Below are 72,089 nucleotides of genomic sequence, written 5' to 3'. Positions count from 1 at the left end.
TTATTTTGCACACAGAGAAAAACTCGTTTAGGGGGTGTTTTGAAATAATTTGGTATAGGGGGTGTTTTGAAATACATTTTGCTGCCCTCCCCTGGATTAACCCATTGATCTACTACTGCGGTTCAGGTTCTTTGAATTTTCCTCATAGACTTCTCAGGCGTCCTTTGTTATTTGGCAGTAGGCCTACATTGCAACGATTGCACGATATGTGTATTCCTAAAGTAGGCCTAATCTTGTATGGCCTTCAAAATTAATGACGGATCTTGACCATGACGTGTATGATTCAGAATATTTAACTGTAATACAGCAATGCTTTTCCATATGTATCGTACTTCTCCCCCACAGAACGACCCGACACTTTGCGCCTCTCCTGTCTTCGCCCAGTGTCGGGTAGTTGGTACAGCTACACCTTGGGCTTCCACCAATGTGGTCCTTGAGTACCCCTATACATGTACCCCCAAAGGACTGGTCTGTCGTGGGGCCGACAACACCGGAAACGGCGGATGCCAGGACTTCGAGGTCCGTTACGCATGCCCATATCCTACTGGTGAGTACGGTTTGTCAAAGACTGTTCTTTATACACCATCCGAGGGTCTGTTGGTATTTACCCTGTTTGCCACCCTATTTGAATGAAACATCAAACAAAACCTGAACAACATCTGCACTTTATCTCCCTCTATTGTACTACACCGGGAATTTTATTGCCTGAACGTACTTACAACTTTTTAAGAAGGTGCTACACTGCCCTTCAGTATTCTTTGACTCTCTACATCACCATGAAAGCAAAGATAGTACACTTAGTTCACTAAGTCCCGTCGTTTTGTAGGCCAATCTGGAATTTTCAGGGTGGCACCAAAGGGGTCAGGCACTGTGAATTTGCAAGTAGTGAAAAAAGTGGAAAAGGGGAAGAAGAAAGGGGTTGAAATGAGAAAAGCATTGCTATCGTAATACAATAAATGCTTAATCTTCATGAAATGGAGGGGGATACGCCGCATTTTATGTCGTCTTGCCCTTTTTATCAACATACATTGGCGCTGTCCCTGTATATGGTTAGCCGACAGTGAGTGCTTAAGGATGCTTAAGGGTACTGCACCTGGTATGGGGTGCAAATCCACACGAACACTCTTCCCATTTCTTGAAATCTTCTCTGTTTTTTTTCAGCTGATTCACCGCTGGAATACTGGGACCTGAGCGGTCGTTCAACCGTTGATGGCACCGAACCGGGAGATTGCAACAGCCATGTTAACAATAATATTTACTCGAATACTGGCGGTTTATCCGGCTCATCTTCGACGCAGATTGAATACACTGACGCTCCCCAACAGGTAGGTGATGACAATTTCTACGAAGCTGGAAAAGGGTAATGTGCTTTTAAAAAAATGAAAGAATGCAGACTTCAGGATACCTATGGTCTGAAGTTGCAGCGGAGTACTTATTTATTCATTTGTTTTTATTTCTCAAATATATATGTATATACATAAATACAAACTAATTTTTATTTCAAAGAAATATATATATATATATATATATATATTTCACATACACGACCCAGCCCGCCTACGACATTTCCATGACTCCCTTTTTTTTCTTTTCCCGATTATGAGAGCTTTGCAATTTCCACTGTTAGCCTCTTTGCCAACCAATGATAACCACGCAGTCTTTACTTTTTGATGGGCGGCTGAGCCCTGTTGCCATAGGCTGATGGTAGTTTCCATTATCATACATACATTCTTAATTTGAAACAACCCATGACATCTCCATATCTTCAATAAAACATGAAAACTAAATTAATTCATGCCACATCTCACCCCGTCAACAGCTTTCACAGAAATGTGCAGCCATGAACACCGACGGACGCATAACCCTCGGCAACTACGATGGCAGGTGCCTCTCGAAGATCGGCTGGTGCCCTGACGGCATGACTGTATCCATGTGGATCAAGCAGATGACCAACGCCGGAAGTGCCAACATGGTGTTCTTCACCAGTGGAGGAGATGAGAGTGATTCAAATGGTTTCGCTTTCATCCAGTCTGCAAGTGACAAGGTAGGCTTATGGAGAAGTTGAATCGACCGTCGAACAAGACATATCATTTAACTGTTCAAGTTCACAGGACGTCATCTTAGACTCTTTCCCACCAAGAACAAAGAATTCGCATCGACATCAATGATATTTCAGCAATTATGATTCTAATTTCAATAATTCATTTCTAATGTCACTCATCTTTTCACTCCTGCATATCGTGTTTATTAATATGAAGGGTTTTATTTAGCATGTTCAGAGGCAATACCACCATAACCACTATGGATGTACATGGAAATTTCCACAGAAATTAAACAATATTATCACACGCTGCAAAAAAATATCTTTACATATATCTCAATCAATTAATATAAATACATAACTATGAAATGTAGATATATTCATATTTTCAAATATTCTTTACAGCCTGTTTTCTGCAGAAACAATTCCACTAGATACATGTATATCATACATGATATAATATACGCAAAGTGATCACAATTTTGCGGTCTTTTGTACTGAATGGAAAATGCATTTTTAACTATTATTGAATAAATGGCCCAGCACCAGCTACAATTGAAATAAAATAAATAGATTAATTCGCAATCTCATCATTTTAGACTAGTAAGCTCACTTGAATCTTTTTTTTCTTTAATGTATATGCCCATCTCTCAGAAATACTACGCCCATTTTAGGAGCGATGGTCTCGTTTGGGATAAGATAATCGTCCCTCAAGCTGACGTCACAATTGGTGAATGGTTTCACGTGACTCTGACGTTCAAAGACGCCTATGAAGGAAAGATTTACATCGACGGCAGTTTAAAGGGTATATATGATCTCTTAAAAATGTTGTTCGGAATAACTCTTGCGATGTGATAAAACTATTTTCCGATTCACTTGAATGCTGCACTTCTCATTTTCTATATACGTTATTCCGGTTTGCCTGTATAAAGCCTGTTTTTCAGTTTTTCATTTTTTAATGTGTTTGGTGTGTTCCAATTAATGCGGGAAAAATATTGGACTGAATATAATGAGAACTACTGGCATGGCTGGCTGTTTTATATGAGTGGCGACCATCCCCGCTCTTACGATATTTCCAATTGATCATTTTAAAAACGTCTCGCTTGTATAAATTCCGATTTATTCAATCGTAAATTAGACACCTTTAGGTCTCGTTGTGGCTATCAGAATACAATGGAGACATCCTCTCTAAAGGAAAGAATAACCATGCATTCAGGAATGGCAACGAAAGCAAAATGAACTAAAGATTACAAAACAATAAAATGATCATATATGAATAACAAGAGGAGGAAATCAGAAGAAGAAAAGGTAAATAGTGACAAAGGTGGAGAGAATATATAAAATATACTGTAGATCTAATACGCACCGCCTAGGCACTACCATGGTGTGCGGTCTTCACAATACCTGGGTATTCATTCTTGTCCCTATCAATATTTAAAAGTACCCAAACACAATAAACATGTTGAACCATAAAGGTAGTCGATATCTTTACAGGGTCAACCGACGTGTCTACGCTAGAAAAGAACAGCCACGATGTGAAAGACGACTTTGTCATCGGATCCAGCCAGTCGGGTTCGAACAGTGCTGATGCTGCTTTCAGTGCCGTCAAGTTCTTTGATTATGTCCTCACGGATGAGGCAGTGATGGGTCTCCACCTCTGCGACGAAACAGGTAAGAATTATTGGGCATATCAAGATATTGTAAAGCCATTTGTCCAAATTTTGTGGCAATGCCTTCTGGCGTGTTTCGTCCTCTGGAAATTGATGTAACATCCTTGGTCTTGATTGGCTGAGAAGCACTGGTTGGCTGAGAAGCACTGACTGTCACCATGGTAACTCGAAAAAAGGCTTGACCATTCTGGCAATTTTGATGAAACAATAATGATGCATGCACATGCGAGACAAGTGGCCTCCTTTCTTGTCGCAAAGAATCAACCATTATTTTTGCTGCATGTGAAATTAACCTGCTCAAAACTGTGACAAATGTGGAGCATTGGATGTCCATGTTATATTTGTAGGATACTGCCAGAATGTTTGAATTCAAAAGGAAAATGATATCTATGGGATAACATTTGCTTTGTTGCCATTTCTGGGTGACAGAGTGCGCTTTTAACGATACAACGCATTTTTTTTTCATTTATTCTTCTGTACAGCGACCGATCCCAAAGTTCTTTCACTCACGATCGACAGCCACCATCTTAACCCAGACCTAACACTGACTTGTCAGGTCAAAGGGTATCCGCTTACCGGTGTGAAGTGGTTCATGACCACCAACGTGAATATCACTGCGAAGGTCTACCCCATTCAGACCAGTACTTCACAGGTAATATCCGAGGATAGGTCAGGCTGTATCTTCACATCACAACTGGCAATCCTTAACTATGTTACCAACTTGCCCTTCGGGAATGTTACCTTCATCTGTTCTGGCGAATTCAACCAGAAGAAGGACTTCGCAACGTTGTTTGTCGAATGGCGTAAGTGGATTAGTAGTCCATACGAATAGAAGTAGTACATGGCGTGGAACATTTTGGTACCCATTTCATAGAGAACTGCAACTACCGGTATAGTAACTTTGCTATCATGGCGACTTCTACAATGGACAACTTGATTTTGATTGGCTGTTGAGCCATGTCACAATGGTAGTTGCCATAATGAAAAAAATGCAATATTTGAGGCTTGAGCCAATTCTATAAACTATACATATATCTATTTAATTTTACTTTGTAAAATGAGATTGTAAAGTTGCCCTTTCACCTCTGCTGTTGGTCGATATCTCTATGTGTATATTTCATATTGAATAAATTGTTCAAACGGCGGTTCACTCCTACGTTCCATCTGACCAGAATATTTTGACGCCACTGGATGGGAACGCATATGATATGCCGAAGTCATTCCAGTGAAACCGGCTCCTGTCCGACAAAAGCTTGTACCTTATGATAATCTAATACCATCGGTTGGTTTGAGGTCGGTTTCGTAGGTATAAACTCTAGCTAAATGTAACTGATCGACAATACTGGCCCAACCCAAGCTCAATTGTATCGATGTCAAGTAGAGCAAAGATAAAACTTTAATTGTTTTCTTCGATTGGATTCATGAATTTCTTACTTAGTAACCCGTTATGTTGAGGCAATTAATTAATATGATTAATTCATAAGTAGAGATAGAACAGACTCGCTGCTTAAAGATGTTCTTATGTATTTGCGGCACAGGCTTATTGTAGTCTGTACCCCTCGAGAACAGTTATGTGCCATTGGCATTGACTTTTACGCCTTGCGAACGACACTGAACTTGTACGGCATTGTCCTTCCCTTCTACCCTTGTCCTTCACAGCAACCGAATGTGAGAGAGCTACTGGATTTGAACGAGGAGATATAAGATCAGTGCAGATTTCATCCAATGTTGTAAGTACAGTTTCATTTTCCATCCTTACTCATGATTTCCTATTCGCGGAGGGGGGGGGGGGGTAATAGGGAGTATTTTCACATCTAATGTAGATGTCGGGCAGTGTGTTTATATGTAGTCTTATGCATCAAATCTCATTTTTCACGTTACATCTCTCAAAATGTGTATTAAATTTCACGATACTGACCAGTTGATACAACCCCGCCACCAACAGCAGCAATGTTAATCAACAATTCAAAATTGAATTTCTAGTATGATAATATGCCAAAGGCAGTCTGTACTCATGAAGAAGGAGGAAAAGAGTTAAAGAAGGAGCAGAAGAAGAAGAAAAGGAGAAGAAGGAGGAAGATGGGGAGAAGGGAGAAGAAGAAGAGAGTATTTCTGATTAGAATGTGAAGTTCTTATAATAATTTATCATGAATAACTGAAATTTTTGTGCAATGTGGCTGTCATCAAAATTATCAATTTTATTTATTGGCAACCACTAATTCAACGTTTATCGTCCGTACTGCTATTACAATAATTCCTTTCTTACTATTATCATTATCATTTCACCTTCTCCTCTAATACCACTATACTGTGTGTAGGCTTACAGTGGGGTGCCCTCTATAAATGGTGGAACACCCTGGGTTTCGACAGTTACTGACCAATCAGCGTACATTGAATTTGACTTCGGCTTACGTCACCAGGTGAATATTGCTTCCACAAATAGCATACGAAACATTGGTACCGACACTTGATACACATTGCAGTATATTTAGCATTTTTAAATTGCTGTGCCATTCAAGTTTGATGTGAAGTGATGCCGAAAGGTGTGTTGATTGTATTTAGGTAGTGATGTCGGATTCACCATAAGAATGAGGGCCATTTAAACACATATGTAACGATCATTTTGTGAGAATAACTAATACAATTTTTATAAAGGTAATTGCTATCACCGTTATTTTCATGATCTTTGTTATCATCATCATTATCATCACTTTCGTCATAAAACTGTCATCATCATCATCATCACTGTCATCATCATCCTCACTGTCATCATCATCATCATCCCCATCATCATCACCAACAAAAGCATCATGTTGCATTAGGATCAATAACATAATCATCAAAGTCAACGAAATGATGAATACATTTCTGATAGTGTTTACCTCTTTTGTTCTCAGTTTGCAGGGCTTGTAGTCCAGGGAACTCCCTCTTCTTTCGTATCATCCTACGAAGTGTCCTACAGCGACGCGCCATCTGGCCCCCTAACCTTCCATTCAGTAAGATCATGAACTTACCCATTCACAGTAATCTACCATACCACTGTGACCCAACTGAGGCCTGGGGAAAAGGGAATATTTCAATTTCAAATTTGAATTCAGCATCGACCCATGAGCATGAGCAAAGAAAACCAAGAGTTGTGTCCAACAAGGATTTTTGTGGAGGTTTTCAATCATTTTGGGGCACTTCGGGTGGAATTCTCGGATACCACTTACACACGAGATCGGCTTATGTGTAATTAATCATTCTCATGGATAATCCAATTTCGCATAGGGGTGAACTTGAGTAATTCTTATATTCATTAACTCCTTAATTTAACAGTTCCCGCTACCAGGCTATCTTCTTTTTCCACCGCACCCTGCTTAGAGTACTAATGTCCTGTTATTGTCATCATGTTCATGCTTAGGGCTTATATAAATCACAGTAAGTGATGCAAAACGCACGTCCCAAACTACATATTGTTTATGTTCTACCAATAAACACAACGATATAAACAAAAACTGAAACGAATCCCCGCCCCCCCAAATAAAAACACTACGACCAACACTCAAACCAAAATTACATGGACGTTCCCTCAAATGAATTTTTGCACCTTCTACCGACCCAATCTGTATAATGGGGACAGTGGGTTTATGTTTTATTTCCCTTTCGTTCATTTTTGTGTGTGCCAGGGCAAGATTCTGGAGACCATTCATCTCTCTCTTTTATCATTTTCTATTTCTGTTTCATTCTTATCCCCCCTATTTTTTTTACTGGTTTTATGCTCAAGTTGTCATTGTGTGTGATGGTGTGTGTGTGTGTGTTCGTTTTGGTTTATACTATTTACAATAATATTTTTATTAGGAGGCTGCCCGGGGGGGGGGGGGCACTCGACCAAAAAAGTAGTAGGTAGGTGCCGCGGGCGAGACAAAAAACGGGGGCCTTGGAGCGGGCTTATTGTAAAAAGGAGGGTCCTCGGAACGGGCTTCGGAACTACATATGTTTGTGAAAACGGGGGTCCTTGGAACGGGTCGCCTGCATGTGAGTGCGTATGCATCCCTATGGAACGTGCATGCAGCTAGCCCGGCGGCACGGGCGCCGGGTGCGCTAGCGCAGAGGCGATGGTCGGACAGCGCTCTGCGGCCGCTTTTCACCAAAATTGCGGCTCATTGTAGCAGATCAATACTGCCGGAACGGCGTAACGGAAAATATGCGAAGCTTTGGAGCGGATTTCTTTCTTCTTTTTTCTCGATAAGAAGAAAATGCTATGCTTTGGAGCGGCTTTCTTTAGGTTTTTTCTCAATAAGACAAACATGCTATGCCTTGGAACGGAAATTTGAGTGTAAAAATGGGGGTTCCCTCCGCGGCACATACCCACTATGCATTATATACTGAGTGCCCCCCCCCCCGGGAGGCTGCATCCTACGAGCTCCGTATTTTAGCAGCCTCCTCCATTTCCAACCTGCTAATATGATAATCGTAAGTATAAAGTTTGTACGTTAAAAATGCTATGTTTCATTGCTTATACAGTATGTTCTTTATTATAATGATTATTGTACGAAGAAAAATGTAAATGTTGGAAATGGAAATAAATGAAATTAAAATGAAATTTTGGTATCACCTAACTCTGATTAATTTCTAATGTGATCCTTTCCAGACTTTGCCCGGTGGTCAAGAAGCTGTGTGGCAGTCTTTCGATCCGGTTATCGAATCTCGGATAGTCCGACTCAGATCATTGGATACGGACGGCGCTGATCAAATCTTAGTGGAATTCTATGGATGTGCCATAGAAGGTAACTCTTCGTATTGATAAAAGAATAATAGCTTGCATTATTGAAAAAAAGATGACATGGTTGTGCCATATCGCAATAGTTCCCTTTATTAAAATAAACGTCACTTTGTGGGTTTATACTGATACCTCACGCGATAACCATCAACTGTTCATACTACATTGTCATCTGACTTAAAACAGTATGGCCAAATATGTATCCTTGTATCAAAGTGGTACAGATATTTAAAGTCAATCAAAATATTCCGTGGTTCGTGACAAGTTAAATTCTGGATTTGATTTGAATCCTAAAGATTGGTATTCAAATCTTTTTTGAAAATGAATACATCCAAGTTTAAATATTCATTGTTTAAATCAAAATTTCATAAAGTTTCTGTTAGTCTTAGGGTACAACCCTATATCCAGCATGATATCATTATCATCTGAATGAAAAGAAAATAGGCCTAAAAAAGAGTGAGATCTTCATCAAAATCAGATAAAAAAACACAAAGTTATCCATTGTTTCGCTAGGACAATTTCATGCAATGAACAAGTTAATGATTTCACCACCAATCTTGTATGCATTTTTTTTTAATATCATAGTTGAAGTAGCAGCAGTCGTAATAGTGGTGGTAGCAATATTAATAGTATGCCTGATAATATGATATGCAGTTTCATTTATTGTAGTGGGAGAAGTGGGAGGCATAGTGATGGTAGTGGTAGTAGAAGTAGTAGTGGTAGAAGTAGTACTAGTAGAAGTATTAAAAGTATTAGTAGTAGTAGTAGTAGTAGTCGTAGTAGTAGAAGAAGAAGTAGTAATAGTAGTAGTAGTAGTTGTAGTAGTAGTAGTAGTAGTAGTAGTAGTAGTAGTAGTAGTAGTAGTAAGAGTATTGGTGGTAAGAGTATATAATATAATTATTAGTAGGAGTAGTAGTACTAATAGTAGCAGCAGTAGTTGTAGTAGTAGTAGTAGTAGTTGTTGTAGTAGAAGTAGTTGTAGTAGTTGTTGTTGTTGTTGTTGTTGTAGTAGTATAGTAGTATAGTTGTAGTAGTGGTAGTGGTAGTAGTAGTAGCAGCAGAGGAAGGAGGAGTATAGTAGTAATACTATAATAATTAGTAGTAGTAGTAGTAGTAGTAGTAGTAGGAGTAGTAGTAGTGATAGAAGTAGTAGCAGCAATGGTAGACGTTGTAGCAGCAGTAGAAGTATTATTATTATTATTATTATTATTAGTAGTAGTAGTAGTAGTAGTAGTAGTAGTAATAGTAGTAGTAATAGTAGTAGTAGTAGTAGTAGTGGTAGTAGTAGTAGTAGTAGTAGTAGTAGTAGTAGTAGTAGTAGTAGAAGTAGAAGTACGAGTAGTAGGAGAAGTGGTAGAAGTAGCAGAAGGGGTGGAACGAAGAATAGTTACCCATCTACTGTAGATTTCAACAATTCGTTAATCTGATGCATTGAATATTTCTTCACGAACACCAGAACCTGAACTAAATCTCACGGCACTTACCAGCTCATACAACTCCACCACCGACGTTTACACTCTGTACTGCCAGGGATCATACTTCCCGCCGCCAGTGGTCACTTGGTTAGCTGACGATCAGGGGATCTCAGAACCGAGATATGTCTCTGGGCAGGAGATAGAGGATGTCCGAACACGCAGCAAAGAACTTGAGTTGAGAGACTTCGTGCTCTCGGATGAGGAGGTGGTGTTCACTTGTGTGATTTCTGCAGATGGTGCTAACGTTACACAGAACATACAGACGGAATATGGTAAGTTTATATTTTCAAATCCAAGTTATGGTGAGCAGAGGCCGGTCGCAGAAAGAATAAAAATGCGCATTTTTACTAGTTAAAATTGAAGTTGCGGTTGATTTTTGGAGCTGCGTTTGAGTGCAGCTCCTTCTGCAACAGCCTCTTGTTCGTGGCGGCATATTCGAAAATTTTGGCGAGAGGTTGGGAATTCATTTTCAATACCAAAACGGGGCAAGGAAAAGAAACTTTATGAACAAATTCCAGCTATACATGTTCCAATGGGGACGATGAAAGGTTACACGTTTAGCAGCAAGTGACCTGCTAACAAAGCAGGGGCCCGTTGCAGAAAGAGTTGCAATCGATTGCAACTCTAAAAATCATGCGCAACTTGATTTTCAACCAATCAACAGCGCGCATTTGGGACTTGCGATTGATTTTTTGACTTGCGTTTAAACGCAACTCTTTCTGCAACGGACCCCAGATGACTACAGTCAGAACCTATTTAGCATGTAACACTATGGTCGCATCGAAACGTTCTGCCAACAGATTCCTGGGTAGAAAATACAAATCGTGAAGACGACGTGTGGTAGTTCTAGTAAGGTTTGTTTATAAATATATCATTAGCTTACGAGCTACGGTCAGGACTATCTCTAACTTGCTATGTTTCATCCTGAATAATGTCATGGTTCGTTAAAGGGTGTGGTAGAATTCGCGCAAGGACAAGATTATTCCTTATATCTTTGTTCTCCAATATGCGGTCAGGCGCCAGTTGCAGAAAGAGTTGCAATCAATCGCAATTCTTAAAATCATGCGCAACTTGATTTTCAACCAATTACCAGCGTGCATTCGGGACTTGCGATTGATTTTTTGTATTTGCGTTTAACCACAACTGTTTCTGCAACGGACTCATGGAAGGTTCTTATATTTGTATCCTGCACATGCCAAGTACATTTAGAATATAAGATGCCATGGGGATCAAAAGAAGGTGTATACAATTCGTATGTTTAATCAATGAACGGTAGGCCTACCTGGTATGTGATAGGTCTTGTAGGTATGTCTGACAAGCATGAACATCTGAATAATAAGAGTATCTGTGCCTGGTATTTCATCTTGGCCAACTGAGTATGGAACTTGATAAAGGTGCTATGTAAATGGTAAATGCGGTACATCCTCCACAACTCTTCAGATCAAAATGTAACTATTCTAGAAAATGTTATATTCTACAGGTTTCGACGGACTAATATCTGTCGAGAATAAGACCGAGATCAGATATCTTCAGACCGTTTCCTTTGAGTGTACCGCCTCTGGTGATGACGTATACACGATGGAATGGTATTTCACCAACACCACCCATACAACACCTACCCTCCTGCAAACCGGAAACGGGGTCACGACTGGAGGGTTTACGGTTGGCGATTCCCCAGGAGTGTTTACACTGAGCGTTCAGTCGTATGAAACGGAGAATGAAGGAACGTACCAATGCTCTGTTAATGAGGCGACGAGTCAGATGAACATCACCATCAACGCTGGTAAATTTTTTTTTTTTTTTTTATTTGAGTGAATTATGCTCAATAAATGAGCCTCATCCAAAGGGAATTTTCATAAGAGCTTATTGTTACTGTCATAATTCAGTATCTATGAGACAAATTTTGGCCATTAAACCATAAGAGGCCCGTTTGATTAAGACGGCAACTGTGTCATTATGGCTACTATCAAGGAAACCTCGATTGTGATTTGGCTGCTGACCCTTGGTTCCATGGAAGTTGTCATAGTGACATTATTACAGTGGTTATAAATCCTTTATGGAAAGGGCCCATCGTGTGAACCTCGATGATTGCCGGGGTTCCACGTTACCTGAATGAATTAAATACAAACTTCCCAATCTGACATCGATAAACTGGTATGAACTGAATACCACTGTATTCTCCTCCACATCAGATATACTACTGGTTGTGACTCTTGCCTATCCTCGCTATCACCAAGTCAACACCTCCTACACCCTCGTGTGTACGGTCGTCCACTATGGCGGCAATCCCTCTGCTATAGAATGGACTCTACCAAACGGAACCCTGATAACAGGGAGTGATTCAAATGGAACGTATCAAGTATCCGAGACTGCAGGGGTGGCAGCTAATGTTTCGACACTGACGATGCAAGGCGAGTACTTACTTGGAGCTTACACCTGTACGGGACGTACGGACAAAGATGCCTGGTCGGATACTGTGAACATATCGCAAGGTACAAAGTCAAAATATTTTTTTAAAGAAGAAGAGATGAAACCGTATGTTTGAAAGCATTTTTAAGAAAGGTATCTTCTGAATGGTTTCTTTGAGCTAGAAGGTGTGTATATTTTTTTGGAACATCTGTTTTGTATGGGAAATGGAAACAAAGGACTCTGATACAGTGATAATAGCAGAATCAAATTGACCAAGACATTTTGCTTATTAATTATTTTTGCTATTTAAAGAATCAATTAAACTTACTGAATACTTGCAGTTGGTTACTAATGTGAGCTGAATGATAATTTATTTATTTATTGACTATTTATTCATTATTGTTTATTTCAGGTGAGAGTTTCAAAATCACAAGCATATCGGGTGCATATAATTTCACTCACCTGTATTACTCGGCCGAATGTGTCGCCACCTATGTCGGCCCCCAGCCAACCGTCACGTGGGTCACGCCCGAAGGTACCCAGCATACAACATCAGGTGACGGCAACGTGGTGGTCGAAACTGTCACCGACGGTACCGTAACTAAAACCTTGAAAATATCTTCCACGGACCTCACCAGATATGATGGGAATTACACGTGCATTGTTTCCGGTAACGGTACGGTAGATGTCCAAGACGATATATGGCTTAAATCTGGTAAGTATTTAAGTTAACAAAGCGAACCGTTTGTGACCAGTTCATCAAAACCGAATCCAATATCTTAAAACATTAGAAGCTATCACCTGACAGAGTTAAACAGTCCTATAACGTATTACAATTATGATGCTGCTCGCTTCTTGATCTCTTCTCCAAGGTTCCTGATGAAATTAAACATCGACTCTCAGTTGAATCTTGATTTTATCAAACGTGAATGTAGGCCGATTTTTGGTGGCTATCGGTATTCATGGATATTTCCAGAATAATCGACACATTGTCAATACATATATATTTTTTAAAAATCGGTTTTGTTTTGTTGTGTTTGCTCGTTTTTTTTTTTTTTTTTTGGGGGGGGGGGTTAATCAGTCACCATGGTCATTATCATTTTTAGTCTTTCGGCATGGAGTACCCCACGGTTCAGTACTTGGTCTAGTTTTTTTTTTCATTCGTATCAATGGTCTTGAAAGATCTTGTAATTAATTGTATGGCATTTTAGATGGTAGAAACCGCTTTTTGTTTTAAAATCTCTAAAAATTAATTTGTTTATATATTCGATTCGAAAAGGCGGATGCCTTGCAAATGTTTACCAATTCGTGAAATTAATCTTTTATACGGCATAAAGAGACCTGCCCGTCAATCATTTTGATTCCCAAATAAACCGCTAACTGGTAAACATGGTAAAGTTGAAATCTGTATTGGCAGATTGGAACCCCCCCCAAAAAAAAAAATAAGAACGGCTATTAGAAATACAGTTCCACATTGTTGATTACACCATATATGTAAATTTTGGTGACTTATGAATAACATTGAGAAACGCTCTGCCTGTTCAATATTATAATTAATACACATCATCGAGGGCATCAGTAAGAGTTACATCCACGAAAAAAACATTTGGAACAGTTCTCAGGCACCCGAGGCAATTAGTCGAGGGCGTCTGGATTGTTTCAAAGTTAACAAATGTGTGTGATTCTCATGCCCGAGCCAAATTAAATTATCAGTTCTAGTAGAGAATAGCATATAGTGTCGACCCTTGTTATTTGATTAACCATTCTCATCTCACACCATGACCGATCATTAGAACTAGTCCTTAGTACCAGTTATTGGCATATTTTCACGTTTGCTAAATAAAGGGATTGATCGCGTGATAGAATTCAGCCACTCATTAATTAGGATCCCATCTTTTCACCATCTTTAATGTATTTCAGCGTACGAGGGAGATCTGACGCTTAATGTGACCGAACGAATCCAGCTTGGCGATGACGTTGGACTCACGTGTACCGCGTCTCAAGGAGAAAGTGTGATCTTATTTACCTGGTCAAAGGTCGTTAATGAAAGTAAGTGCATATACCAAAAACGAACAGCTTTATTTACATGAGCAACATTATCATTATTAGTACCATATCATTACCATCTTCAGAAACATTGCCGTTAAATTTATATTTTCATGCCTTGAAACATATCAATAATGATAATGACGCTAATACCACGTGATCTTTCCTCCAGCTGCAACGATGCCAGTGGTCCAGGACCAAATCTTCCAGATTTCAGAAGTGGCAGTAGGGAGTTCACGTACCAGCGTCCTTGAGATAGCTATGTTCTCTCGGATTGACGAAGGGACCTACGAATGCAGCGTCAACAGCAGGTCAAAGACTGCCCACCTCTCCGTAGCGGCCGTACCAGGTAATTCCTTTCACTTTTTTTCCGTTCAGTTACTGGTTAGTGTTGTCTTTGTTCGTCGTATCTATTTTGAAAATAGCACAGGTTTGTTCTTCCCCTGGAGACCTCCGCTACGCCGCAGTCACATCGGCAAAATGAGCTCTAGATCGACCAAAATATTACATTATTTCCGATGAGTTTCCATCGGTCGATGTGGTGTCGGTTGCTGTGGTGTGACTGAGCTCAAAGAAGGTGTGCCATTCTTCAGCTGGAATTGGACTTTGCAGAAGAGGATTACGACTGTCTGGCAGATTTTCGGGAAAATATCGACGATAGTTCAACTATACCCACATTTACTTAATACATCCAATGTTATATGAATCTGTTGTACCCGCTGCTGCCTATTATTTAGGGGTTTATCATCTTCTTAGGTCGTGGACCCTCCAGAGACGTCAAGATGAGGTCTGCTGAAAGACGAGATGGCTCATCGTCCTTGTGTTTTTGTCCTACATGCATATCATTATGATGCATTTTGATATCCATAGCTATGCATTCTTTATATTATTCATGTTATTGAGCAGCTAGTAGGTCGGTAGATGATGTGGACCACAAATTTGAGCCTGCTGCTCATGTAAAAGAACCTTGGAAACCCAATTATCAATATAGGTCTGATTGGAGCTGTGAACAAGATGAATGTCAATCTGGGAGGGGACTGCTCTACCATGATCCCGCCAAGGTCGGTGCGTACCCTCACTGAATCCCCGTGGTATCAACTTGGAAAATGCTGGTCTTCAGGCAGTCGGACACACGATAGCATAGAATATGATTGCAGCTGAAATGCTTTACAGAATGCCGTATTTGTCATTTGCTATCTTTGAATTTAAATACATCATTTTAAAGTGTAATATGTCTCTTTATTTGGGCGGCGCTACTATGGCTACCTTAGGGGCAAGGGGATGACGACCCCTTGTTATTAATCAAATAGAGAAGATCATATAAAAAAAATCAAAGGACAAAAAGAGAAATATCGAAGAAATTGGAAGAAAATAGAACCACAATGACCCCTTTTATGCAATAAGAGATGACGTAATGTTGACATCGCCATGTCCCCTGCCACTTAGGAACCATAGCAGCGTCGTCCTACCTTTTAAAGATCTTCTAGAAGTGGACCATCAGATGGAAGCACGCAGCACCAATCTCATCAACTTTCGTCGGACGTCGATTAGTGTTTATTGATTTTGTTTTTTGTACACATGTGTATCACTTGTGTCCTTCTGGACTTTACTTGTTTCATTTCCAAAAAGGTAGGTCTGCGTTGATATGGTAGGTGATGACTAAGCTGCTGCTGATGATGATGATCATGATCATGATGATGCTTTACAACATTTGTATGTCGCTATACTTCTGCCTAAATCCTTCAAAAGTATATTTTCCTAAAGATGTTAGCATTTGGATTCAAAGCTGGGTCTTCAGAAAAGTCATTAACTTCTCCATATCGTCAGTCTTCAACGAGATGACGAAAGAACATTCAAGGAGCAATGTGGAGAATACCCGATCGCCATGCCGATTCGATATCTAATCATGATCGTCTGTAGATTAAGGCCAGGTAAGTGGCAGAACACCCGACAAAACAAGGTTTGAAAACAGAAATTTAAATAATAAAGAATATATATGTCTAAGGTATGTCTTTTTGTTCGATTCTGTAGAAAATGGCAGAATAAAGAATGTTGATGTTTACACATCTCTCTTCCTTTTTATCTATAGGATAATATTTGCATGATATGAAGTGCCCTCGTTTGGTCATTTTATATGCAGTTTGGTTGTAATGAATGTTATATATTATATACATTTGTTGTGTTAATATATATATAATTTGCAAATCATAATCATGATAATTAAAATATAAATTGATGCTTGTGTAATTGTGCCTTGAAATGAATTATCCTATTAGCTACCATAGTTTCGTGTGATTTTATATCAGTTTTCTGTTTTAGGGAAAATATTTTATCAATCATGGAAAGTTTGCCGTGACTGCTAGCTGTCTTGTTAACATTGCTCAGTCCCTTGTAAAAACTATGGTGTTGTTACTAGAAAGTCTTTGCAATCGACTGCAAATTTACAAATGATGGATCAATTTTTTCTAAATCAAATCAAATTATACTTGTTGATACATGAAGCAGACCTGGGGCCCGTCTTACAAAGAGTTACGATTGATCCAATCAATCGTAACTCTATGGAAATCCATCAGTGTCATAATTTTTCCACAGAAAATTTGCACAATGTCCTCTGTAAACAAAAAGAAGCGCAGTGAATTTTCAAGAAAACAATGGATGCATGAATATACATCATAGTTAGAAAATATTTTGAACAAACATGTATTTTAGATGTTGACGTTGCTTGCTGTCCATAGTTGTGATTGATCGATCGGATCAATCACAACTCTTTGTAAGATAGGGCCCAGGGCCCTGTCTTACAAAGAGTTGCGATTGATCCAATCAATCGCAACTATGGAAAGCCAGCAAATTCAACATACAAAATGCATGTTTGCTCATTTTTTTCTAGACATGGATATGAATGTATATCCATAAATTCATTGATTTCTTGCCGTCTCGGTTTGTTCTCTTTCGTTACAAAGGACGTTTTGTACATTTCCTGTAGAAAAAAATTATGACAATGATGGATTTCCATAGAGTTACGATTGATTGGATCAATCGTAACTCTTTGTAAGACGGGGGCCCAGCAATCAATTGCAAGTGTGCTATTAAGTGCGAGACTTATCAATGATTTGGGGACTTAAAATTGACCTACATTTGATTGCAAGTGTCTTGCAACACCCCATAAGATCGACCATTGTTGGAGTTCGATCGAGTTGATAAAATCATCGGAAGCATTGATTTTTTTTATAGTGGTGTGCTGTCTAGTATGAAATCATAGTTGTAGTTTGTGAGCGAGGCGTTCGGGTGATATCTGCGTTGTCTGTTTTTAATTAGATGCAGTGACCTTGCATTTTCATATTTGTTATTAGAAAATCGGTTTGTAAATGTTAGCATAGAACGTTAATCTGTCTTTATGTTCTTTAGCATGATTTATATATTAAAGGGGAATCCAACCCAAATAAAATCTTGTTTTCAGAGGCAAAAGAAAAATCAGACAAGTTGATAGGTGAAAGTTTGAACGATATTGGACAACAATAAGAAAGTTATGAACTTTCCAAATTTGTTTTAAAAAAAATGGTCATCACTATGGAGACTTCAAATCCCTGATGATAAAGTGCATGGCCCCGATGGGAAAGTAGTCCTTGCCCCCTGTCATAATTTACTTACTCAGTTGCCAATTTAAAATCTACATAGTCTTAGGGATTTTGATTTTAAAGCAGCCATAACTTTCTTATTGCTTGTCAGATTTCTTTAAAACTTTCACCATTTTGTTTTATTTATTTTTCTCCTTTCCGACACAACATTTTATGACCAAGGTTGGATTTCCCTTTAACGGGTCTTCTCTCCACGAATCACGACGGATTTAATAACACAGAAAATGTATTGTCAAATGCACTTCATGGCAAAGAGGGTCAACCAAAAAGTCTTTGACGAAAATTGGTGAATTAAATAGTAATCTCGTCCTGGACTCTGGACATAGTATTCATCAGCTCCGAAACGTATGAGTTAACTGCTGTTCCGGTTTGCCAATTTTCGACAAAGACCTACCAGCTGCTCTTTGTCATTTGACGGGCATGCCATTATTTACTGTGTTCTTGAATTCGTCGTGCGTTGCGAAGCCGAAACATATTTAGATGTGTTGTTTGTCATGCGCCGATTTTGTGTTTGTGTTATGAATAGACTGTACATGTTAGAACAATAATTTCGCTTTGTTTTCATGCTGAACTTAATTTCCCTTTTTAAAGGTAATCCAGGTCCCTGTCGCATAAAAGTTACAATTATTGTAATTTTAATAATTGTAATTGTGAGTTACAATTATTGTAACTTTGTCATCCAATGGTGACTTGCATGAAATCCTTGTTTTTGATTGGTTGTTCAGCATCGTTACCATGGTAGTTACCACTGGATGGCAAAGTTTCCATAATAGTAACTTTTATGCAACGGGGCCCTGATGACAATTTGGAATAGGACTTGGTTTTGAAATAAAACAGTTGTCCAATATCGTTTTGTTTTGTTGTAATTTGCTTAATTGAATGTGCTAAACATCAGAAATCTATTAAGTTCATACGAGATGTCGCTTTCTCTGTGTATTTATTTTATCGTGGTTGCTGTTATTATTTTCTTAATGTGGCAAGTTTGGTGATAATAAAAAAAGCTTTTTCCATATGATATATATATGTATACATACACACACACACACACACATATATATATATATATATATATATATATATATATATACATATATATGTATGTGTGTGTGTTTGTATACCAACGGTTTTGCCCTGCTAGCTAAAAAAGAATACTGTCTTTTAAACTTTGGTCTATATATAGGTATAAACGATGTTACTATAGTCACGCAAATATCCTGTTCTTTGAACGTTATTTCTATTTTCGTGCCAGATTCGTAAACAAAAGGTTTAGAGTTAAAATCGGTAAAGATCCACAGAATAAGAGAATGTAAATGTCTCAATTGTTATATCCACAGAAATTCCTGTCGAATATGAACTGATATCCAAGCCAACGACAATGTATGGAAACTATATTGATCTTATCTTGTCCTGTTAACTTAATAGTCGTACTATGATGACATAGCGATATTTGTTATCTTGCCAAGTCGACATTATCCAAAGTTGTATGTCGACATGGCGTGATACAATAGATTGTGAAAATTTAATTTGCCATGACGATGTAAAACTTTTTATCCGTCGACTTAGCTAGATAACGTATCTGGCCATTTCGACATATTAAAGCTAATTCGACTATAGCAAGTTGAAATATTATTTCGCCATCTCGTCAAGCACATGGCGGTTTAAAGCTTCCGTATCTCTTGAATGGAAGGAACATCAGTGTCATGTATTTGTTTATTGGTGTGTTGAAAAGGGGAAATTTTCATTGGTAATCTATAAAAAAAAAAAAGATTAAAACTATCATGACTATAGGAATATCAGGGCCCTGGGTACGATTTTCTATCTGGGGTGCTGATGTAATTTTGAAAAGAAAAAAGAAAAAAAAAGGTTTCACTACAAAAATTAATGTCATTTTGGTTACATTTTTTTCTCTCAATTTTTACACATCTTCCAGAATACCTGGGGGTGCTGCCTGTGGAGAATAATACATGTAGCACCCCCAACTGCCCAAGAAAATTTGGTACCTTCGGTCACATAACGGGGTTTCGACCAATCACGTGTTCAGATTATTATCATGACGGATGTAACTTCTACCGTTTTATCATTTTGCACCAGTCAGCCACGTATCGACTTTATCTATGTGAGAAAAAAGATTCTGAAAACTTCCGGCATTTGTGTCTTGCGACCACTGTAAGAAAAGATATTGGTGAACCTTTGGTCAAAACAGTTATTCTGTTCGTGAATACGAAAATAAATACGTATTTTAAAATTTTATACAACGTTATTGACTATATGAACTATACAATAGTTGTTTAAATGTTTTTAGATCCATGCCTAATCTATTGAAGATTAAGTATTAAAAATTCAACTTCGCTTATTAAGAGTTTAAAACACTGGTTAAAACTATTGACACAACTACTGTATGTTAATATATTATTAGCGTTGTATAACAAATTCATTCTGCGTTTTACACTCTAAAAAAATATTTACCCAATGTTGGGTAAAATGGGAACATGCATGATGGTTGAGTAATGTTGCGTTGAAATAGCCCAATATAGAGTGAAAAAAATACCCAGTAAACATGCATGTTCCCTCTCTACCCAATATTGGGTAAAATTTGTGTTATTAGAGTGTACTGTGTCGGTCCGAAAAGCATAATGTCCAAAGTCAACAATATTGTTGATAGATTCTAACAGAAAATAGTAAATTTTAACCATTTCTTTTTCTTCTTTGGGCACACATTCACCGACTAATTGGTTATTCTGTCCAGTCCCTCCTGTGGCTTTCTTCCATTTTTTTAGTGTACAGCCTTAGCAGTCCGAACCTCCATATCAATTCAATACCTTTTCATTTTATCTATTTGTATCTTGAATTATGTTCTCCTTTCATTTTCCTTTCTTCCGTATTTTTCGGGTTGGACGATCTCTCTGTTCATTTGTCTGCCTGTCTCATCGCTCTGTTAGTTTTTACTTCACCCCTTCTCTCTTACACACACACACACACGTCGCGCACACCCACACTGTAAAACAACTCCACCCCCACATACACTCTCCCTCTCTTACTACTTTTCTTTCCATTCCTTATTTCTCTTGAATGTTTAGAAAACAATTTATCACACGAACGCACCGGAAGAGGATGTGATTTCTGTCCTACCTCATCTCCTCCCCACTCGAGATAAATTAGTTGAATAGGCCTTACAAACAGCAGTTACCTCTGAATACACTGAGGTTATTAACTGCATGAAGAAAAAACACCAACGTGTGTTGTTTAAGAAAAAATAAATAAATGTAGCTCCGCGCTGAGCGCATATGAGCCACTGTGGATGTTAATAATTTTAAGTCTTTAGGGTTCCTTGAAACGAATGCTGCACGACAACATGACTCTCCTTCATAATCCAGGAAGCCTCGTGATTTTAATAACATATGGACTGTGTATTTTCCCGCCTGCGACATCATCAGATAAAGACTGCCGTAAGTATATATTATATTTTGTTATAGTGTAAAAATATATAGGTATGATCATATTTACATAAAACAACACAGTGATGTTTGACCTGGCCTTATTTCAAGCACTGACTTACTTCAGTGATCAGGATTTTGTTTTTAATTGAATACGTTTGTTTTTCTTATATGTATATATATATATAGAGAGAGAGAGAGCATTCTGTGATTTTCTAAACCTTTTATGCAACTAAACATGAGTCATGTAAGTTATGCTTACATGATTTAAAGAAATTACCATGATGCTATTGAAATTTCATGTGTTATATGCAGCATCCATTATGGCATTCATACCCTTCACAAAGTTATCTTGTAAAGTGAAACATGATTAGGTTTTCCTTTTTCAAGATTAATGAAAACTCATGCCTACTTTTCTAGTAAATATGTTTTTCTCATTTAACCATTGGTCTATAACAAAAACTATGACAAACTAGTATAAGGTCTTGGAAAATTAACTCTATATATTTTTTTCGAAAGGGTTTTCAAAATTATAATAAAGAACGTTTTACGACGTTTTGAATTTTCTTTTGTTTTTTGTAAAATAGTCATCGAGATTATTTGACAATTCAATGAGCCAATCACGCTTAACTCTCCCTTTCTTTTATCTTAAATTCCATGAATAGTTCATGAATAATCAGAAACTTCTCTTTGGTTTTATTCCTCGCAAAATCTGCAATGGGGCTGTGCAATGCAATCCTTTATATTCAATGGGATTTCCGTGTACACATCTAACGAATCACATAAATTTAATGTTATTAATTGGTACTGGTGTGAAAGAGCACATGGACCGACAGTGTGTTTGTTGAGTACAGTCAACTGGGTATGGAGCACTATTCTTTAAAATCTACAAGAGTGAACAAAGCGAGCGAGCGTGTCCCCGCAAACGGAGCCCTTCTAAGAAGGAAGGGTAACTAGTTCCATGTAAGATTTGGTGTGTAATAAGATATTCAAGGAAAGTCAATGTAAATTGATGTTTAATAATTATGCAGTGACAATGTCGACACACTTTTGTAAAAGTTGCTGCTGCTGATTCTGCTGCTACTACCACCACCACCTATCATGGCAGCTGCTTATACTATTTCTACTACTACTACTACTACTACTACTACTACTACTACTACTACTACTACTACTACTATTACTACTGCTGCTGCTGCTTATACTACTACAACTACTACTACTATTACTACTACTAATACTATTACCTCTACTACTATACTACTACTACTACTACTACTACTACTACTACTACTACTACTACTACTACTACTACTAATTACTACTACTACTACTGCTGCTGCTACTACAACAACAACAAACACCATCACTAATGTTACCACCACCACCACAACAATTTATTCTTCTACTACTATTACTATACTACCTACTACTAGGCATTCTACTACTACTACTACTTCTACTACCACCACTACTACTACTGATGATTACGATGGTAATGTTAATGATGATCCCAATAATGGGTTAATGGAAATGTTGCACGAACGGACAAAGTAGGAATAAAGCATTTATTGATAATAATATATATCCGTTGTATAAGAAATTGTATGAAAATGGAAGAATAAAGATGTTTGAATTGGTAAAGCCTAAGCATTCCATTTCGGTCAACAATTCGGGTCGGATGTACGTGAGGCAAAGGAAGTGATCTATTCCTGTCCACCTTTTGTTTACAAACGGAGCGGTCATTGCGATAACGTACCATTGAATGATCCTATCCCAAAAATAATTTTTTTAGATGTCTCGTGCCTGTTATTCACAAGCGTCCACAAATTGTGACAAATAGTGGAAGTTATTATGTAGTGTTTATTCAACACCAACCTGGTATCTATATCGGTCCACACCAGTGAGGTGTTGAAACAACACCAGTTAAGAATCAAACCGACATTGGTTTAACACTAACTGGTGTTGCTTAAATTGCTTAAGTTAAATGCCAAATTTGTGTTAGCCTAACGCCAACGACTGTTGTTTCAACACCTCTCTGGTGTGGACCGATACAGATACCAGGATGGTGTTGAATTAACACCGGTGTTTTTGCAGTGTCTGTGTTCCAGTTTAATTCAAACTCTGGTCTAAAGTTGTTCAACTATGGCTACCCAGTTGTGACACAAGCCTCTAACAATAAAGGTCTAATTATCTGCTCATTTTGTGCACACATCTTTCATAACTTTCTCGGAATAATGAGCGAATGAAAAACAGTTTTCTTCATCATTAATGGATGGGGAAACGAAAACAGTAAAGTTCAAACACATAAATTATGAACAGATTTGTTTTTTTACATTTTCGGCTTCCCATAATTTTAGCACAGAGTTATAGACCTGTCTAAAGGCCCTGTCACATCGTTCCGTACAAGCCTTGCGGGTGGGTTGCGAGTGATTGCCTGCAACTCGCCCACAACAAAGTTTTGAGCATGTTCAAAACTTTTCTGCGTGCAATGCGCTTCTGCAGGCAACTGCGTGTGAGATGCGTGCGAGATACCGTCAATGCGGTCGACCTGCGGGTAGTAAATTAGTTACCTGCAAGTCACGTCACACACAAGCTTGCACGGAACAATGTGACAGAGCCACAAGATAAACTGGTCTTCAGAATACGGGCCACAGTTTGGGAAATAATTTTGTCATTAGACCACTTTCTTACTAAGCTACCATACGGTATATAATATGGTCTAATAATTATTCCCCAGAGCTGTCGGCCTAAACAGAGGAGGAGATGTGTAATTGGAAGGATGAAAAAGAAAGGGGGTGAAATAATAAATTAAGGTAAATTCCACATAGTAGGTATATGGCGAAGGTAAGACTTGGTTTTCTTACCGTACGAGACCTATTTATCTTAATACATTTGAGTGTGCCTTCCTGCTCCCTTTATATAATGCCCTGGCATCGCTCCTTCTTTCAGAAAATACTAGCCTATGTAGATATACACACGCAGTAGAAATAAAAACAAAAAACGATATCATTCATTTGGATTTTTCTTAATATTTAATAGTTTCACAACGTTATTGTTTCGTTTTCCAAAATACCAGTACCCTACTGCACCTATGTCCTCGACAAGAACACAACCCCAATCGACATCACAACTCCAGGTTATCCATCAAACTACCCCCAAGACGTCAACCTCCTTTGGACATTTCAAGCGCCCTCTGGATGCGGTCTGTCGCTAACCGTCAACGACCTAGAGCTGGCAACAGGGGACACCTTCAGATTCGGACAACACAAGGCCAAGACCCAAATGTACGAGGCAGATGACGATCTCGAGCGTGTGGTCAATAGCACGTTTTCGTTCGCCACGAACGAGTTGGTGTGGGTGACATTTTCTTCGGACATCGACAATGTCACCGACAGGGGAATATGGCTGACAGTTGCTGTCGATCCAGGTGAGTATTGCTGTAGACATGGTGAAGTCTGGGTGTAGAAGCTCTGAAAAATTCTGCCCGAGGCAAGAATGAATTGTCACCCTTCCCCAAATAAAACATTCTAGAAACCGTGACAACTGAATGTTGTACCTTTTAATTTTTTATAACGCTGGTTCCTTTTCTATTCTCTTTCCCCTTCCATGAAAAGTACGCGCGGGAGTGTGTCCCTCTCCCTCTTACATGTCTGGGGACCCCATTATTTGATAATGCCCAGACCGTACAAAATTTAAATTCGTACCTTTGTTTCATTTTTTCGTGGACCTACGTAACTCGGAGATCTTCCAATGTGGTTTTACACATGTTAATATATAGGGGTAGGTTATTCGTAATGTGGTCGGAAGGTCTGCCAAGGAAGTCATACGCATCCCATCAGGTAATGAGCCATTATAGAAAAAATGACACTAAAATCGTATGATTAATAACTGCACATCTGTAAAATTTCGCTTTAGGGATTTTGTATTTGTTTCGGGACTCTTCAGTTGTTATTTGGGAAGGAGGAATTGAATTTAGAAGATTGTGGGGAGTGCAGAGAAGCAAACATCATTTCCAAGTGTGATGATGCAGAACGATACAATATTCCGCGCTTGCAGCCACATCACTGTCAAGGTATCTTAAAAAATTAAAACTCACTTTGGGCCACTTCTTGCTGGTTTTGGAGTGGCAGGTCACACTGGCCTTTCCCCCTTGTCTTTGTAGTCTTACATTTATTTACACCGTATGTTTACAATGCCAACATTTTCAATGAATGGCAAACAAATTATTCTTTAACCTTCAGATCCCACCGACTTACCAGACATTACTCCAATAATGGACTTTAAGTCACCTGTGGCTACAGACTTTATGGATCTTCCGTTAGTGTCTCTTGAACCAAGTGAGTATCCATATACCTTTGTTTCGAATGCAATTAATGATGCGCCCCCTTTCGTCGCTCTCTATCATGTCTGTATATCATCCCTTATACTTCCTGTTTCTGTTTATTTCTGTTTGTTTCTGTTTATGGTAACTCCCGTAGGAACTCGGCAGGACAGCATTTTTGCTGGTAAACGCCAAGCTGGTATATAACCAATTACCTAGGAAACATTTTACGTCTAGGTTAATCAGTCATAGTGGCTGACGTTATAGACGACAGATATCACTCTCTGGCCTTTTTATCAAAGTGGAGACAATGGCAGAGTTGGGATTCGAACTCACAACCTTGCGATTATAAGTCCAATGCTCTAACCACTGGACCACACGACCCGGTTCCTCTTATAATGAGGAATGTTTTTTAAACAAGTGACAGCAGGCTGCAAGTGCACGTTATTATTTCTGTGAGTGTTTCATGAAAAGTTTGGTCAGTGATTTCCACAGTAAAATCTACTGCAAATCCTTGGATCTGATTGGCTAAGAGCAATTTACTTTGCCGGGGAAAATCACTGACATGACTTTTCATGAAACACTTCCTAGTTGGAATTATGCATGTAAATTACATCATGTTCATCACCATTTTAACCAGCTTCAGCAATTCATAATCATTATTACCACTATCATCATGACTACAGGTGGTCTATAACTTCACTTCTTTTATCTGCACATGCATGGAACTTATTGCACCATCGGCTACCCATCTACCAATGTTCTCCGATCACCAGCATCCCATTTTGGACTGGTCATGATGCCTTTCCCACATGCAGTGACCTAGCAGCATGTCTTGCAAGGAATGACCATGCTCTGCTCTGCCATGATGACCAAAGTCAGCAGAACTCCTTCTTCCCAAAGACTATCGGATATGGAACCACTTTCCTGGCATAGCTGTATCCACTCAATCATACGTGCATTTTAAAGAGTTATCGGTCCCTTACAATATTCAAATTTATAGCCTACCACTAGACCACCCCTTGGGTCCCGTTGTATCAAAGTTTCTTTTATAGTAACTTGACCATCCGATGGTAACGTTCATGCAATGCTTTTGATTGGCCGCTCAACACCTTTACCAATCACTGTAGATACAATTAGATGACCGAGGTACCACAAGGGTATCTTCCATGTAAGGGAACCGTGCTCTTTGTCGTGTATTCAGATTTACATTGCACGACGCACCCTGTTCTATTGTAAAATTTTTATCACCACAATGGCACTTTTTTACGATACCTTGCATAATTCATTCCAGTATTACATCAGAAAAGAATCACCATAATCGTCATCATCAGCAGCATCAGCAACGGAATCACTACCATGATAACCATTGCCATCTTTCATCCTGTTAACATTTTGTCCTCATCAAATAACCAATACGTAATATAAAGCTATCGTCTATCACTATTTACTGACGTGTTATCCTAAATGATGTCACCCTTTTCTTGTTTCTTGTCTTCATCAGCTACCCGGAGACGCCTTGGAGTTTCAATCCCATTAGCAGTTGGGCTGACTCTGGTCGCGTTTGGCCTAGGAGTGGCGGTGGTGTGCGCCTATCACAAAAAGAAGAGGTAAATAATGCCCTTTTTACTTAAATCGCATAGCTATATGGTTTAACAGAATTGTATTTATGAATAACGGAAACGGATTTGACTTCGGGACTCAGCTAACATAGAACACATACCTTATCTAGCCTTTCCTCGTAGTCCCTAAGTCATTGCTAGAAAGTGTTTCTGTAACAGTATACGCAAACATCCTCATTCAGCTCTCACTGAAACCAACAAAATTTGTTGTAGTGCACCAATACTTCCGGTGTAAAAGATGCTAGCGGACAAATAAGACATTTTCTAACAAAGAACAACAACATGAAACAGGACAAATGAAGAAGATGAGGAAGAAGAACAAAATCCCTTTCGGAGACCGTTTTCCTCCTTTCCCGCGACCTTTTACCTCTTAACAACAGTGAAAATGATAAAAAAAGGTTACTCTTTCTAGACGTTGCAAACTTTAAAACAATCGTGTGGTATAAACATTGAGTTGAAAATAGGATGCATTTTTATAACTTTTATATCATTCATATTTTTACATTTCTAAAATGTTTTCATAATCAAATTTGACAATTGTATCCATGCAGATCTACGGCGAACGCCTCGACCTCCGACACCCGACCGCCTTTGGGGATGTGCAACAATCCTATGAATCACGAGAAACGAGACATGAACCTGACCACACATCAAGTATCACCTGCTCTTGCACAAACAGGACCAATGGAACCGGGTCTAAAGAACCACTATTACGAGATAGGAGAAGGCGAGTACAATCTGTTGTTTGGTACCCCCGGACCGCATGTGTACCAGGAAATATCCAAGAACCCACGCGGGAACAGCAAGAGGAGCGGGTCTACCGCCAGTTGTGACGGAAGCAAGAGGACCTTGAGCGCCGAACTTGATGTCGAGTTCTGTGAACTTACGAACATGATTGATAACATGCTACACCCAGTTTCTAAGTCGCAGAGGTCACTCGGTGCGGGTAGTCTCGATGGGAGTGGTTCCCATCATGCGAGTGCTGGGCAACGCTCCAGAGCAAACACGGCTGACATCCCACGCGTTCGCCATGCTTTTGTCACACCTGCACAAAAGCCAAACACTGTCTCAAGACCTCAGATGCCGGTTCGGAAGTATGCAATAGGTAAATTCGGTGTAAATCCAATGAACATGAAGCTAAAAGGAGCTAGAAGTGTGGGCTCGATACCTATATTTATGGAAACCGATATCAGAAACGCTAACTGTGGCCAATCAAATCCTGGTATTGGCCCTACGTACCAGCCTCTAAGGTCTACTGCGTCAAAAGCACACGTGGCCCCAAATATCCTGAATAACAATGAACAGCCTGGGTATTATGTTTTGGAAAGAGGGCCCCCTGGGACTATTTCTTCTGCAGACTTAACACAGCAGGAATATTTTGTTCTGGAAAGTCAGTCTCCTGGAGTCATATCTCCTGTAGGCTCATTAATACTTTCTGACGGTGAAGGTTGGGAGATTGTTGACATTGTGCATTCACTACCAGAGCAGCGTCGTCGGGCAAATACGAGTGATCAACCTCGCAAGCTGTCGGGGCATTACACTGCATTGAGATCCACAAGTTTATTGGCCACTCCCCAGGCTTCGCGGAATATAGAAGTACTGGACAAGCGCCTCGCCAAAAGTAATCCTAACCTGAATGCAGTCGGCGTCCAGTTGTGGAATAACCTTCGTAAAAGCTCAGAATCCTTGACGAAAACATCACCTGGATATAGAGATGGACTTCGTTCGTTTGTCTCAGATGCTTTTATTGAGGAAGATGAAACAGAAGAAAAATCCATTTACCAACCACTCAGTAGACCTGCATCTATGGTGGATTCACCACAAACTTCTAATCCTAAAAAAGAAAATACACAGGCGCCACAACAATCGCAGTATGAAACGCTTAGGAAGAACCAAACGCAAGTAAGGCCAGTTATGGAAAAGGAATCCAGAAGTTCCCATCTTGTTAATGGGGATATGAAAGATGATGGTGAATACAATGAGATAGACAGTACCGAACAGACATACCAACCTCTTAGTCGGCCTGCGTCCTTGGAAAACCTAACATCCGGATGGACTCCTGCAGATGAAATCACCTCGCCTCCTCTACCTAGTACACAGTACGAAATGAATAGGAAGAGTGTCCAGATACGTCCTACCGTTGACGTGGTCCTCGGGAGGGAGCTTACGACTGTTGGGAGTTTCCAGCTTGTTTCTCCCGCGAGGCGCTCCGATAAAATGGCAAGTGCCACTATCCAGAGACCCCAAACCGACGAAAATGATTACGATGAACTGGACATGGAAAACGGCGCAGATGCAACGACTGAAACAAACCTAGGCAATCTATACATTGACATTTTGGACGAATTCCAGGACGTCCCCACTCAGATGGGATTAGAACATACTGCGGGAAACAAACGTTCTGGTGACAAGAAACTACATAAGCTGCATCATCTTTCAAAATCATCAGGCACCAGAAACAGCCAGGAGACAGCAAGTTCCATTGGAAAAGTCGATGTTGGTCCTAGCCAACCTACAGGGGGCGCCACGTTGGATAAACTATCTTCAAAGAATCGTCTTTCAACAACGTCAGGGGTATATTCATCAATAGGTCTGGAGGGAAGTGGAGACGATCTGACTAACGGGGAAGGGATTTACAGTGCAATCAGTGGCGACAGCAGCGATGAAGATGACGATATCCATGAGTACATCAGTGTTGACGATGTGTGTCCAAGATAGTTCAAAACGTTAACAGATCAACCCTTGACCCTTTATCTCTCATACGGTTCAAATAGGTATGATAGACAACTTTTGAGCACAAATATCAGAAACTTTACTTTGATATCTGACAACGAAACGTTTAGACGGGACATACTTATCATCATCGTCGTCGTCCGGCAGTGGAATGAAATATTGAGACTTCTGTCTTGGACACTGGTATGAACATGCTCAAGAGACCTAAACCATACTTACTGTATATTTATTACTCCTTGTTTATGCCAAGCTTATCCAGACCTAAGCTGAATCGCATAAAACAAAAAGCTGTACAGCGTTGACATTTGATAAATTCGTGACATTGACAATCTTAGACAGTGTGTCATAAGAATTAAAGAGCGACATGCCTTGCAAATCGACTGTACGCAAACTATAATGCGTTGATTTAGTTATACGCTTTATGGTTGACTTTTCTGTCTTAGCAACGAATATTCATTATTTTGATGTGTACAGGTTTATAATTAAAGTAACATTTTTTGTCATTCAAATGGCAGATAGTTGCACACTTTCCTATATTTTCTGAACATTCCTTAATTCATTTATGTGGAATGTGTGGGAAGTTGGTTCGTCGTGTCCTGATTGACTAACCTTTCATACTACCCAATTATGATGTTATGTGCAAAGCTTCTTTTCATGACACTATCATGACAATTCGAAAGATCAAAACTCTGTGACGTTTCTAGATAAGTTGGAATTTTTATACATTATTTTGAGTTTCATTGTTGCTTTTTTATTTGGATCTACGCATATGAAAGATAAATTCAATGGATATAAAGACAAATGTATGTCTAGATTCCTCTTCTTATAAGTATTATCCCTAGAAATTTATTAAATGAGGGCTAAGGTAATGATTTATTGATCATGATGCAATTTCTTACATAGCAAAAAAAAAGACTTGGCTGATTATTGTACATGAGGGGTGGGTGATTAACACCCCCCGATCTCGGCCATTTCCCACCTAATTTTACCAAGCTACCCGTAGCTTGAGGTTAGAAGTTGATAACCATGACAATATAACATGTATAATGGTCATTTTCATTTCTAATGGAAAGAACAAACTGATTCGTCAAAATAAAAAATAAGACAGAATTGGCAATAAATGTTTAATTTTTGTATGGTCAAAATGACCAAGGAGCTTCCTTTCTCCTCGTGTGGTAGAAACTCCAGAAATTTAAGATCATCAGACGCATCATTTCACTATTCAACGAAAAAAAAATCGATTATCGTGAACTGTCGAAAATATATTTGTAAGATTCTGATCGCATGACATGTGTGGGAGTTGCTCAAAATCACACCGCACCCCCAAAACTCTCATTCTTTGATGTGTTTCGGTCATACATTCATTAAAATGTTTTCAGCTCTTATTAACGCAAATTCGACCTCGAGCAGAATTTGCCTTTTGAAATGGATTTTTTTTTTCAAATACACTAAATATGTTCTGCAACTTCTGATGTTTTCGAGAATGGGACATTATAAAAAGGAGGTGTTGTATATAATTATGTGCATTGTTCATAATTGTGTATAGAAGGAACTAGTGTGTATTAAATGGATATTGTACTGATAGAACAGTTTGATTTATGGTTCTTACATAGCACAAATAGAGATGAACATATTGTGGTTAAGTATGGCTTGCTTACCCCCCCCCCCCAAAAAAAAAAAAAAAAAAAAAATAGTAGAAACAGAAAGAATAATGGACTTAAGTAATGACAGCATTCATTTCTAAGAGTTGGAGTTGAGATAGAAGGAGAGAGAGAGAGACGGACAGATCCAGCGAGAGAGGAGTAGGGAGGAAAGGAGAGAGAGAGAGAGCGATTTGAGAATAGGAGCTGCTATCTTATTATGATTTTTTTTTCTTTAAGGTGCATTGTGGAGCGTTGTGGCCCAGTGGATTAGTCTTCTGACTTTGAAACAGTGGGTTGTGGGTTCGAATCCCAGCCATGGCGTAATTTCCTTCAGCAAGAAATTCATCCACATTGTGCTGCACTCAACCCAGATGAGGTGAATACCCATTCACCTCACCGGGAGGATTAATTCCTTGAATGCATGAGCGCTGAAAGGCAGCTCGAGCTAAAGCCAGTGTAATAATGATAATGACATCGCGCCTCGGAATAGAATATTTCTAGATAGATGGCGCTATATAAATGCCTATTATTATCATGTTCAGCCGCCCCTACTTTTGAAGGCTTTCCGCGGCACCAGGAGAAGGGGGAGGGATGAGAGATGAGAGAAGGGCTTAATCTGATGATTTGAATAGACAGACAAGAGGAAAGAAAACCAGAGAAAGATGGGGGTGGGGTTAATCAAAATGACACAACTGAAAGATGCGTCTTCCCTGACAATGTTCAGAGTTATTTCAACCGATGGGTAAAAAACACTTAACCCAGGGGGCTGGTCGAATATGGGACAGGGGACCATCCTCCTTTGCTTTTCAAATGAAAGCAAGGGAGAAAAAGGAATGAAGGGATAATAGTATTTGAGTAGGCCCTATATTATTAGGCCCATAGTTCCATACAGAAATTAATGATGTCACCTTTAGGCAGTGGCGTAAGTTGCGAAGAGAGTGAGCAAAAATTTCGATATTTTTATTACAAATATCAAATTTTGTGATAGATTTTGACCAAGTATTAAAGAAAATGATATTACATTTCACCCTATACTCTTTCTTTTTCTTTCCCATTTTTTTCCGTAGTCGTGATTTTTTTTTGTGGTGGGGGGGGGGGAGGGGCGGGGGCGAGCCCTCCACAAGCACCCCCTCCTCGAATTGTACGTGAATGCCTTTATGACGTCTTGCTCCATCCACCACATCAAAATACAATGGCGCCATCCAAGAGCCAAAAAATGACAAATTCCAAGTTCTCGGAACATCTAACATAATTACTTAAGTGGACGATTCTTTTCAGATTTCACTAGGAAGTCGCTGAAGTGTGCTTAAAACACAAACGGCAACCAATTCCTTCCGATTTAAAATGGTGTTTACATTTGCTGGATTTATGATAAGGCGACCGTTTAATTGCGGAAGAAATGATGCACGTGGTATTGACCGGACTCTTGTATTACTATTTGACTACTACTACTGCTCAGTTGGGAGAGTAATGACGTCACAGTTAGATCATCTTGCTCCATTCAAAATATCGAAAAATAGATATTCCCTGGCACCGCCCCTGAGTCAACGTACAGCCCCCTATCTGCCTATCTGACTATGCGGACAGGCCATGACTACTATACTACTACTACTACTACTACTACTACTCACTAGCGTACCTACGGGGGGGGGGGGCAGGGGGGGCACTCTGCCCCCCCCCCCCCTGACGAGTCACAACCCATGCAAAAACGTATCTTTGCCCCCCCTGACGGGCTCGAAAAACCTTTTTTGCCCCCTTAAGACCTCTAATGCCCCCCTGACGAGCTTGAAGACCGAAATCCTTTATTTGTGATCGAAGACCTTTTTTTTTTACTACTTCTACTACTAATACTACTACGACTACTACTACACTACTACTGCTACTACTCCTACTCCTACCACTACTCGTACCACTACTCGTACCACTACTATTACTACTACTTTTACTTCTACTACCACTATTACTACTACCTCTTCTACTACTACTACTACTACTACTACTACTACTACTACTACTACTACTACTACTACTACTATTACTACTATTATACTAATAATACTACTATTCTACTACTACTACTCCTTTACTACTACTTCTACTACTACTACTACACAACTACTACACTACTTCTAGTACTACTATTACTTCTACTACTTCTACTACTACGACTACTACTACTACAGTACTACTGCTACTACTCCTACCACTACAACTACTTCTACTACCACTATTACTACTACCTCTACTACTACTATTACTACTACTACTACTACTACTACTATTACTACTACTATACTAATAATACTACTACTACTACTCCTTTACTACTACTACTTCTACGACTACTACTACTACACTACTACTGCTACAACTATTACTACTACCTCTACTACTACTACTACTACTACTACTACTACTACTACTACTACTACTTCTACTGCTACTACTACTTCCACCAGCACCACTACTCTATTACTACTATTATACTTCTACTACTCCTGTACTACTACACTACAACTATTAGCCGGACTATTATGCATACTTATACGATTACTTACCACTGTGCACATACTACTCCCTCATTCCTCTTTTTCTTCGTTTTTTCACTCCTCTCATCCGTCTTCTTTCTGCATTTCTTTTCTTATTCTTTCATCATTTTCTCCCACTCAAATTTTCACACACCCACACTTTACAATCTTACTGACACTTAATCATCATGTTTTTGTTTGAGGAGATGAAGTCGGATGGAAACGCTTGCTATTGGAAACCAATAAAACATCGTGAATCAACCCCAACAGAAGATTTATTGTGTTCGATACGAGAATACGCCCCCTGCCCCCGCGCATCAAAATGAATAAGTGAATTTGAATCCAACCGGTCTGCAAAATAATTGACATAGCAATTGGCCCTCGATACCGCCTTAAGCCAGGGTTACACGAAAAACCGAATTCTCCCGAACGAATTCGGACCCGATTCCAGCCGAATTCGGCCCATTTCGGTGGATTCGAATGTTCCCGAATCCTTCCTGAATTCTTGCATTCGCGGAGGGAGAACAGAATGCTCCCGAAACCACCCGATTACGTGTATTCGGAAGGATTCGCAGCTGATTCGGTTCCGGTGTAACTATGCCTTTACTTGCAATCCGATTAATCTATCTGCAACTATCCGACTATTCAAGATGCGACTCGCGCAGGAATGACACTACTACTCACCGATTGGCTCATATTTTAATTCAACTTCCAATCCCATGAATCTTATTGTCGCGAGTTAAGTATTACATTTTACAAGCTTTGCTTTTTAGTGGACCCCTCCATTCTTCTCATGATATATAATTATATTGATTTAATTATATTGATTACATTGATTTAAATTTGACATGCCTGTTAATTTATATTTGAATCACTTATTGAATATGTATATAATTTATTCAATGTTGAATTTTGTTCAATTAATTTATCTTGTATTTATTTGTATTGTGTTGAAGTATGAAAATACATTGAATTGAATTAGTTTCCTGTGACTGTGCCCCTGTCATTTGTAGCTGCATAACCTAACTATGAAAAAAGATCGAATTTTGAAATCACATTTTTACTATAATTGCCAATCTTGCATTCCGACTACTCATCTGTAGCTATATCCGACTATTTCAGATGCGAGTGCGACTCACACAGGAATAACTTTTCAAAGTATTGCAAAAAGTTTAATTCAGGCCAGACTCCTTCTCCATGTAATCTAAACGTGGTGATTTAAAATCGATTTTTTAACGTCAAGTGTTTATGTCAGTAGCGGACAAATCATTCGCGGCACCTTACAGCCGTCGATTTGTAATGCTGTTTTTATTTTTAGTAGTCATTGTTTTTATGTTCTGGTGTTTTTTGTTGTTGTTGTAATCCTGCCAATATCCTGCACTAAATATTGCGATTCGTGATGATTTTTGATAAGAATTTCTAGTCTCTTAGCTGATCGCTTGAGCAACAGAAAATTATTTTCTGTCAATATTAAAGTTATAGTAGGTAGTCATCTGAAAAACTGATAAGTCATTTTTTCATATGACTTTCCAGTAGCACTTTATTATTACCACAAAACCAACTGAAGTTCTTCGTTTGTTTGGACAGTAGGTTTAAAAATGTTGCGAAAATGGCTGATTTTTTTCTAGCATGGAATAGCCCCGTTGATCAATATACTGACAACACATAATTGACGACGCCACGCAGAATAAATGAAGAGAACGAAAATAATGACAATGATCATGTCGATTAATTAAAAAAAAAGTTAACCCTAGATTCACTTTATACAGAGAGCCTAATGCCTATTCATTAACCGAATAATTATTATTCCAAACCTGGTATGAAAGTTGTTCAAATACTTTATCGTTATAAAAATGTGCTAAGAGTGAATTTCAAAGAGTTTTTTGGTGGATTGTTTTGTTGTAGACAAACGGTTAGTCGGAAGTTAAATTTGTATTTACTCTTTTTAGTATACCCACCATCAGTAATATTTGGTGCTATGATTATGAAGTAACAAGAAAAATGATGATTATGACAATGTGGCAATATTATGCACCCCGGCCCTCTACCAGGAATTATTCCAATTAACACAATGAACTTGAGACTCATGTTGAGAGCATTTCACTAGGTATCTGGTCAGTGCTTTTAAACCGACAGATTCGCTCTTAGCCAATCAGATGCATTGATTTTAGTAGCTTATAACAGTTGTCAGTGAAAAGTCACTGACGATTTGCTTCATGAAACGCTTTACTTCCCTGGTGTCAACCTGTAATTTAGATGGTATCTTTGACCTGATTGTCGTTTTGAAACAAGATGTTTGGAGACTGGAGAGCGGAAATTCGGTGGATAAAGGAAAAGAGAGCACAATGGTTTCACCTTCCTGTACGTTTAAGGGCACAGGAACAACATGTAGATATAAGCCGTACCCACTGCCGGTAAAACCATGGGCCAAACACGGAAAAGTGAACTCTGATATTAGGAAAGCGAGAAAGAGTAGCCATAAGCAATTTAAAGTCTATATATGTAAACAATGATTGAGTGATTGATTTAATTTAATTTATGTCCGTTAAAAACAAATAACAATACATATAAAATTAAACATGTGAATAGAAAAATGAAAAAAAAAAACGGGAGGATGTCCCTACTCAGCAGCATAAATCATGGTGCTGTTGGTCTACCGAGGGGTCCACATAACATTGTGAGGTGGTTCACTTTTGCATTCGATGCAGTGTTTTGGAAACATTGCGAGCTGCAGACTTGGACAAGCAAACAAAAAATACTGTTATGATTATCTTTGTTATAAATTTTTGGCTGTAAACCAATCGAATTGTCCAAATAGTGGATAAGTTTAATTGAAAGATATGCCGAAAATATAATGATATAGATTTTTGTTTTATTCATTCTATGGAGAGGGTGGGGTGATCGGGGGCAGCAGCATTGAACGCCCCCCCCCCCCCTGAGGACTACTCTAGTGGTCATATACAGCATGAACTAAACAAAATATTTATATCAAATTGTAATATGTAGGCCTATAGTGAAAAGGGGACTTATTTGAAGATGAAAATGAACTATATAAGGAATTTATTATTATTAGATAAGTCTTTCTTTTTTCGAATTGGGTAGCGAGCAGACGATGAATTGGCTTTTCATGGTTCGCAAGTTCGTTGACTTCATTAAAGATTTAAATGACTGACGAGCGTGACTGTTTAAGAGGGCATTTTGGTGATTTTCTTTTTTTTTCTCGAATTTTTGTGGCAAAACGCTCCGAAAGTTTCTTACTAACTCCTAAAGTGTCCTACAATCAGTTTATCAAAATCAAAGAAAGCAAGCTTGCTTTACGAGCCATCATTATAAATGGAGTGCTCATTGCCATCCAATGGTAACTTGCATGGAATTCTTGACTTTGATTGGCTGTTGGTAACCGTTACCATGGTAGTTTCCATTGGATGTCAAAGTTACCATAATCGCAATTCTTACGCAACGTGCCCTGAAGGAATGTCGGGAGGGACTTTAATCAATTAACAAATTGATATGATTTATCGACAATCTTTTTGGTACGCGCTCACTTGTAAAAAAATATAATAAAGAAACGCTAGTTGTTGTTTTTTCATGCGATGGCAAAAGTACACGAATGCCTCCAAAACACAAGGTCTTCGGATAACTGATTGGGTTATGATTCAAGCGACGTATACATTTAATACAATTGCTCGGGTTGATCGGGTTTAATTAAAGCATTCTTGGTAGATTATGTTTGGGGTAAACGTTATGAAAAGTCAAGTTGAAAATATAATTCCCACGTACATTGTGACGCATCCCACACTGTCGAAAAGGCGGGTTTGTAATCGGCATAAGGTCTTTGAAAACGTCACAAGCAATTCAAAGCATAATGTCTTGGCTTTTTGTGCATCCTGTCCGCCAAGCAATTAAAACCGATATAATCTTAATTGTAAAGATTCGATCGATCCAACGCAATCAGAACCAAACAATGGAGACTACCTTTATAATTCCTTTCCAACTTAATGATAATACAGAATGTACATCCGGTTGCCTCTATTTGACTCTGTATCATGTCTGAAGTAGACCCATCTGATGGTCTATTTGTATGGCCTATACCATATCAAACCCTCTTTCTCTATTCTCTTTGCTAATTGATAACACCCTGGCAATAAGCGTCAGAGACAATCGGAACATTCGGAAAGGGAGTGTAGTGTGTACCGATGTTGCTATGGTGACGCAAAATAAGGAGCAGCATTGAGAGCAGCTTTTCCTTTAAGATTTTACTCTATTCTTGGATGATGTGACACCCTCAATCTGAGCTAGGTTCTGTGTGGTTTAGTCGACATTAATGATATACATTGCTGTGATATTCGTTGGTTCACAGGTTACATATTGGCTGTTCATTAATACGAAGCGGATTGCCAGCGTGTAGTTTCTTCACATCCAAGATTGCTTTCTAAAAATCTAGGAATATGCAAGAGCTTCAATCGCTGATAGTTTCTGTTAGAGGGATGAAATAGTAAGGAATATGCAATAAGGTCGCCGAAGTTCGTTGTCTACCAGAGTCATATTATAGGGCCTACGTTTCCTCCTTGGCCCAATAGAACACCACTGTCGGGACAGTGCGCAACTTGACAAAACTCGACAACCAACGCGCTGTGACGGCAGTCTGAACGTTCGTGGTGGATAAGATTATACGAGCGCATGAGTCAATGCGGACTGAGCTTGAAAGAAATAATAAAACAAACAACATAGGCTTTCATTTAACAAAATAGCATGGTATCCTAACCATTACGGTCCATTAAAAATGTAAGACGATCATTCATGACGTCATCCAAGGAGTCCTCGATGCTCCGATGACTCAGAGCCGAGCTTTGGGAAATGGACATTGGTCGGGTCGCGGAGTTCTCACGCCTCCAAGGTGTTTCAGAAAAGAGCATTTGGTTCTCAAAGTCTTTTGCTTGTCGTCAACCGCCAGGACCTAGGTGTTTGTGGTAGTTGTCCAGCATGTCAGAACTTCAATTAAACCCTGAACAGTGACAACGATGATGATGATGTGGTTATTGACCGCTTGATGGGGATTGTACAATGGCGAACTGGCTCAAATTATAATTTGCGATCATTCTATATAGGACATCGTCATCGAATGTTGTGACTTAATTTTCGTTAAAACCTCCAACGTCTAAGGAAGCCCAGTAGAGGAATCAGACGTTTCCCTTTAACCAGCTTAACTTCAAATTACAGTGATTCTATCTGGCATGTCTGGTGAAAGTTTGCTTGGATACTATGTTGGAGTTTCCTAGCCAAGGGGAAGTTCGGAACTCAGAAGACTGCATTATTATTCGTGCGTTAATTAGTTCTTACATGTTTTCATCGCCGTTCATGAGGATATTCTGGTTGCCCAGGACAGTAGTTTACACGAACTGAAGAGGACAGAACCAATTTGGATCTATTTTCACCCTGATCCTCTGTTTTACATTAACCAAATGTCTTCTTACTTTCTTTAATGATCTCTTAAAGTTTGGAAACGCTCGGAATTGATTCCTCGTTGGAAGATAAATGAGTATATTTTATCGGTGTTTGCATTTAAAAAGTTGAACTGCATCTTCTCTAACAAAGCCTTCAAGATGTTCAGGCTTACTATCTGTCTTATTCAAGCATGGTTGCTGAGCACATTTGTATGCATGGCGACTGCCAAACCTGATGGTACGTATAGAGGCAATATTTCAATGCTCTAGACACGAATTCGTCAACCATCTCGTAACCCATCAATTTTGATCAATACAAATTCATACACGTCTAGATTTTTTTCATATTACAAATCACGGAGAATCTGATTGATATTTCAAATTCTTTTCAGCTAATCAATAAACGACAATTCAAATTGAAAATCGTATCTATTCATTCAAAACACAATCGTGACAACTTTACAACCGATTTGAAGGCGTTGCGTTTTATAATGAAGTTAAAACTGAACCCAAGTTCTATAAGGGAAAGACGTCTACTCATATTAAGTTTATCTTAGGCAATAGTCTAAATTATGGGTAGCCGAATATGTTAGAACTTTGTTTATTATGTACACGGTTTGTCTATTGTTTTTGCTTTATTCTTCATTTTAATGGCAAAGAAAAGCTAGTATTTAGTCATATCATATTATTCACAGACGGTTATGAATGAATATTGGTCGCCGATTGTACTGCCTGGCGAATGTAACCTGCGTTGCTGGAGATTGTCACAATTGATTATTCCATAGTGTCACAATTGATTATTCCATAGTTAGCCCCAACTTTAGACCAGAGTTTGTTAAATTGAACCCCGGTTTAGCATACAGGGCAAAGTTTCCTAGAGCTCAATTACAAAGAAAATCTCCCAACATAGCTCCATGTGTTTCATTTAGGCCTAAATACAAACATACCTTTTAAGAATTGGAAGTATTTCCTTTATTTTCTGCCATGTTTTACGTGTTTCATTTAAGTTCCCTTTTAATATTCATTTGATTTTTGTTGTGTATTTTATCGCTCTCTCGCACCCTTCTCTCCCCCTGAGTTCCTACTCAATTTTCATGTACATTGCTTATTTGCAGAAATCGAGTTACATCACGGACACCCATACAATCTGACATTGACTAGCGGTTATCCCGAGGTCAGCCGACCGTCGTCTACCTGGCTCGTTCGGGCACCCGATGATTGCCGAATCCTAGTTCGCTTCGTGGAGTTCATGCTGCAGAACATCGACGATACGCTTGTCGTCGGGACGGGTTCGAGCGTTCGGGATACTTCGTCAATCCTCGCGAGATTCTCGGGGCTTTTCCCAAGTCAGAGCATCCTCGTCCCCTCCCAACGGGCTTGGTTGAAATTGAATTCAACTTCTGGGGGCAGCCTACCACACAGGCTTGAAATAATATTAGAAGGTAAGAATTAGATTTTTTTAAAAGAACTAGCTTGAGTATATAGCGCGTATAAGCCATATCATCTGTTATCCCTATTTTGAATAAAAGTCGCTACATACTTTGGGAAATCCGGCTCCATATCTTTTTTTAAAACCACAAATCCAGCCAAGAGAAAATACATACATCAAGACAGGTTTGGAGGAAGTCAACGATGTTTGTATGTGCCAGCTATGAGGCCTTGATATAATACCATGCGATTTGGGTCAGCAAAATAGCTCAATTCAAATGTCGATGAAATTTTTTAGGGCATTTTTATTACGCTAAAAGATCTATTCATAATGATCAGGGACCACTGACGTAGTACGTAAAATAAGCACTAACAATATTTAATAATAAATGGAATATAGAAGAGGAAATGGCATTTGAAGTGACATCTCAGTCCTGAAGTCCCTTGTTCTATTAGGCGTGTTTTTTTTTCCAAAAAGGTCTTTTATTTATCCGGAACACATAATTTCTTTTATTATTACTTTTTTGGAGGCGGGGTGGATAGGAGCATAAAATGACTTTCCCCTAATTTCATGTTCACTTCGAACCCTTATATTCTGCATTTGACAGTTTAAAAACATTTTATATTTTGGTGACAATTTCTGATGATCATAAAAAATATAGGATTTTAGTAGAAAATTACCCCATGTGCATCCACAAAGCTTTGTCACTACCTGGAAATTGTGAACTCACATTAAACTCTTTTATTATTATCGTTCGGTTGCAGCACTATTCACACAGGAAACCATGTGTAGCTTAATAGCAGGAAGATGCACCGCTAAATACCCGGTCACATTGTGAAGTAATTGAACTATTAATTCCGATCGAAACCGATTTATATTTGATTTGATTTGATTTATTTATTTCCACATTCCAATAACTAAAGTATATACAAGTGTAACTTTTTCTCAGCATAACATAGCAATAAGCAAATGACATAATGAATAACATGTGAAAAAAGAAATTCTAACAATCTAATTGAAATATATTTATACCTAATAAATTTTGTTCTTTTTAATATCATTAAAGAAATAGCAGATAAATTTATATATACATATGTCGACATAATACATTTTGAAATGTGGGAGACCTCCATCCGAAGCTTAGAGCTTGAAATTGATAAAGGCCTCGAATTCATTCGGTATTCTGTGATCTTATGATTGGTTTCTAATTGATGTGCTGAGGACCCAGAGAACGATTTTTTTTTTTTTTTTTTTGGGGGGGGATAGAAGGTGCTGGTTTGGAAGAAGAATGTGACAAAATTAAGGTGATTTTGGTTAAATTTCTACTTTTTAGCATACTAACACGATTTCCATGGGGTGCTGCCTGTGGTGTATAACACACGCAGCACCCCGCTTCTCAGAGCCATGGATGTGATACATCGATTCACTTCGTGTGACAGAGACCTATGAGTCAAGATACTGTCGCACCTGCGAAACGGACTCCAGACCGACCAGAGCTATTACGTTAATACCAATGACATACTATCGTTCGGTTTGCAGTCGGTTCGGGGGTGTGACTGTCCCATAATAAGTTTGCATTAAAACAGTGCTTGCCTACCACCACAGACAGGTGGAATACAGTCATTACACTGATAAGATACCCATACACACCTTGACCGATTGTTTGTTGTTTCTCCTTGAACGATTTAATGGAAGAAACAACAACCAATCAGATTGCAACAAATATTGTAGATTTGATGAGATCAGCATTCTGTAGGCCAAAGCAATATAAGCCTGCCTATAGCGATTGGAATGATCATGTTTATAGTTGCATTTTACATTGAAATCATGGCGTAATTACGGCCACACAAAACATTTTAAAAAATGACGATGAAAGCGGGTCAAATTTTCTATAAAAAAAGTCGCGAGCAGTCGAAGCGAGCGAATATTTTAGCTTTTCGAAATCATACTCTAATTTTTGTATAATGATAATATTAATAATTTTAATAATGTTAATAGTAATAACATGCAACATTTATATAGCGCTTAACACAAATGTTTCTAAGCGCTGCATACTATTACCGTCATGGGCGTAAATCCCAGGGGGGACAGGGGGGACGTGTCCCCCCTACTCAAAATAGTAGGGGGGACACAATATCAAATGTCCCCCCTACTATTTTTTGTCTTCTATGATGGTAAGAAATACATCATTCTAAATCGAAATAAAACATGTATTTTGGGACGAGATGACCGTACTTTTGGGATGATAACCTTTTTTTGCTTGTCAAATATTCCCGCCCCTTGTCCCCATAGGCGGATCCAATATCCAATTCAATATGGAGCTCAAATATCAAGTTTGGAAGTCAATATACAAAACATATTTCACCTCGGAAATCGAACTTTCATTATTGTTTGTAATTTACAAATTTATTTTTTAAAAGTGCTTTGTAAAAATATCAGTTTAATTTTATCAACATTTGCTGCTTGCACTGCGCGCTTCCAAATTTTCATTTATCAGGTACGTATTATTTTCGTGTATTCCATAAAGTTTTCAAAATATCCCATTTCAGGTCTGATTGTCAAGACGTATCAGCTAGCGCTGCACGCTGTCATTTTGATTGGCGAGTTATGTATGTTTCAATATTGATTATACAACAAACTACTTAAAATCTCCTTTTCATGACAATTTATCAAAAAATTTAGCTCGCGATTAGCGCTCGCATTAATGGTTAAAAATATATTAACTGATGCATCCTATTCATATTTACAAAAGTGAAATGTCCAGTTTTTATGCCATAATATCATCAGATTTCGCGCCCTCATTAGGCATTAATAAATATGATATTAATTTAATAATTAAATTATCCCTTTTGTTTCATCTCGCGCTTAGCAAGAGGAATAGGAAGATAGTCATCATATGATGACTACATGTCGTAAGGATGTCCCGTTCCTATGTCAAAACTCAAAGTAATAATAATGAAAATTTTAGCTCTTTTTTTAAAGTGAGATCCATATCCACCTTACAATTTTCCTACAAAGTGCTTGAAATATAAAGCTGTAATTGACTCTTTTTTTCAGATCGGAATATATGAAAGTTTATGTCTTAATATGAAACACGCGCGCATGTTCATTCAAATACTAAACTTGTTCTCTATTTAAATCATTATCCAGTTTCAGATCACAAAATCAAAATCAAAATCAAAATTTTTCTGCTCGCGCTTTGTGCTCGCATTATTAATGTAGGAAGACCCCCTATTACTCATCCTTTTCATGATTTACAAAACATTGATTTTGATTGATTTATTCATTTAAACACGGTAAAAAGCCCTCGATCAGCCTATGGCTGTTTAAAAAACATGAACAGAGTGGCCCATTTTTAGGTCTAAATCTCGATTTATTTTCTGCTCGCGCTTCGCGCTCGCATCAATTGTTGAATTATATAGCTATCCTGTTCACGATTACAAAAATTGATTAAAAATTTCCATTCTTTCTTTAGAAATTTTCAAAAATTTTCAGCTCGCGCTTCGCGCTCGCATTTTTTGATTGTTGAAATATGTTACGCCTTCATGGCTAAGTGCAAGCAGTCCTTAACAGGTACCTTTTCAACAGGTACCAGTTCAAAACGTATATAAAAATTTTCTGCTCGCGCTTTGCGCGCGCATTATTAATACTCATCCTTTTTATGATTTACAAAACATGAATAGTCAAGAGTGTCTCGTTCAGTAAATATTATAGGACTAAATCTCGAAATATTCCGCTCGCGCTTCGCGCTCGCATCAATTGTCTACTTATATACCTATTCTGCTTGAGTTACAAAAAGTGCTTAGAATTTCCATTCTTTAGGTGAAAATGTTAAAAAAAATTCAGCTCGCGCTCGCATTATTTGATTGTTAAATGCTAACTGCACGCAGTCTTTAACAGGTATCTTTTTCATCAGTTCATTTCTGCTCGCGCTTTGCGTTCGTAGTAATTATTAAGTTGCATACTCATTTTTTCAGGATAACAAACATTGCCCAGAATGTTCAAATTTTGGGTAAAAATACATAACATTTCCAAAAAAATAGCTCGTGCTTCGCGGTCGCATCATATAATAAGGATTATGATATTATTTATGAATTTATAAGAATAAAGCTAAGAAGTGACTAATGAGGACTACCCCTTCAAAGAAACAAACACAAATCATCTTCGAGCTGCCGATCGGAGAAAATATGGCTGAAACAAATTTCCGCCCCCCCCCCCTATTGGCGAAGGCTGGATCCGCCCCTGTGTCCCCCCTACCTTTTGGGAGAGATTTCCGCCCCTGAGCACGGCTATCCTGATCGGACGCTCGAGCATTCAAGGAATTCCTTCCTACCTGGTACCCATTTACTACACCTGGGTGGAGAGTGGCAAAATGTGAGGTTGGATTTGAACCCCGGATCTTGAAAGGTCCGGACTCCGGAGACTTATCAACTGAGCCACAACACCTCTTCAAAAATATATAAATTATGTATAAATTCTGACCTTATGAAATTTACACCTGGCATTGCATCTCAAAGTATTTATAAATTTGCTTGTTATGTATTCTTCGGAGTCTAATGACGTTAGTTCTTGCCAACGATAACCCTTTTCTTCACCCATAAAAGCATACGGACTTTTCTGTCCCCAATGCACGTCCTCGTGAAGTCCCCGTTGAGTTCCTTACCTATTTCATCCAAATTACCGCCATTGCTCCTTATACTTGTAAAACTGCTCATAATCGTTAAAATAAAGTCGAGCACGTTAGTCCCTTCTATCTATTAATTCAGGAGATCCTAACATGAATATCTGCAAATTTGTTCATTTCATAATCAAAATGCTCTAACTTATTTCATTTAAACGGACATTTATAGGCTTGTTTCACAGTAAATGGTTTGATATTAATGAAGAAGAACATAAGAAATAAAAAATGCCGGAAGTATAAAACCCTGAAAGTCGTAATTTTCCTGATTCTGTTTCAGCTATTCATCATGAGAGAGATGTCGTCCTTTCGGACACCCAAACTGCCGAAATTTCATCGCCCGGATATCCTCACGACTATCCGAATTACGCCGATATCATCTGGAGAATTTCAGCGCCCTCCCAGCAATCGGTTACTTTCCGGTTCAAGGATATAAATATTGAAAACCGATACGATAAGATCACCATTGGAGTAGGATCGGATTACAGTGACCGAAGAAACCATTTGGCATTTATCACGAGTCATTACAACAAAACCGATTTGCCGACGGACCTAATCGTACCCGGTTATAACAAAATTTGGTTGAGGTTTCAGACCGATAATTCAAAAGCATTCCGCGGTTTTCTGATCGATATAATTGCAGGACCGGACCAATTTGAAGGTATGTGTTAAAAAATTACTTTTATTATAATTGGTGTTTTTACAATTTATACATTTTTCTTTACAGAAACCATAAGCCGAAAAATGGGCATAATGTAGAGCGAATAGTCAATATAATAACGAGGCATTCACGTTAGAAGCTGGTCCCGTTTTTCGAGAAGAGATGTCATTACTAATAATTTCAAATAGTTGATCTCATTGTTCTTGTGAAAAACAAAATTACTAACAATCAATTGCCCTCTTTATCTTTTCTTCTCCTTTTTTCAGAATTTCAGGTAGAACTCGGAGAACAACAAATTAATATCACCTCCCCAATCAACATCGCGTCGGAAAATTACCCCTCCCCTTATCCAGAGCATCAAAACATCACGTGGTATCTGAATCCACCAATCAACAAATCGATTCGCGTCGACGTCATCTCCTCTCATCTTGAATCCAAGCACGACATTGTTGAAATCGGCACTACCTCAGCGAAAGACGATGTCCTAGTTTTAACCGGGAGTTTGGCTCCGCGAGGGTTTTCTGTCGAATATCCGGTGAACGAATCGGTTACGATTCGGTTCGAATCCGATTACAGCGTGGAGTACCAAGGCTTTTGGTTTCGAGTTAGTGCCATTGAAAGAGGTGAGTTTCGCGATCACTTGGTTATTCTGTCAGAAACACAGAAACAAATGTCCCATTTGGGCATTTAAAAAATCATTAAAACCAATGAAACTAATCATTCTGAACACACTGGCCAAAAATACAGGCCTATATACCTGTCAGAACTGCTAGAAATGCCCATTCCGATGTAATGAAAAAGGAACAGTGAATAAATAGCTTTAATTATTATGTTAAAAAAAGCCGTTTTAATGCTGAGCTATGCTGTGTAGGCCTAATTGTTCTATGAATAGCGTAACACACGTGTGCGATTTTTTTTTCTTTCTCCTGTATACATTACTATTTTTTTTCATTTGTCTTTTCAGAGAACATAGTCACCCCTATTCCGAAGTTAGAATCTTCTGAGAGTTTTCCCGACACAGACGGATCATCTACGGATAACAATGATTCAAGTAAAGTCCCTTTGTATATTCATCTACTCTGAATTAAACCTGTATGCAAACAGTTTTATTGCAAATTCATTACATGTATCGTTTTACAAAAGAGAAGCTTTAATGTTTGGGCGATTCCATACGTGTCGTACGGGATATTTGACAACTTTTAGTTTCCTATAGCCGAATGCTTGAGCAATGAAATATTCTCTTTTTTTTTCAATACTAAAGCTATAGTGGGTAGTCATGTGAAAAACTAATAACCAACACAAACAAATGATTATGGGTAAATTATAGGTGAAAATGTTGTGTGTCGTAAGGGACGCAGAAATGTCCCGTACGACACGCAACATTTTAAGCTCTAATTCACCTATACGGACAACATATTTTTGTTCGTTGTCAGTTTCTTGCATGTCTACCCAGTAGTACTTTAATATCACCACAAAGCAAATTAAAGTTCTTCGTTTGTTTGGACAGCAGGTTGAAAAATGTTGTGAAAATGGCTGATTTTTCTAGCATGGAATCGCCCCTATAGAAACAACCTGTTCTACAAAAAGATCGTGAAGAAATTATATTATGTAGGCCCATAATCCCCACGCCTCACACGATGATGTTAATTAACTGTTTATAGGCCTATGCCATTATTAGGTCTACCCTTAAAAAATTAAGAGACATAAAGAGATACTTGAAGAAAGAATCGGCCGAAACCAGAAATTGGAGTATTGATTATGTCAGTAAACACCTCCGCAATATAACCAAGGTAGAGGAGGAAAACGTCCATCAACTCTCGAGCGTACCTATGAGGTGGTATCACAAATTTAAAGTTCTCTTTAGCCCCCCACCCCACCCACATGATGCCTGAGTCAAATATCTATCGAAAACAACAGACGAATCAACATCCTATGCCTTCTAGTATGCAAGTTATATTTTACTTTTGCCAATGTCATCTATGATGAATTCATCCACAGTGTGCTGCGCTCGACCCAGGTGAGGTAAATGGGTACTGGCAGGAAGTAATTCCTCAAAAAGTTGTGTGCACCTGAATAGGAAGCCTAGCTTGGCCCAATAATAATAGCAGGGCCCGCTGGGAGAACATTTTTCGGAACTTAAGTGGTTACCCTGGGTATATATACCGTTATTATTATTATTCTTATTATTATTATCATTATTATTATCATCATCATTATTATTATTATTATTATCATTATCATTATTATTATTATCAGTAGTAGTAGTAGTAGTAGTATTATTATGAAAACATTTAATTTTGATTCATCTCAGATGGATTCATGATCCCGATGCTCTCTGGTATCGGTGTCGCAGTCTTGCTTATCCTGGTTTCAACGCTGACCATTTCCTGTTACTGTGTTCGGAGGTATGTTATCAGTCTGGTGATTACTGGCGTGCAGATGAAGGAGTGGGTGGGGGGGGGGGGAGGCTGGGGCATGGAACCTCAAAATTTTCAATGTCAAGAAAAAAAATAAAGGAAAGGAAAAGAATGAAATATGCTTTCATTGTCTAAATTTCATGTTAAAAAATAAAGAAAAGGACAATAATGAAATATGCTTTCATTTTCTAAATTTTATGTAAAAAACACATTGCAATATTTGAATGTATGTATTAACAAGACCAGGGGCCCGTTGCAGAAAAAGTTGCAATCAAACGCAACTTCAAAAATCATGCGCAACTTGATTTTTAACCAATCAACAGCGCGCATTTGGGACTTGCGATTGATATTTTGACTTGCGTTTAAACGCAACTCTTTCTGCAACGGACCCCAGGCCAACACTTTTGCGCGCTCGCAGCTTATTAGAAATGTTTGCCCCCTATGCCACTATTGGCTCCCTCAAAATTGTGACTAATTATGCTACTGCTGGTGATAGAACAAATTCTGAGTGATATACATATTCAGATTGAAATTCAACTTTGTAGGACCCCCCCCCCCTATTCGTACTATTAAGTAAGTTTAAAAGAAAACACCGAGAATGGACAAAGTGAACAAAATCTGAATTGTCATTTTGTTTCAGCGACAGAAATTCTAATAATGTACAATATATGCGTTCTGGACCAGTGATCGAATCTTTACTTTTGAACGCGTTTGATGCCGAAGAAAAAAATACTCTTGATATTTGGCCGATCAGAAGTGGGTATCAAAGTTTTGTGTTTCAAATTTGCTAGTTGCCCCAATATCTTCTTGGTTTTAATAACGCCGATCCACTGATATATTTGTTATAAACATTTGCGCACATGTCTGACTGAGGGGTGGGTTAAGATTGGACAAAATAGATGCCATTACCCTCAACTTTAATATCAAAAAACACAGCAAATATATTGAAAATACCCGATTAATTACAATGAACAGCTTGGAGGTCTTTGTCGAAAATTGGTGAACCGGAACAGCAGTTTCGGAGCTGACAAAAAATTGCACATATGTCGTTTGTCAAGAGTCCAGGACGAAACGCCGTGGTGTAGCGGTTCTGACTCTCGCCTTGTAATCAGAGAGTCGTGTGTTCGAATCCCACCATGGCCTAGCGTCCTTTGGCAAGGCGTCAATCCACAATTTGCCACTCTCCACCCAGGTGTTAAATGGGTACCCGGTAGGATGCGAAAGCCTATGTAGTATGCCTAGCAATTGAGTCTTGGAACTCTTGTTGGAATGCTCCCCAGGGAGTGGAGAAGGTGCATACATTGTATGCGGGCATGCAAGGATCCGATGACCGGGGTAATAATATATCTGTAAAGCGCTTAGAGACGTCGTTCCGATGTGTTAAGCGCTATATAAATGCGGATTATTATTATTATTATTAAACTGCTGTGTTGATTCACCAATTTTCGACAAAGACTTCTTGGTTGTTCATTGTCATGAAGAGCGTTTGACAATACATTTTCTATGTTTGTGAATACGTCGTGCGTCTTGGAAGCAAAAGCTCCCTAGTACCTTTCGCAGACATCCATGAGCTGACTGGGGTATTTGATGGGGGTTTCTGGCAAACATCTCGATGGTACCGACATCTATTTTAAGAACCTTGGCTGACGAATATTGGCGAAACTAGCTGCCCAGCCAGGGAATAATGTTCAATGACAAACTCCACGGACTGCCATTGCAATGGGCAGCTTATTTTGACTTTTCCATTTTATGTTTGTTTTATTTTGGTGACTTATTTTATAATCCGTCAATCGAACAAGAAATTTGTTTTGATTTATTCGTTCTTCAATTTTATGGTTGATTTTTTTTTCAGACGCAGAAAGAAACCTATGGAGTCAGGGCGCGAAGTTCTTTCTCATCTGTATACCACACCAGACACAGAAGATATCCGTTCCCCTGCTCATACCCGTGGTAGACCCCCAGACTCACCGTCACTCGGCATCCTAATGGTACAGGTCTCTAGCGGTAGTCTGGCCGATGTTCCTAATGGATCGGATTCTGGTTACCTCGAGCTCGACAACGGTGACGAGGATGATTACGACGCAGTCGGCCAAGCCATGCCGACGGGTAACCCACCATCACCCGGCTTATCTCACCATCACTACACCGTTGCCACTGAGAACCCGACGCGACACGACACCGTCGGGTACTGCCAGATTGAACATGACTACGCCACGTCGATCAGCGAATCGGTGAATGACTACGCCAACCTCGAGGAGGCTTCCGTAGCCGAGCCTGACGTCGATCTGAATGTTTTGGCCAATAAACCACTTTATATGACCAAAATCGAAAATAATCGAAAGGCGAGGGACGCAAACACCTACCATACATACCTCCCGATGGGCGCAAGCGCGACTAAAACCTCAAAAGGGAACGAACCTCGAATGCCGCCGGGCGCCGTAACGAATGACAATGAGTTAGATCTGAAGAAACACACGTATGTCAATCTTATAAATAATCATTCATCAGACGAAAAGACTGGTCGACAAGTCCAAACCATTGAAACTCTCTATGAGGTAATGACCTCAGAAGGCAACAACGAACGGGTGGACGAAACGGCGAATGAACGCGTCAATGAGGGTGGACGAGGTGCAGCTGATACATACGTCGTTGGTCACAGGAAAGTACAACCAAAACACAATGGAATGAAGCCCAAAGTGGCTCCTAAAAGAAAGAAAATTCAGGACTTTAAAAAGAATTCGTACTCCAATGCAATGTATGATAAATACGTAATATCATGAACATTATCGGTGATTTGGAAGACACCGGAACCGAGATCCATACTGTTTGATGGATTGAACTGATTTGTATTGACAAGATTGAGTAAAACAAGGACGTCTTAAATAGAAGCCTACTTTGCATGGGATTGGAACGCGAACTTCAATCCCTTTTCTCAGATTTATGTATAGTATTTTGTCTGCCACAACATAATTGAGCTTTTTGTGTATTTTTGACTTGTTCCTGCTTTGTCATGTTATGTACATTTATCTTCTAATTCATCTAACAGTTATCTATATTTGATTGGTTTTGTTTATTGTAGGTGTTTATGAAATTACACACACCACCTCACACACACACATATATATATATGTATATATATACATGTATATATATATATATATATATATATATATACGTTTTTTATATATATATATCTTTATATTTGTGTATATATATGTTTCTTATATATTTATGTTTCTTTTCTTATTTATTTTATTTTTGATGGATTCATACTTAATATATTTATCTATTTTCATCTTTATACCATAAGCAATGTTTATGTTCTTGTGTCTATATTTCGTTGTTAATGTTTGTATTTGATTTATGCGCGGACATATCGAAAACAGCGTATTAGGTATTGATGAATAGTTACAGTCGTAACTATGAATCACAATTGTTCCGAGTATAGAGGACGAAAACAAATTGGTTCTTTTGCAATGTTTTGAGGATATCAAACCTTTTTATTTTGCAGGGGCCGTGGAAACGGGGCGGGGGCCTTCAGTCCCCATTTTTAATTTTTCAAAAATCGTGTACAAAAACATAAAAATGACCATCTGATTGTGATTTTTTTTGTACAGTCAGTTCAACCCCCCCCCCCCCCACACTTTTAAACCCGTTCCGTTTTGCATGCGTTTATAGCATTTTTTGTTACATTTATTGGGAACTTTGTTTTATGTTCTTGTGTATATCTTTCGTTGTTAAATGTTTGTATTTTTCTTTATACAGGGACCTATCCAAAAAACAGCGTATTCGGTATTGATGAACAGTTACTGCTGTGTTGAAATAAATCGGTTTTAATAAAAGCAGAAAAGAAGAGAAACCTGTGAATGAATAAAGATCTGGCGAAAAGCCCTTACAAAATTAAGGGAGTCATGGGTTTTCATAGTTTTGATATTGTGAAGGTCTTCATGCGAGTAGCTGGCTTGTGACGACAGTCTGCGTTCGCGGTTGGAGCGGTAGTGGAATATGGTACGGGGGGGGGGGGGGGCTTTACAAATGTCTGCGTTAAGAGGTTTTCTGAACTACAGTCATTTCTATACAAAAATATCTCAAATAAACGAACAGCAATATAATAAAAAGATAAAAAATAAAAAGAGGACAGCTTGCACTTTTATCAATTTTCAATAAATTTGCATAATTAATGAAGTTCAAAATGCTAGAATCCACCACAAACCTCACACAAACACACAAATAAACGACTGGTACAGACTGGTAGAGGAAACTACCCAGCACAGCCTTTCGGTCATAAGCTCGCCATTTGAATGTTTGTAATACTCAGACATTTGACAGTTTAAAGGCCCACATCTTAATTTCGAGGGCTGAATAATTTACCCCCCACACACACACACACCCACTAACCCTCCCACAAAAAACACCGAAAGGGGTCAGCATTCCCAACTCCCTGGTTAACGTGAGTACAAGTTTTCTTTTACATCCAACATATCAGTGCCCCCCCCCCCTCGCCTATACATCTAAATACGCGTTTTAATTTATTCTATTATTTTTTAACAAACTAGTACTGTTTATATTACGTTAGTACGTAACAGATGCAGGGTTTCAAAAGTGGGGGGGGGGGCTGACCATGCAAAAAAATCACAATCATATGGCCATTTGTACGTTATTGCACACGGTTTTGGAATAAAAAGTGGGGGCCGGGGCTGAAGCCCCCCTCCCCCCCCCTCGCTTCCGCGGCCCCTGAGATTAAAATAACCTTCGTTTGACACGACTAGTTGAATGTATTTCGTACGAGTTGCGTACCTCTATATTACGCTACTAATTGCCGAATCATTGTATACATAGTGATACGCTTAATGATGGCATCAACTCATACAAGGACGTTAAATAAATAATACCCCAAAATCACGAGCTATACTGACAACTGCGGAACAGAACGCGTCTCAGAACAGAATAATCCTGTGTTGATGTTGTTTTTTGTACGAAGTCTATTTCCTGATAAGAATAATCATTCGAAATAGGGGTGTTCTCTTAAAGTTCATCGCTGTTGGATTGCAAATTTATCAGTATGTAATGTGTTGTTCAACTGTCTGCCATTTTATGAGGGTAACCTGATAGGGGTTCAACCCAGGTTTATATACCGAGAAAATACCAAAATGCGAAGAAAATTAATGTTTGGAATATCGAAATGAAACTGATCATTATCATGCTTGAACTGTTCCTCAAAGAAGTGAATTATATGCTAACTGTAACCACAATTACATCGTGAACCTAGATGTATTTTACGTCGTGCGGTTTCAACTGCGAAATATACCGTCGTGAAGATCAAATATTGGTAAGTTATCTTCAATTTAAATTGTCTAAAATTGAAATTGAAATGAGATAATAATATGTTGGGTGGTGCTTGGTTAGGTTGCTTCAGAATCGACAAGTCAATAATGATTTCTTGGAGTCAAGATTTCTCTATACACATTTTTCTCGTCCTTCTTTTTATTGTTACATCTATATCATATTGCATTGATTATAATGTGTTATGTTTATGGATTTGCATTTTACTGCAGTTTGGGTAAACAAATTATTTGATTTTGAATACAAATGATAATGATTCGCTTAATCAAGTAGGTATAAGTTGGATTATAATGTAAAACATAATAAGAAATCGTGATGTGATATTGATATGAAACGTTTTCAGTTTATCTGGTGACAAATACGATGCTATCATTAACTATAAAATATTTCAGTATAATTCGATATGTTTGAATGAATAATTTGTGAGCAGGGTCTATTTCATTTGATTTTCACGGAGGGGGTGGTGGCGGCCGGGGCGGAAGGGGGGGGGGGTGACCCTCTCCTAGGGTCACGGTGTTCTAAAAAGTTAAAATTCCCTGTATCGCCGCCCATGATTTGGTTCTTGTCTTTATATTTCACAAATTTCCCCTCAGACTTCTAAACAGAATTCATACGATTTAAGGGCTTTCCATCACTGGGTAGTCTTAAAAGTATAAAGAGAAAACAAAATAAGAAAGTAATGCTGAACGAACGTGTTTAGGTAGTGGTAAAAGTCACTTAAAATGACACAAAGGTGAAATTAGTGAGACCTACATCCCAAACCCACCCCTCATATTTTTTTTTTTTTTTGGGGGGGGGTTCACCCTTTCTTATTTGAAAACAATATGTATGGTTAAGTACAGGGGCCGCGGAAGCCCCCCCCCCCCCACTTTTTTCCAAAACCGTGTACAAAAACGTAACAATTACCATATGATTGTTATTTTTTGCATGGTCAGCCCCCCCCCCCTCCTAATTTGAAAACCGTTCCGCGGCCCCTGCAGTATGCAACTTTGAGTCTCACATTACGAGATTTCGAAAAAGATGGCAAGGACTGCTACATTTCCAACGTAATCGTGGTACAGAGGGCTACCGTACTGTAACAGATAAGGAAGTAAATTTAGAAATTCCATTTTTCCTCGAGGTAATCCTACTGTATACATCGAGCGCATTGTTATCATTCAATATCTATTCTATCTGTATTGTTCCTTGCTCGAGCTAGTGCATTGATCAATGCTATCGTTTCAATTGGAGGCAAGATTCAGCCCCGAGCCCTTCACTGGGACACACTTGTGCGTATAGGTAGACAGACTAGAGTTATAAAGAGTGTGAAGGTGTGTGTGGGCGGGGCGGGGGGGGGGGGGGGGGTTGACAGAAACGATTGGGCGGTGATGTATTGTTAAATTGTGATATACTTAACCATAAAAGCCAGAATCCGAATTCATTCAAACTGGATGAAAAATAACGATCCTATTCACTGGAAACAAATTAATGTAAAGATTAACTTAAATTGATTCAATGGTGACCTGATAGGTTATTTCCCCATTTTTTTAAATTTTGTATTTTTTCATTAAAGTTCCTGCTCTGAGAATGTGAAAATATTAACAGTACCCCTGATTTAATGCTCAGCGTAATTGCTGCATCATATTCAGGGGCCGCGGAAGCGGCGGGGGTGTGAAGTCCCCCCCCCCCCCACTTTTATCCAAAACCGTGTACAAAAACGTAAAAATGACCATAGGATTGTGATTTTTTGCATGGTCTCCCCCCCCCCCACTTTTGGCTCAGCCCCCACTCTGAAAAACTGTTCTGCGGCCCCTGATATTTAGGCGCGCCCGGGGAGGGGGGGGGGTGGGGCGGAAGGTGCGGGCATCTCTGTTAAATTTCAACCTTCATTTGGATGTAATGTCACGTCCTCGATGCAACACTCTCCAGTATAGAGTACAAATGATATTCATATATTCTATTATGAATATTTTCCTATAGCGCAGTATTTCATTATTAGGCATACAAGATAAACCTGCATGCACACTAAGACCACTACAATCTTTCTACAGGAATTGGTTACAGATAGTTTAAGGCCTTTAATACATTGAAAGACATTAATATGTACAATATTAAACTATATAGGTTCTTCATAATATATCTTTTATAGGACTGAAAATGGAGATCGAGGCAATCGGATTTTTCATCTGTGTCATCTTTATCCTTCTAGACCAGTCATCTGCAAGTCGTAAGTACTTTTCTTTCCTTAAAAAGGGTCTATTGAGATGTCAAATTTCATTCAAATTATTATATCCGAGTGTGCCCAAAATATTTATTTGGTACAATTAAGCTATGGTTTACCCTACACTACGAAACCCAGCCTCACTTTTTTTCAATTCCATATATTATTTAGAAAAAAAAAGTATGGGCATTATAACTTGACATGAAATTTTGTGCGCTCATAATATATGTATATATATTCATATCTTCCATGAATCGTATTGAATATATATTTGCATCGTCAAAATTATGAAAAGATTAATTTTTCTAAAAGTTAAGGTGCCAGGTGCCCTATTACTGATCAACTGATTAACACAAATATTTGCTTTGTAGCATGTTTGCTGTAAGCATAAACAATAAAGCAAAATATGGTCATTCAAAGTCATGACTTTGAAAATTGATGTGATTTCTCAATAAATGAAGTTGTTATGGGAATAACTCTACATCACAGTGGGGGGGGGGTTAAATTTGATGTATTACTTTAATTGTCTTATATTGGGAAAGAATTCTATACTTTACTCCGCTTGTTGGGATAGGCTACCATGCACAATTGCTACCAATATCCTGTTGTACTCTTCAAGATACACATGCCCTGAAAGTTTCATGCAAATCCAACGATTAGAACTGAAGTAATTACATTTATCATGGGAAAAACCTCATTTTGTGTAATTCTATGATAAATAAATAGCTTTATTGCTAATCATAACACACATTTGAAAGGTTGGAGGAGTGACAACCTTTTCCAAATGCTACATCCAACCTTGTATAAAGTTGCATGAATCCAACATTTTAAGTGTTGGGTAGAACCATTTAAAGTGGTAAATGCAACATTTAGAAAATGTTGTCACTCCTCCACCCTTTCAAATGTTTAGTTAACATTTCTTTTTTAGAGTGCATGTGTTTTACATAGGGTCGTTTTCGATTTTTAAGGACAGGTTTTGACTCCTCTCTCTTATCAAAAATAAAAAAAGAGGTTGAATATTGAGAAAAAAAGGTTGCATAATATAGCATACACATGAAACTAGCTAAGGAGACAATAGGTATCATTAAAAAAATGTAAATTGGGCAAATGTATTTAAAAATAATCTTATTCAAGTTAGAGAAAATAAATTACGAGAATTCAATCTTAAGTTATGACATAATCTCTTACCAGTAAGAAGTAACCTGTTTAAATAGAATTTTGCAACTGACGATTTGTGTCCAACATGCAAGGTTAAAGAAGATATCATACATGCTTTTATTGACTGTGAACTAAACAATCCTTTTTTGAATACATCAAAATTATTTTGTGAGAAGTTTACAATGTAGAAGTGGAAGTAAACATCAAACATTTGCTTAAAGTTGAAAGTGATAGTAAAACAAATCTCTTTGTAACTACTGCATTTTGGTCAATATATAAAGTTATTTTGGATAGGAACAAATCAGGAACTGAAAAAAGAAGTTTTGTTTTGAAACATGTATTTATAAAAGAAATTAAAAAACGGATAGAAATGTACAACATTGCTAGTAAATAGACCAAAGAAAAAGATGAACTGCCCAACGGCTTGCTACGATTCATGTAAGAACAATCTATGTAACTTAAATATGATTTTGTAATTTCTGTAAAAATACTTGTGTTTCATAATTTATGATTAATTGTGTAACCTATGATTTAAATGTGATTTACTGTGTAACCCCTGATTTGAATGTGAATAAATCCTCTGACGGAGGCCAAAAAAAATCATTAAAAAAATGTTTAGGACAACTGGAACCTTAAGAAAAAAGTGTCAGGAGAGACTTGAGGAGAGGATTGCTTATATTGTCCTTGTTGTGTTTTTTTTTCTTTTGCATTCTTGATAAGCAAGTGGGCGGGTCTACTATTCCATTTGCGAACTTAGCAAGGTTGGGATAGGAGAGGGAAATGGTTCCCCCCATATAGGGCTTAAGCTTTCAGTGAGTGAACGACGTATTTTATCATTACTCATGCATTTTCATCCGCATTTGGTAGGTGTAATCAGTAACATAGACCTTGATGAGGACGAAGAAATAGAAATGACTTCGCCAGGCTATCCCGATAATTTCGATCTCAACGTCGACTACCTGCTCCTTGTCTCAACAAGTCGCGGACGAAACATCCATGTCGACTTCACCGAAGTACTCCTCAGAGAAAACCTCGATTTCATCTACGTCGGCGATGGCAGTAGCATTGACGAAACGACTGTCAACCTCAATCTAACCGGGCGCGATCCAGTATCGACCAGTGTCGTATCGCATAGCAATGACCTCTGGATATGGTTTACTTCCGGGGGACAGGGGGATATCCTTGCAGAAAGACGGTTTAAGTTTGAAATGAAAGGTAAATATATGTATTTCCAGTATAATAAAGAGAGTTATCTGATGGGGAATGTATCACCAGGGTGAAATTTGTCAAATGGGGAGGGGTATACGTGGTCCTTGTTATCTCATATTTAAAGAGTCATAATTTTCTCCTTCATTTTCTGATTTTGTTTCAGACTTTTACTTTTTTATTTATTTAAAAATAAAATCTTTTATAAAACAAAATATTCTGCAAAATAAAATGTAGAATACAGAAATATAAGCTTCATGTATATTTTTGGTATTTCCATCTTCAAATTAAAGCAATTACCTACTTTATATTCGCTATATGATTGTCGATCTACTCGGAGAAAGGGTAGATCGCATTTTTCTGTTTGTTAAATTAGTCCAGTCCTTAAAAAACAACAAATATAACAAACAACTAATACACGAAAACCCCAGCAAACCCATTCTGGAATTTTGATAAGATTTACAAAATATAATACATTGAATAATGCAATACAAATTTTCAGCGTATTGATGACTCTCTTAATCTTTTCATTGAAAACTTGTATTCCATCAGAGACTCGACGAATCTCTCTTGATGGGATTATTTCCGCGCAAATAACATCCAAAAATTATCCTTCGGACTACCCAGACGACTGCCACCAACTGTGGTTCGTGTCCTCCCCGAGTGGGTCCCGAATTCGAATCCATTTCACCGACTTCGCCACGGAGAAGGAGGCGGACTACCTGACGATCGGCACCGACTGGGAAGCTGTGGGCAATGGCGCGAATGTCCTGGTGCGGTACTCGGGAGAATTTATTCCCGATGACGTCATCACACCGGTCGGAGATGTTTGGATTAAGATGGTGACGGACGGACGGACAGATGACGACGGTTTTAAGATGACGCTTCAATCAACGAAGCTAGGTGAGAAACATTGGGATCATTGGCAAGGCTGCCACGCCAGGGTATTACACAATAGGGGGGGGAGGGGCGAGACGACCCAAGAAGACGTTATTTCCCCCCTGCAAAATAAAAAAAATAGGGGCATCCTAAATTATATACCGAACGCGTCAGAAAAACCTGTACACCTTGAAATTCAAATGAATGTCCTTAAAATGAATGCATATACAGTTTTTACGGAATAAGTTTCTTTTACCAAATAATGTGATATTATTATATGCGATGTATGTTATAATTGCCTAATTCCTTATCCATGCGATTCTTTGCTGTAATGTAGAATTCAATTTGTGTCAAATGATGCGTACGAGCAATGGGTGAATCCGGAAATGAATGAAGACACTCTTCTACAAGAATCACAGCAGGCGCACACCCGAAACATGATAAAATTCATTGCAAAATAATCCTTCAATAGGGCAATCACATTCACGACATTAGCGCTTAGTACATGTAGTATCGCAGTACATCATGCAGTCCGATAACTATGACTTGTGTAAGTATGAACCGTCATGTAAATACTTCCTTTGATTGGTTGAAAGTTTATTGAACATACAGTAGATTCCTGGGATACGGTGAGAGGCGTACGGTGGCTCATGTGTTATAGCAATTGTGTACCCCAGAGTCCAGAAACCTCAAAGTGCCACGTACAGCACTTAAAGAGGTCTTGCTATCTTATAGCTTTATAATGAATAATGCAATTTTAACTTCTAACGACAAAAAAAAAAGGGTTTTACACTTACTGAAATAATTCTATCGTAGTCATATTATATTGCTGATAAAACCGAACGGTGTTTCTTTCTTCCCCCTTTTTTGTAGAACCTACACTTTACAATTTTCTTCCCGGGTTTCAAAACTTTAACCTCATTTCACCCGGATATCCCGACTCCGAGTATCCGAATGACGCGGATATATCCTGGATAATAACATGCGAACCGGAATTCAAGTTGCTTTTCATATTCGACAAGCTGGACACGGAATGGAGATCTGATGCCTTGACACTCGGCAGTGGGACCGATCCGGATGATGTCTCAACAATGCTGTATGAGTTTTCCGGTGGGGCTGACGGAGAAGTAGCTTTGACCGATTTGAATGAGATGTGGGCTAGGTTTACGACCGATTGGTTGGTGAATTACGACGGATTTTCTCTCCAGATATACACCGTGGAGAAAGGTGAGAATGATAAAGAATTTTCAATAATGCACCCCTCCCCTTCACTGTCTCTATATGATCTGTCTTGCCATGACCTGTGTTAAGCAGAATAAGCTGTAATGACGACGGACTTTCCATGAAGTTAGCACCTGATCCACAAAGTCTTCCCAGGAAAATCATTGGAGAATGTATGCAGTTCTCACAGGATCATCAAGGATTAATGCAGTAATTGGGAATTAATGACGTACTCTCCCAGGTAGATCCAAGAAGACTTGATCACTGGATCGCCACACACGTATGTACATGCACGTATACAATATCAAAGTCTCCTTGGGTCTTTATGGGAGAGTATGTAATTAATTCTCAATTACTGCATTAATCTTGGATGATCCTGGGAGTTTTGCATACATTCTCAAGCGATTTTCCTGGGGAGAGTTGGTGGATCAGGTTTTTAATGGGATGGTCCAGGCTGAAGATATTTATATCTCAACAAATAGAGTAAAATTCAAAAAGCAAAATGCTGAAAATTTTATCAAGATCGGATAACAAATAACAAAGTTATTGAATTTTACAGAGTTGCATTATTCCGGTGACACAGTCTTTATGAATATTCATTAGGTGGGCTGATGAAGTCATATCCCCCACTTGTTCGTTTGTATTTTATTATATGAAATTAGGTTTATTCAAAAAAATTCTACCAAAAACTAAAACAATTGGATTGATAACTGATTAAGTGCACTAGTTATTTACTGCCGCAATTTATTTCATCATTATAATGGAGACACATTATTTCCACATGTATGAAAAAATGAAACATTCATGATTTCATGTAATAACATAAGAAAAAGGAAAGTGGGGATGTGACATCATCAGCCCATCTAATGAATATTCATGATGATGTGCATCTAACTGTTTTCACAAAATATTGAAAACTTAAATTCAATAACTTCGTTATTTGTTATCCGATTTTGATGGAATTTTTAGCATTTTGCTCTGTAAATTTTACTCTATTTATTTCGATATAAATATTTTCAGCCCGGACCATCCCTTTAAAGAAAAAAATGCTTGATTTCGTTAAAAAAAAGAAGATGATTTCTAAATTTTCGAGAAAATTATTTCATATCTCTTTACACATTCTCACATCTCATCAACTCTTAGTGAAAACTGAACCACTAATTTCCTATGCCATACGAATGTGATAGCACATGGGCCTCTGTGGGATGGTTGACAACAGAATAAAGGCCATGAAGGTGGACAAAATTGGACAAAGATTGGGTTTATATGGTCTAGGTACATCGTTAAGATGCGAAACAAGTCATGTCGAGCTTTTAGGATACCATGGCGATTGTCACAGGAAAATGTCACATAATTCCCTCCATCATTAATGTACCTAGCCCTATTGAGATGCGTATGAAAACACGTTCTTCTATTGTTCACAGGTGCTGAGGAAAGACGAAACATAACACTCACATCGGAGGGACAAGCCAACATCTTTTCCCCAGACTTCCCCGGAGAATATCCTTCTGATTCTGACGAAGTTTGGACCATCACCACACCCAACAATCACCTCACTGTCATTCACTTTGAGGTATTCGCCTTAGAGGGCGTTCGGTATGATTCGCTAACTATCGGAACTGGTCGGCAACCCTCGGGCGATGAGTCGGTAGTGATCGGCACCTTCGGCGGAAGCGCGATACCCGATGATATCGAGTCGGATAGTCCGAGTATCTGGCTCCGATTTGTCAGTGATATTTCGATTACTGATAAAGGATTTTGGATTGTAGTAACTACAAATGTTATTGAAGGTAAGTACCAGTGCTGCCTGGAATTCCTAAGCAGACAAATTTACATTAGTCGGGTATCCGTTCTGGAAAGGACCCAGTGTCACGCAGTGTCTCCACTGATGATTTTATTGGCTTATTGCACAAACAGATGATGTGATTCTCACAGTAGATCTGTTACAATACTCAGATCACAGAATGTAAATATAATTTGACACTGTGGACATATGGACACTGTGAGAGTTCACGGTGTGTTGATTCACAATGTTCAAATGCTCAGATTTAACAATTTGATGGGAATTTAAAACTATGTTCAGGCTGTGGACACCCTATGGGACTGTGTTTTTTTTAATCATCAGTGTGCGTTCCTCCAATATTTTTGTTCATATTAGTGTGTTAATAATAACCTTGCTCCTCCATTCTCCCCTTTCCGGCTCCTTGTGTTATAATAGTAATAATAATAACAATAATAATAATAATAACAATAATAATAATAGTAATAAAAATATAGGTATATTTACCCAGGGAAGCCACTTCAGTTCTGATAACTGTTCTCCCAGCGGGCCCTACTATTATTATTACCCCAGCTTTAGCTGCATGGGTTGCCTAGGCGCTCAACTGGGTTGAGTGCAGCACAATGTGGATAAATTTCTTGCTGAAGGAAATTACGCCATGGCTGGGATTCGAACCGACGACCCTCTGTTTCAAAGTCAGAGGACTAATCCACTGGGCCATAACGCTCCACATAGAAAGTTAGAAAGTACTTGCTGCCCCAAGTCTGCTCAAATACCGCCGCGGCGCTATTAAGTTTGGGAGTGCTGAAATATATGTATTTTTTTACATTTAACGCAACAGCGACGTCACCTCAAGTGAGCACTACTTCTAAACAAGAAACCCGTTCAAGTCTTGATCCTCGAGCAACGACAGAAGTGACGACGGCGAATCTTTCAACAGCTCCGACCCTCTACTCATCGACAAATCCGACATCGCCTCCATATCCGACTCACACTCAAACAGGAGAACCCGCAATCCCTCCATCCGAAAATCCAGCTACTGCCCCAAGAACCAAGCCAACGCAAAGGACACCATCTGAAGAACCCAGTTCGACTCGTAGTCCAGCGCCCTCTACGAGCAGTGACGGAAGCATGATGTCGTCTGCTACGGAGTCGAAATCAAGCTCGACTTCGACCGGGAGTACAGACCCGCTGGTACCCGGATCAAATGCCCCACAAACAGGTTAGTTGTTTTACACTAGATATAATGACCTCTGACCCTCAAATAATTTGGCGGGCAAATATCACATTCGAAATTTACAATCTTACACAATCATGTCGGAGGTTTTTTTTTTTAGTTTCTAGCACCCATTTCCTTTCTTTTTTTCTTTTCGTTGGTTTTGTTGGAAATGACTTGTTTGCCATTTCTCTGTCTCCTAATCCAACTGTAGACTTTTTTAAGGGAGCTTCTTCGAAGATACCGATTGGCTCTTCTTCTTCTTCTTTGTTTTATTTTATTTCTTTTTCTTTTCTTTTCTTTTCCTTCCCTTCCCTTTCCTTTCCTTTGACCTTTCCTTCCCTTTTCCCATGTGTGTAATGATAAGTCGTGGTCCATACATTGCTTATGAATTGAAAATGTATCATAAAATCTGGGGTGATAACTTCGATGGCCCCTATCGATAACACTGGATGACGGCTTGAATCAATCCCCGTTCTTAAGGGCAACATACAAGAATCTATAAAGCACGCAAATTTACTATAATCTCAGTAGGTTTATCCCTAGGTGTTAAGATTACACGGTTAAAATATTTAATTGTAGGTTAAGAATGTGAAACAGTTTTTAGTAGTCTATGATTGAACTGTCAGTCGACGCTTTTTCAGGGTGGATGTGGTATATTTTCTTTAAAAATGATATGTCCATAATTATCGATAAATAATAAGTTCTCCAAATCATATTCTTGCAGATAACAAGAAAGTTGTTGTGCCTACTGTAATCATTTCGATGTTCATCCTTGCTAGTGTGTTGTTTCTTCTTATACTATGGCAAGTTCGACGAACGAGGTGAGATTACATGACATTGATGATGATGAAGATGGTGGTGGTGATAGTAATAATGATGATGATGATGAGGATGATGATGAAGAAGATGGTGGAGATGATGATGATGACTAACTAAGACTAACTAACTAACCAACTAACTAACTAACTAATGACTAAATAATTAAATAACATTTTGACTAACGTAGATCTACGAATAAAACATAAATGAAGCAAATAAAGATTACGAAAAAAAATGGGTATTGACTTTTCGGATGCATAACAACTGATTTAAAAATGTGATTTGTCTCTTTCCAGAAATTCCCCTCCCCTGGTCGACGAAAAAGATTTTGACAAAGACGAAAACCTCAACCACTCCAACCCCGCCTACGAATACCAAACCATCGACCACATCGTGCTCAACTCAACCCATCAATCGAGATCGAACGGCGATGACTCAATTAAAAAACCTCTGCCACGACCTCCAACCGACATCATCGATGACGACGACGACCACAGGTATTCGACTTACATCGAAACGATGAGTAGGGACGCGAAGCCTGATTTCGCATTGTACCAAGGGGATGGCGATGTCGAGAAGGATCACGGTGGCGTGTATGACGATATCGGTATTGGTCAAAACGAGTACCATCAGCATCCGCATAGTGGAAGTAATATAGCTGCAGGTTTGAATGGTTTTGATGATCTTAATCACGCAGCGAAGTCGACTGACGCGCACGGAGATAATGAGGTGTATCAGGAGATACCGTACGATCTCGATACGACGGAACCACGGCGATTGGCCGATGTTGGGGCGGATAAAACGGAAGGGAGCGATATATCAAAAACGTTACAAAGCGATTGCGTGGATGATGAAAGTTTGATTAAGAATGATTTATATATACCGATGGAGGATGAACACGTTTACGATGAAACACGTGCTGATACATGCATTAGGGATGGTGCCAATGTTGGAGGGAGAAATGAAATGGAAGATAAGATGAGAAAGAACTCTGACGGCGCGGGTGATGAACTGTATGACGACACCGCGCCCTTGAGCGAAAATTTTTACCACATCGTTATGAGGAACGAAAGTGACGTCGAGTGCCTCGACGAGCAAATCCCTACAAAAACCACCCAGTCGGATTATGGACGTCAGTCCAGTACGAACAACGGAAATAGCAACGCGGACGAAATCCACGATGACGGCATCGCAAACGAATACGCTGAACTAGAATATCTTGGTGATGATGTTGGGATGGAGTTCGACCCAGAGTATCAAATTGTCGACAGGAATGAAAGCGATGCCGAGAATGATTATGATGACGAAAGACGTAGCGTCGGCGTAAACGGGCTTGGCGATGACGATGCAAATGGTCGTCCCGTCATTGATACCGTTATGGTTGACAATGAGTTGTACAGACCACTTAATAGTAATGTCGAGACCTCAGAACATCCACATGAAAAGCGCGATCCCGAGTATCATATTGTCGACAGGAATGAAAGCGTTGTCGAGAATGACTGTGATGACGAAGGACTTAGCGTCGGCTTAAACGGGCTCGATGATGATGACGCGAATTGTCATGACACCGTGGGCACTGCTATGGTTGACAATGAGTTGTACAGACCACTTACTATCATCGAGACATCAGGCAATCCAGATGAAAACAGTCAGACATTTCAAAACGATTCTATTATTTAATAGAATGAGCATAATTATGATACATTGTATTCTTGATGTGTATTTCGTTAACCATGACACAAATTGTTCTAAAAAAGGAATTCGAACTTAGAAGGGCATTTCGTATGGATTTGGCAGGTACGTCGATATAATACACAGGGGTTGACCGATGAGAGCAAGCCCTATCACAGGGGATGCGCTACAAAGGATGGGTGAAGGGACGATTGCCCTGTAGTCATGGGTGGAAATCTCTCCCAAAAGGTACGGGGGACCAGGGGCGGATCCAGGATTTTCCAAAGGGTATGGGGGCACATTTCCCCCCGGAAAATTTGACAAGCAAAAAAAAAAAAAAAAAAAAAAAAAAAAAGCAAAAAAAGCAAAACAATTTTTTATCATGGTTTTCAAAAAGGGGGGCACGAGCCGGATTTTTTTTTAATTTATTTTTTTATCTGTTTTTTTTTTTTTTTTTTTTTATAGACGACCACAAATGCTAGGGGAGACTTAATTTTGTGTCCACCCCTTTCCAAATGGTAGGGGGGGCGCGTCCCCCTGTCCCCCTTGTATTTCCGCCCATGCCTACAGTTCATCAATGAAGTAATGAAAACAAAAATAAGAGTAGGAGGAAATTTAGGAAGAAAAATAGGAAGAAAGTAGAAAGAAGATAATCGAAAGAAAGCTCTGGGCTGTTTTCCACTAGTTAATTCACATCACCCTTACATCATCTTACTCATACCCAAATCAATAGGGAGTATTCGCAACAGTTACGCAGTTTTTTCTGGAAAGTAGAGAATCTATTGTCAAATGCCCTTCATGGCAATGACGTCTTTGTCGAGGGTCTGTGAATCGAAACAGCAGTTTCGTCCGTGACTTTGGACAAACCAACATATTTGTACTTTTCGTCAGCTCCGAAATTTAGGGCGATCTGTGGCAATTCTCACAAATAGTTTCGATTGATCCAATCAATCTTAACTCTATGGAAACCCATCAGTGTCACACATTTTTCTACAGGAAATTTGCACAATCTCGTTTGTAAACAAAGAGAAGCACAGTGAATTTTTCAGAAAACAATGGATGCATGAATATACATCATAGCTAGAAAATATTTTGAACAAACATGCATAATACATGTTGACGTTGCTGGCCGTCCATAGTTGCGATTGATTGGATCAATCGCAACTCTTTGTAAGACGGGGCCCTGCTGTCCCGGTTCACCAATTTCCGACAAAGACCCCTGAGCTGTCCATTGTAATTTCACGGGCATTTTCAATAGATTGAATCCGTCCCCATTGTGATTGTGAAAACTCGCTAATTTTTCCAGGGTCCCGAAACACAAAGGTTAACAACGAACGTAGAGGGCATCAACACACAGCAGGGTAAGCAATTAATCGTACGCTTGATTTTTACGATTGATTGTACATTATAATCGATGTAATCCATCGTAGAAAAAAAATTCTACGATCATTGCTAAGCTTTGTGTTACGGGGCCTCAGGAGGTCGATTCTTTTATAAATGGGTTCTTTTATCGTTCCAAAATAAAAAATATAATCACTTTTTGTAATTAATATACAATCATGTTTAAAAGTCAAGTCCGCACAACAACGCGTGGATTTGAATAGAATGAAAACAATTGAACTGACACAGCACTCAAAGATTCATTAAAATCGATAAAAGATGAGAAAATTATGACATTTTCAAGTCATACTTTATGTAAGAAAATATTTGTATTATTGTACATACACATGACAGGTGCAAATGAAAGAGCCCGCGATGATATCACACATAGATTAATTTCAACTTTTAGGTTTGCATGATGTGATAATGAACGAACTCTTGATTGAATTATAGTAAGTTGGAATAATACCGAATCCGCATTTTCAAATCGGAATGAATCCATGTTTGACATGGCCTAGGAGGAAAAAAAATGTATTCATTTATATTTAATCCCCCAAAATAAGATAATATCTTAAAGTAAAGAGCTACTTTTTATAGAATATTTAAAGTTGTGTGTGTATTTTATTAAATCTGTAGCTCCATGATTCAAATATCATTTTTATTTGCAATGTATGGAAGCGTCCCTGAAAATATTTTTAAATGTTTAAACTGGACCCACTGCCCTTTTGTGAAATATGGGGATTTTTTGGGGTTTTTTTTGCACTTGAAAGAAATATTCAAAAGAAATTCAAAAGCATATACAGAAATGATAACCAACTTTGAAGTTCCGACTATTCCTAATTCACATTTCCCATAGTGTTTCTCCATATTAATCATTTGTTTCAAGGACAAGTCCACCCCAACAAAAAGTTTATTTGAATAAAAAGAGAAAAACATAACGATGAAAATTTCATCAAAATCAGATGTAAAATAAGAAAGTTATGACATTTCAAAGTTTCCATTAATTTCACAAAACAGTTACATGCACATCCTGGTCGGTATGCAAATGAGGATTCTGATGACGTCATCCACTCACTATTTCTTTTATATTTTATTATATGAAATATTCTAATTTTCTCCTCATTGTCAAGTGAAACAACGATTAATTCCTCCCTGAACATGTGGAATTAGCCTTGTTTGATACTGTATGGTTCAGTCAAGTTGGCCCTAGCTATTGTAAAATTTGTAAAACATGAAATATTGTATAATTCAAACAATATAAAAACAAAAGAAATAGTGAGTGATGGACTTCATCGACTGTCTCATTTGCATGTCACTGAGTTGTGCATATCACTGTTTTGTGAAAAATAAGCGAACTTTGAAATGTCATAACTTCCTTATTTATATCAAATTTTCATGAAATTTTCAGCGTTATGCTAGTATAGTTAGAATATAGTTAGATTTTTCTCTAATTATTCAAATCAACATTTTTCTGGGGTAGACTTGACCTTGAAATATATCATTTTAAAAACAGTAGTGTCCATGCCCCAAACCAGGATTTTACAAAGTTTTCTTTAAATTTATTTCTTACTTTTTATTTGTATTTTTTTTAGGGGGGGGGGGCGTGCCAATCAAAAATTAATTCAAACACTTTGCTCCCACAAACTAAAAAAGGTCCAATAATGCAACAAAAATCTCACCCTTTCAACAATCGGTTGAAGGGAGATCTATTAGTATGTTTTGAACTTACTAAATACGGCTAAAACGTACTGGTTGGCAGGTCTGTATATTCATAGTCCACAAATCATCAAAGTACATTTTATGATAAATCATTTTTACAATGAGAAGATGCATCAACTGCATAACACATGCAGGATTGAGACGTACCAATAAAATGAAAAAAAGTGGGGGGGGGGGCCCTACTAAAAAGCAAAGCTTGTAAAAAATGTAGACCCCCTATCAAAATTTTATACTTTCCAAACAGTAGACCAACTGATTGTAGACCAAGTTGATATAAACCCTTCAAACAAACACATTTCATACTCTCCTACAGGGGTTCGTTTCATAAAGGACTTGCAACTGTTGCAACTTTGCCATAATGGCAGCTACCATGGCAACAGGGCTCAGCAGCCAATCAGGATCAAGCTTTCCATGGTAGTTGCCATAATGGCAAATTTTACAACAGTTGCGTTATAAAACGGGCCCCTGAAACTCAGCCCACATAAAATTATTGCACATCCACACGCACACACAGCACCCACACCCGTACAGTCTCCCTCTCTCTCATACACACTACACCCTCTCACACACACACACACAGGTAAAATAAATGTAAATAAAACATACTTCTGGACACGGGTCTAATTTTGTTCTTTTCTGGTTACCATATTTTGTTATTTATTTGCCACATAATATCTTGCATGAAGGTGAATAGTCACACAGTATAATAATAATAAGAATAATGATAATAGTCAACAATAAGATATATGGCAGTTTCCTAAAAAAAAAGTTAGCTTGAAATTGTCTGAAACTTCCATGACTTCAGTTCATCCCGTTTTATGGATGAATCTTATGCTGTTAACTCATGGTCACTGATGATCGTTGTTTTTTCCATTGTGGGTTATTTTCTTATATTGCCCCCTCTTTCTCTCTCTCTCCCTCTCTTATTCTCTCTCTCTCTCTCTCTGACTTGAATTGCCCATCAGCCTAAGTGTTCACTAACCATGATAATCTTACTAAAAAAAAAGGTTCTGCCAATCACAGTTCATGTATTATAGAACAGTCCATTTAAATAACAATACAGCAAGGTTTTCATCTTGTCAATATCATTCATTATTTTTTTTCTTCAATAACATGTAATATCTATGATATACCATAGGTTCTATAATTGAGATTAAACTACACAGACTCTCGATGCACTAGAGAACAATTAACGGTCTACTCCATATATCTACTTAACATGATAAACAGTCAATTTTTGTATCAGTATTTCGACTACCATAGAGAAAACTATCATTAGGATAAACTAGGTTGAGCATTATTGGAGCACGGTGTGAGATTCTAGACGTCTGGCCCGCTGGAGCTATCAGCATTCGAGTATCAACCATAAATAAAAACAAATGGGTGAACATTTTTCGCTGATAGTCCCACCTGCTGTCAATAGTGTAAGCAAGGCTCGAGGACCTAAAATCTCACACACGTACCGAATGCAACAGCACACTATATCAATCACCTATCATGCTGATGAGTCTAAAATTCACAATTTTTCTATCACCACATATCGGACCTGCAGAAAGAAAAAAAAAAAACAGATTTCTTCCAAAAAAATCTCGAACCAAATATGCACAAAATAATGTTATAAGGCATGTGTGCAAAGTCAACATATGTATTAAAAACCACAAAATATTTCTCCTCGCTGAATTCTTGTACCCGTACCCATTTGTGTGCATAATAATAAAAAACTGAAAACACACTTTAACGAATATAAACCAAGGCAGTTTGACCAGACATAATTTCTTCTCACAACATAATTTTTTGAGAACAAACAAAACAATAACGTGTTGACGAAATAAAAAAATCTGTAACTGCTTGACAGTATACATAATTATACAAAATATCTTGAGTTGCATGGGTGAAATTCCAACAAAATGATATATGTTCGATCACAGTTAAGTTGAATCCAAATTAGAATCAGGATAAACTACTCAGCTCATGAATGAATTACTGAGGGGAACAGATTGAGCTCTCAAACAAGAATGAAGATAATCTTGCATGTCTTTATCAAACCTTCAAAAGGAAACAATTCTTTTAGCATGAGCACGAGTTTATATAGTCAAGCCTCGAATTGATTTCAACCAACTTGTGAAAGTACATACCGGTGTTTTCCATGGGAAAAAGTAAATCACATTTGCTAAATACACATTAGAAGACAGAAATAGTATTTGGAAGACTTCAAAATAATCACAATCATTTGTACTTTTGGTTGAACAGAATAATAAAAATAAACAATAACATAACATATATTTGTTTGTACAATCCTGATAGCCTAATGACTATTGTACACTCAAAATGAAGACATCAAGTATTACAAAATAATTCAGTATTCGAACCATCTCTTCCAACAAAATGTCAAATAAAAAGGCAAATGTGAACTTATTCGATAACGGAAGAATGTTGCAGCGTTTAATAATGTAAGAAATAAAATAAAGAAAAGATTTTGATGAATATACAATTTCTATTTCCTGATAGATTTCATATCATCAGCAGCATTCAAATGTCATATT

General features: G+C 38.4%; 4 protein-coding genes across 5 annotated transcripts in view; all 4 read left to right on the top strand.

Moving 5' to 3' along the window:
- Positions 1–15,725, top strand: part of LOC129280048 (uncharacterized) — a 23,015-nt gene extending 7,290 nt beyond the window's left edge. Inside the window, exons 7-22 of the mRNA XM_064112604.1 lie at positions 346–547; positions 1,162–1,325; positions 1,820–2,044; positions 2,696–2,846; positions 3,536–3,712; positions 4,194–4,514; positions 5,371–5,441; positions 6,030–6,131; positions 6,609–6,707; positions 8,345–8,480; positions 9,930–10,220; positions 11,429–11,731; positions 12,141–12,440; positions 12,770–13,072; positions 14,278–14,406; positions 14,576–15,725. Coding sequence (XP_063968674.1) covers positions 346–547; positions 1,162–1,325; positions 1,820–2,044; positions 2,696–2,846; positions 3,536–3,712; positions 4,194–4,514; positions 5,371–5,441; positions 6,030–6,131; positions 6,609–6,707; positions 8,345–8,480; positions 9,930–10,220; positions 11,429–11,731; positions 12,141–12,440; positions 12,770–13,072; positions 14,278–14,406; positions 14,576–14,925 — 3,324 coding nt within the window. The 3' untranslated portion in view covers positions 14,926–15,725. The remainder of the gene's footprint in view (positions 1–345; positions 548–1,161; positions 1,326–1,819; positions 2,045–2,695; positions 2,847–3,535; positions 3,713–4,193; positions 4,515–5,370; positions 5,442–6,029; positions 6,132–6,608; positions 6,708–8,344; positions 8,481–9,929; positions 10,221–11,428; positions 11,732–12,140; positions 12,441–12,769; positions 13,073–14,277; positions 14,407–14,575) is intronic.
- Positions 15,726–20,931: 5,206 nt separating this feature from the next.
- On the top strand, positions 20,932–31,820 carry LOC129279872 (uncharacterized). Of its 2 annotated transcripts, XM_054915936.2 has the most exons (5): positions 20,932–21,484; positions 24,552–24,902; positions 25,717–25,812; positions 27,301–27,406; positions 27,970–31,820. In XM_054915936.2, exons 1-5 carry the CDS (start codon positions 21,376–21,378, stop codon positions 30,134–30,136), a joined length of 2,829 nt encoding a protein of 942 aa, XP_054771911.2. In that variant the 5' UTR covers positions 20,932–21,375; the 3' UTR covers positions 30,137–31,820. The 2 variants fall into 2 exon arrangements, with proteins under 2 accessions (XP_054771911.2, XP_063968287.1); XM_064112217.1 differs by lacking the exons at positions 20,932–21,484; positions 24,552–24,902 and having other exon boundaries at positions 25,725–25,812; positions 26,483–27,406; positions 27,970–31,814.
- Positions 31,821–38,439: 6,619 nt separating this feature from the next.
- On the top strand, positions 38,440–51,814 carry LOC129280822 (uncharacterized). Its single transcript, XM_054916829.2, has 7 exons — positions 38,440–40,004; positions 40,882–41,208; positions 46,154–46,534; positions 46,801–47,157; positions 47,499–47,585; positions 48,846–48,939; positions 50,804–51,814. Exons 1-7 carry the CDS (start codon positions 39,926–39,928, stop codon positions 51,729–51,731), a joined length of 2,253 nt encoding a protein of 750 aa, XP_054772804.2. The 5' UTR covers positions 38,440–39,925; the 3' UTR covers positions 51,732–51,814.
- A 1,932-nt stretch (positions 51,815–53,746) lies between these two features.
- Positions 53,747–68,477, top strand: LOC129279967 (uncharacterized). The gene is made up of 9 exons (XM_064112557.1): positions 53,747–54,280; positions 56,423–56,500; positions 58,520–58,867; positions 59,411–59,761; positions 60,611–60,964; positions 62,383–62,748; positions 63,580–63,960; positions 64,682–64,778; positions 65,073–68,477. The coding sequence occupies exons 2-9, from the start codon at positions 56,431–56,433 to the stop codon at positions 66,454–66,456; spliced, it is 3,351 nt and encodes a 1,116-aa protein (XP_063968627.1). The 5' UTR covers positions 53,747–54,280; positions 56,423–56,430; the 3' UTR covers positions 66,457–68,477.
- The last annotated feature ends 3,612 nt before the right edge of the window (positions 68,478–72,089 follow it).

This window comes from Lytechinus pictus, chromosome 17 (genome assembly GCF_037042905.1).
Source record: "Lytechinus pictus isolate F3 Inbred chromosome 17, Lp3.0, whole genome shotgun sequence".
NCBI classification, from domain to species: Eukaryota; Metazoa; Echinodermata; class Echinoidea; order Temnopleuroida; family Toxopneustidae; genus Lytechinus; species Lytechinus pictus.
Note: the sequence above shows the minus strand (reverse complement) of the source record. Positions and strands in the feature narration are given on the sequence as shown.

Coding starts and splice junctions, on each gene's coding strand:
- LOC129279872 (XM_054915936.2), top strand. CDS start 21,376: ATGCTGCACGACAACATGACTCTCCTTCATAATCCAGGAAGCCTCGTG. Junction 21,485..24,551: donor ATCATCAGATAAAGACTGCC/GTAAGTATATAT, acceptor CCAAAATACCAG/TACCCTACTGCACCTATGTC. Junction 27,407..27,969: donor GCCTATCACAAAAAGAAGAG/GTAAATAATGCC, acceptor GTATCCATGCAG/ATCTACGGCGAACGCCTCGA.
- LOC129280822 (XM_054916829.2), top strand. CDS start 39,926: ATGTTCAGGCTTACTATCTGTCTTATTCAAGCATGGTTGCTGAGCACA. Junction 47,586..48,845: donor TACGGATAACAATGATTCAA/GTAAAGTCCCTT, acceptor GATTCATCTCAG/ATGGATTCATGATCCCGATG. Junction 48,940..50,803: donor TCCTGTTACTGTGTTCGGAG/GTATGTTATCAG, acceptor TTTTTTTTTCAG/ACGCAGAAAGAAACCTATGG.
- LOC129279967 (XM_064112557.1), top strand. CDS start 56,431: ATGGAGATCGAGGCAATCGGATTTTTCATCTGTGTCATCTTTATCCTT. Junction 63,961..64,681: donor ATCAAATGCCCCACAAACAG/GTTAGTTGTTTT, acceptor ATATTCTTGCAG/ATAACAAGAAAGTTGTTGTG. Junction 64,779..65,072: donor TGGCAAGTTCGACGAACGAG/GTGAGATTACAT, acceptor GTCTCTTTCCAG/AAATTCCCCTCCCCTGGTCG.